The following is a 72,089-nucleotide window of genomic DNA, read 5'->3' on the forward strand; positions in this document are numbered from 1 at the left end:
CGTTTTTGGACAACCAAGCAAGCGTGTAAAGGAAATCTGCACTACAATGAAGTCTCACTGCCCCCCGGTCAAAAGGGCCATCTGAAAAAAGTTTAAAATCCAGAAAGGCAGGACAGGTCATGGAGAACAGGGAGCCTTGTTATGCTGATGGGCGGGATGTAAATTGCCAACAGCCACTCTGGAGAAGTGTATGGTGTTTCCTGAAACGCCTAAAAAACAAAGCAACGGAGCCTATGGCACTTCCACTTATGGTCCGACAGCTTAGGGAAATTAAAATCAAAAACACAAAGCAACCCCAAAGTTTGGAACGGCTCTGTTTACAAAAACCTCGTCTACGGTACAAGTTAAATATCCGAGAAAGCAAAAAATGGATAAAGAAATTGTGGTACGTACGTACAATGGAATATCACTCAGCAATGAAATCTACGTCATCAGGCCCGTAGCGGCATAATGAGTGGATTCAGGTACGATGATTCTACGAGAAATAAGTCACACAGAAAAAGAAACATCATAAGATATCACTAATACACGGAATGTAAACTTGGCTACACGTGAAATGAATTACAAAACAGGACAGGGTTTCAAATTTAGAAAACCAACTTATGCTTGCTTATGGGGAAAGGTGAGTTGGGGTGCTGCATAAAACCAGAGATTGAAATTAGCACAGATACCGTTCCATAAGCCAAATATATAATAGACAAGACCTACTCCTTGCTCAACGAAATGGACTCAACACCCCATATTCAACGCCTGGGAAGATACCTGACAATTAAGAATCTTAAAACCCATGGATTTATATGTCTCCATAAGGAAATCAAGCATGTGTACAACGGCCTAAACGCAGCAGTGAAGATCCGAAAAATCCCATTATCAAAATTAATTTCAAAAACAAAACACAGAGGGGGGACCTTGAAGATGGCGGAAGAGTAAGACGCGGAGATCGCCTTCCTCCCCACGGATACACCAGAAATACATCTACACGTGGAACAACTCCTACAGAACACCTACTGAAGGCTGGCAGAAGACCTCAGACGTCCCAAAAGGCAAGAAACTCCCCACGTACCTGGGTAGGGCAAAAGAAAAAACAGAGACAAAAGAATAAGGACGGCACCTGCGCCAGTAGGAGGGAGCTGTGAAGGAGGAAAAGTTTCCACACACTTGGAAGCCCCTCCGCGGGCGGAGACTGTGGGAGGCGGAGGGGGGGGCTTCGGGACCGAGGAGTAGTGCACAGCGAGGGGTGCGGAGGGCAAAGCGGGGAGATTCCCGCACAGAGGATCGGTGCCGACCGGCACTCACCAGCCCGAGAGGCTTGTCTGCTCACCCGCCCGGGCGGGCGGGGCTGCGAGCTGAAGCTCGGGTTTCGGTTTTGGACGGAGCGCAGGGAGAGGACTGGGGTTGGCGGCTTGAACATAGCCTGAAGGGGTTAGTGCACCACGACTAGCCGGGAGGGAGTTCGGGGAAAAGCCTGCACCTGCCGAAGAGGCAAGAGACTTTTTCTTCCCTCTTTGTTTCCTGGTGCGCGAGGAGAGGGGTTTAAGAGCGCTGCTTAAAGGAACTCCAGAGACGGGCGCGAGCCGCGGCTAAAAGCGCGAACCCCAGAGACGGGCGCGAGCCGCGGCTAAAAGCGCGGACCCCAGAGACGGGCGGGAGACGCTAGGGCTGCTGCTGCCGCCACCAAGGGGCCTGTGCAGCCCGCCCCTGCCAGGTTCCCGGGAACCTCCACACCCCTCTTCCGCGGAGCCTGTGCAGCCCGCCACTGCCAGGTTCCCGGGAACCAGGGACAACTTCCCCGGGAGAACGCACGGCGGGCCTCAGGCTGGTGCAACGTCACGCCGGCCTCTGCCGCAACGTCACGCCGCCTCTGACGCCGCAGGCCCGCCCCGCACGCAGTGCCCCTCCTTCCCCCCCCTCACCCCCGGCCTGAGTGAGCCTGAGCCCCCGAATTAGCGGCCCCTTTAACCCTTTCCTGTCTGAGCAAAAAACAGACGCCCTCCAGCGACCTACACGCAGAGGCAGGGCCAAATCCAAAGCTGAGCTCCTGTGAGCTGTGAGAACAAAGAAGAGAAAGGGAAATCTCCCCCAGCAGCCTCAGAAGCAGCGGATTAAAGCTCCACAATCAACTTGATATACCCTGCATCTGTGGAATACCTGAATAGACAAGAAATGATCCCAAATTGAAGAGGTGGAATTTAGGAGCGAGATCTATGATTTTTTTCCCTTTTCCTCTTTTTGTGAATGTGTACGTGTATGCTTATGTGTGAGATCTTGTCTGTATACTCTTGCTTCCACCATTTGTCCTAGGGCTCTATCCGTCCATGGTTTTTAAAAAAAAAATTTTTTTTTCTCAATAATTTTAATTGTAATAACTTTATTATACTTTACCGTCGTTCCTTCTTTCTTTCTTTCTTTCTTTCCGTCCTTCCCTCCTTCAGACAACGAATCACCCCAAATTGAGGAGGTGGTCTCTGAGAGCAAGATTTATGATTTTTCCCCCTTTACCTCTTTTTGTGAAGGTGTATGTGTATGCTTCTGTATAAGATTTTCTCTGTATAGCTTTGCTTCCAACATTGGTCCTAAGGTTCTATCCGTCCCTCTTTTTTTTTTTTTTTCTAAATATTTTTTAATTCAATAAATATATTATACTTTATTTTATTTTTACTGTATCTTCTTTCTTTCTGTCTTTTTTCCTTCTTTCCCTCCTTCCTTCCTTCCTTCCTCCCTCCCTCCCTCCTTTCTTTCCTTCTTTGCTTCTTTCTTCCTTCCTTCCTTTCCTCCTTTCCTTCTTTCTTTCCTCATACATCTACTAATTCTCTCTACTTTTTCTCCCTTTTATTCTGAGCCGTGTGGATGAAAGGCTCTTGGTGCTCCAGCCAGGAGTCAGGGCTCTGCCTCTGAGGTAGGAGAGCCAACTTCAGGACACTGGTCAAAAGAGACCTCCCAGCTCCACATAATATTAAACGGTGGAAATCTCCCAGTGACCTCCATCTTAACACCAGCACCCAGCTTCACTCAACGACCAGCAAGCCACAGTGCTAGACAACCTATGCCAAACAACTAGCAAAACAGGAACACAACCCCACCCATTAGCAGAGAGGCTGCCTAAAATCATAATAAGGCCACAGACACCCCAAAACACACCACCAGACGTGAACCTGCCCACTAGAGAGACAAGATCCAGCCTCATCCACCACAACACAGGCACTAGTCCCCTCCACCAGGAAGCCTACACAACCCACTGAAACAACCTTAGCCACTGGAGACAGACATCAAAAACAACGGGAACTACGAACGTGCAGCCTGCAAAAAGGAGACCCCAAACACAGTAAGATAAGCAAAATGAGAAGACAGAAAAACACACAGCAGATGAAGGAGCAAGATAAAAATGCACCAGACCTAACAAATGAAGAGGAAATAGGCAGTCTACCTGAAAAAGAATTCAGAATAATGATAGTAAGGATGATCCGAAATCTTGGAAGTAGAATGGACAAAATGCAAGAAGCAGTTAACAAGGACCTAGAAGAAATAAAGGTGAAACAAGCAATGATGAACAACGCAATAAATGAAATTAAAAGTACTCTAGATGGGATCAATAACAGAATAACTGAGGCAGAAGAACGGATAAGTGACCTGGAAGATAAAATAGTGGAAATAACTACTGCAGAGCAGAATAAAGAAAAAAGAATGAAAAGAACTGAGGACAGTCTCAGAGACCTCTGGGACAACATTAAACGCACCAACATTCGAATTATAGGGGTTCCAGAAGAAGAAGAGAAAAAGAAAGGGACTGAGAAAATATTTGAAGAGATTATAGTTGAAAACTTCCCTAATATGGGAAAGGAAATAGTTAATCAAGTCCAGGAAGCACAGAGAGTCCCATACAGGATAAATACAAGGAGAAATACGCCAAGACACATATTAATCAAACTGTCAAAAATTAAATACAAAGAAAGCATATTAAAAGCAGCAAGGGAAAAACAGCAAATAACACACAAGGGAATCCCCATAAGGTTAACAGCTGATCTCTCAGCAGAAACCCTACAAGCCAGAAGGGAGTGGCAGGACATACTGAAAGTGATGAAGGAGAAAAACCTGCAACCAAGGCTACTTTACCCAGCAAGGATCTCATTCAGATTTGATGGAGAAATTAAAACCTTTACAGACAAGCAAAAGCTGAGAGAGTTTAGCACCACCAAACCAGCTTTACAGCAAATGCTAAAGGAACTTCTCTAGACAAGGAACACAAGAGAAGGAAAAGACCTATAATAACGAACCCAAAACAATATAGAAAATGGGAATAGGAACATACATATCGATAATTACCTTAAATGTAAATGGACTAAATGCTCCCACCAAAAGACACAGATTGGCTGAATGGATACAAAAACAAGACCCTTATATATGCTGTCTACAAGAGACCCACTTCAGACCTAGAGACACATACAGACTGAAAATAAGGGGATGGAAAAAGATATTCCATGTAAATGGAAACCAAAAGAAAGCTGGAGTAGCAATTCTCATATCAGACAAAATAGACTTTAAAATAAGGACTATTACAAGAGACAAAGAAGGACACTACATAATGATCAAGGGATCGATTCAAGAAGAAGATATAACAATTGTAAATATTTATGCACCCAACATAGGAGCACCTCAATACATAAGGCAAATACTAACAGCCATAAAAGGGGAGATTGACAGTAACACATTCATAGTAGGGGACTTTAACACCCCACTTTCACCCATGGACAGATCATCCAAAATGAAAATAAATAAGGAAACACAAGCTTTAAATGATACATTAAACAAGATGGACTTAATTGATATTTATAGGACACTCCATCCAAAAACAACAGAATACACATTTTTCTCAAGTGCTCATGGAACATTCTCCAGGATAGATCATATCTTGGGTCACAAATCAAGCCTTGGTAAATTTAAGAAAATTGAAATTGTATCAAGTATCTTTTCTGACCACAACGCCATGAGACTAGATATCAATTACAGGAAAAGATCTGTAAAAAATACAAACACATGGAAGCTAAACAATACACTACTTAATAATGAAGTGATCACTGAAGAAATCAAAGAGGAAATAAAAAAATACCTAGAAACAAATGACAATGGAGACACAACGACCCAAAACCTATGGGATGCAGCAAAAGCAGTTCTAAGGGGAAAGTTTATAGCAATACAAGCCCACCTTAAGAAGCAGGAAACATCTCGAATAAACAACCTAACCTTGCACCTCAAGCAATTAGAGAAAGAAGAACAAAAAAACCCCAAAGCTAGCAGAAGGAAAGAAATCATAAAAATCAGATCAGAAATAAATGAAAAAGAAATGAAGGAAACGATAGCAAAGATCAATAAAACTAAAAGCTGGTTCTTTGAGAAGATAAACAAAATAGATAAACCACTAGCCAGACTCATCAAGAAAAAAAGGGAGAAGACTCAAATCAATAGAATTAGAAATGAAAAAGGAGAAGTAACAACTGACACTGCAGAAATAAAAAAAATCATAAGAGATTACTACAAGCAACTCTATGCCAATAAAATGGACAATCTGGAAGAAATGGACAAATTCTTAGAAATGCACAACCTGCCAAGACTGAATCAGGAAGAAATAGAAAATATGAACAGACCAATCACAAGCACTGAAATTGAAACTGTCATTAAAAATCTTCCAACAAACAAAAGCCCAGGACCAGATGGCTTCACAGGTGAATTCTATCAAACGTTTAGAGAAGAGCTAACACCTATCCTTCTCAAACTCTTCCAAAATATAGCAGAGGGAGGAACACTCCCAAATTCCTTCTACAAGGCCACCATCACCTTGATACCAAAACCAGACAAGGATGTCACAAAGAAAGAAAACTACAGGCCAATATCACTGATGAACATAGATGCAAAAATCCTCAACAAAATACTAGCAAACAGAATCCAACAGCACATTAAAAGGATCATACACCATGATCAAGTGGGGTTTATTCCAGGAATGCAAGGATTCTTCAATATACGCAAATCTATCAATGTGATAAACCATATTAACAAATTGAAGGAGAAAAACCATATGATCATCTCAATAGGTGCAGAGAAAGCTTTCGACAAAATTCAACACCCATTTATGCTAAAAACCCTGCAGAAAATAGGCATAGAGGGAACTTTCCTCAACATAATAAAGGCCATATATGACAAGCCCACAGCAAACATCATCCTCAATGGTGAAAAACTGAAAGCATTTCCACTAAGATCAGGAACAAGACAAGGTTGCCCACTCTCACCACTCTTATTCAACATAGTTTTGGAAGTTTTAGCCACAGCAATCAGAGAAGAAAAGGAAATAAAAGGAATCCAAATCGGAAAAGAAGAAGTAAAGCTGTCACTGTTTGCAGATGACATGATACTATACATAGAGAATCCTAAAGATGCTACCAGAAAACTACTAGAGCTAATCAATGAATTTGGTAAAGTAGCAGGATACAAAGTTAATGCACAGAAATCTCTGGCATTCCTATATACTAATGATGAAAAATCTGAAAGTGAAATCAAGAAAACACTTCCATTTACCATTGCAACAAAAAGAATAAAATATCTAGGAATAAACCTACCTAAGGAGACGAAAAACCTGTATGCAGAAAATTATAAGACACTGATAAAAGAAATTAAAGATGATACAAATAGATGGAGAGATATACCATGTTCTTGGATGGGAAGAAACAACATTGTGAAAATGACTCTACTACCCAAAGCAATCTACAGATTCAATGCAATCCCTATCAAACTACCACTGGCATTTTTCACAGAACTAGAACAAAAAATTTCACAATTTGTATGGAAACACAAAAGACCCCGAATAGCCAAAGCAATCTTGAGAACGAGAAAAGGAGCTGGAGGAATCAGGCTCCCTGACTTCAGACTATACTACAAAGCTACAGTAATCAAGACAGTATGGTACTGGCACAAAAACAGAAAGATAGATCAATGGAACAGGATAGAAAGCCCAGCGATAAACCCACGCACATATGGACACCTTATCTTTGATAAAGGTGGCAGGAATGTACAGTGGAGAAAGGACAGCCTCTTCAATAAATGGTGCTGGGAAAACTGGACAGGTACATGTAAAAGTATGAGATTAGATCACTCCCTAACACCATACACAAAAATAAGCTCAAAATGGATTAAAGACCTAAATGTAAGGCCAGAAACTATCAAACTCTTAGAGGAAAACATAGGCAGAACACTCTATGACATAAATCACAGCAAGATCCTTTCTGACCCACCTCCTAGAGTAATGGAAATAAAAACAAAAATAAACAAATGGGACCTAATGAAACTTCAAAGCTTTTGCACAGCAAAGGAAACCATAATCAAGACCAAAAGACAACCCTCACAACGGGAGAAAATATTTGCAAATGAAGCAACTGACAAAGGATTAATCTCCAAAATTTACAAGCAGCTCATGCAGCTCAATAACAAAAAAACAAACAACCCAATCCAAAAATGGGCAGAAGACCTAAATAGACATTTCTCCAAAGAAGATATACAGAATGCCAACAAACACATGAAAGAATGCTCAACATCATTAATCATTAGAGAAATGCAAATCAAAACTACAATGAGATATCATCTCACACCAGTCAGAATGGCCATCATCAAAAAATCTAGAAACAATAAATGCTGGAGAGGGTGTGGAGAAAAGGGAACACTCTTGCACTGCTGGTGGGAATGTGAATTGGTTCAGCCACTATGGAGAACAGTATGGAGGTTCCTTAAAAAACTACAAATAGAATTACCATATGACCCAGCAATCCCACTACTGGGCATATACCCTGAGAAAACCAAAATTCAAAAAGAGTCATGTACCAAAATGTTCATTGCAGCTCTATTTACAATAGCCCGGAGATGGAAACAACCTAAGCGCCCATCATCGGATGAATGGATAAAGAAGATGTGGCACATATATACAATGGAATATTACTCAGCCTTAAAAAGAAATGAAATTGAGCTATTTGTAATGAGATGGATAGACCTAGAGTCTGTCATACAGAGTGAAGTAAGTCAGAAAGAAAAAGACAAATACCGTATGCTAACGCATATATATGGAATTTAAGGGGGAAAAAATGTCATGAAGAACCTAGGGGTAAGACAGGAATAAAGACGCAGACCTACTGGAGAACGGACTTGAGGATATGGGGAGGGGGAAGGGTGAGCTTTGACAGGGCGAGAGAGAGTCATGGACATATACACACTAACAAACGTAGTAAGGTAGATAGCTAGGGGGAAGCAGCCGCAAGGCACAGGGATATTAGCTCGGTGCTTTGTGACAGCCTGGAGGGGTGGGATAGGGAGAGTGGGAGGGAGGGAGACGCAAGAGGGAAGACATATGGGAACATATGTATATGTATAACTGATTCACTTTATTATAAAGCAGAAACTAACACACAATTGTAAAGCAATTATACCCCAATAAAGATGTTTAAAAAAAAAAACACAATGACAGTGAAATAGAGAGCAATTATTAAATAATTGATTCAGGGCTTGTGATGCAACCTGGATTTACCACATCTACACCCAGACCTGGGTGAGACATAAGGCTGGACACTTCAGGCTGATAGCATTGGTGAGGTTCACTGAGCAAACGCAGACCCGTTGAAGGCATACTGCATGGTACCCATTCCATGGGTCCCAACTCTCCAGGTTTAAGGGATTCTTCCTTCAGCTAAAACATGCATGGGAAACCCAGAGTATGGTCCACCGTGTGATTGGGAAACGTTTTCAAGTGCATCTCAGTTTTCGTCCCCTGGCACTCGGGTTCACTATTCCAGACGCTTTACTAACACTCTCCCCACTTGGAGAGTCAGTGCCTTTAACCTCCTGTTTGGCACAGTTTGCAATTTCTGCGCAAGATGAACAGGAATAGGGAGAACCAATGACAGACTAGCTGTAGGTGTCTGCACGGGCAAATGGAACGCTCATTTCCCACCAGGAAGAGGAATTAACCAAAGGCTCAGTGTGCCCCGCCGGAAACATATTAGGGCCTGAAGCAATCCTGCGGTTTTGCGGCCAGCTCACTAGAAAGACAGTTGAAGAAAGGAGCTCAGGGGCACTGTAATTCACAGACCTGCAGAGTTATGAATGACAGCTATCGTCCAAAAATGTACTGAAGTAAGTCTTCGAAGAGGACTTGAAAGCGGGGCAGAATTTCAGGAAAACGATTTCAGGGGGTAGACTGGAATTGCACTTAAAGCATAGGAAAAGAGGCAGAATGTCGACAATGATGCACTTGGCCAAAAAGGGCGTATGCGGTTTTTCCTGAATATATTCAGGAAAAAACGCATACGCCCTTTTTGGCCTACCAAGCAAGTGTGTAAAGGAAATCTGCACTACAATGAAGTCTCACTGCCCCCCGGTCAAAAGGGCCATCTGAAAAAAGTGTAAAATCCAGGAAGGCAGGACAGGTCATGGAGAACACGGAGCATTGTTATGCTGATGGGCGGGATGTAAATTGCCAGCAGCCACTCTCGAGAAGTGTACGGTGTTTCCTGAAACATGTAGGAAACAAAGCAACACAGCCTATGGCACTTCCACTTATGGTCCTATAGCTTAGGGAAATTAAAATCAAAAACACACAGCCACCCCAAAGTTTGGGACGGCTCTGTTTACAAGAACCTCGTCTACGGTACAAGTTAAATATCCGAGAAAGCAAAAAATGGATAAAGAAGTTTTGGTACGCACGTACAATGGAATATCACTCAGCAATGAAATCTACATCATCAGGTCCCTATCAGCATAATGAGTGGTTCAGGTACGATGATTCTACGAGAAATAAGTCACACAGAAAAAGAAACATCATAAGATATCACTAATACACGGAATGTAAACTTGGCTACACATAAACTGAATTACAAAACAGAACAGGGTCTGAAATTGAGAAAACCAACTTATGCTTGCTTATGGGGAAAGGTGAGTTGGGGTGCTGCATAAAACCAGAGATTGAAATTAGCACAGATACCTTTCCATTAGCCAAATATATAATAGACAAGACCTACTCCTTGCTTAACGAAATGGATTCAACACCACATATTCAACGCCTGGGAAGATACCTGACAAGTAAGAATCTTAAAACCCATAGATTTATATGTCTCCATAAGGAAATCAAGCATGTGTACAGCGGCCTAAACGCAGCAGTGAAGATCCGAAAAATCCCATTATCAAAATTAATTTCAAAAACAAAACACAATGACAGTGAAAATGAGAGCAATTCTTAAATAATTGATTCAGGGCTTGTGACGCAACATGGATTTACCATATCTACACCCAGAGCTGGGTGAGACATAAGGCTGGACACTTCAGGCTGAAAGCATTGGTGAGGTTCGGTGAGCAAACGCAGACACTTTGAAGTCATACTGCATGGTACCCATTCCATGGGTCCCAACTCTCCAGGTTTAAGGGATTCTTCTTCAGTTAAAACATGCATGGGAAACCCAGAGTATGGTCAACCATGTGATTGGGAAACGTTTTCAAATGCATCTCAGTTTTCGTCCCCTGGTACTCGGGTTCACCATTCCAGACGCTTTACTAACCCTCTCCTCACTTGGAGAGTCAGTGCCTTTCACCTCCTGTTTGGCACAGTTTGCAATTTCTGCGCAAGGTGAACAGGAATAGGGAGAACCAATGAGAGACTAGCTGTAGGTGTCTGCACGGGCAAATGGAACACTCATTTCCCACCAGGAATAGGAATTAACCAAAGGCTCAGCATGGCCTGCCGGAAACAGATTAGGGCCTGAAGCAATCCTGCGGTTTGGCGGCCAGCTCACAAGGAAGCGAGGTGAAGAAAGGAGCTCAAGGGCACTGTAATTCACAAACCTGCAGAGTTATGAATGACAGCTATCGACCAAAATGTACTGAAGTAAGTCTTCGAAGAGGACTTGAAAGCGGGGCAGAATTTCAGGAAAACGATTTCAGGGGGTAGACAGGAATTGCGCTTAAAGCATAGGAACAGAGGCAGAATGTCGACAAAGTTGCACTTGGCTAAAAAGGGCATATGCGTTTTTTCCTGAATATATTCAGGAAAAAACGCAAACGCACATTTTGGCCAACCAAGCAAGCGTGTAAATGAAATCGGCACTACAATGAAGTCTCACTGCCCCCCGTTCAAAAGGGCCACCTGAAAAAATTGTAAAATCCAGAAAAGCAGGATAGGTCATGGAGAACAGGGAGCCTTGTTATGCTGACGGGCGGATGAAAATTGCCAACAGCCACTCTGGAGAAGTGTATCGTGTTTCCTGAAACAGGTAGGAAACAAAGCAACACAGCCTATGGCACTTCCACTTATGGTCCTATAGCTTAGGGAAATTAAAATCAAAAACACACAGCCACCGCAAATTTTCGGACGGCTCTGTTTTCAAGAACCTCGTCTACGGTACAAGTTAAATATCCAAGAAAGCAACAAATGGATAAAGAAGTTGTGGTACGCACGTACAATGGAATATCACTCAGCAATGAAATCTAAGTCATCAGGTCCCTAGCGGCATAATGAGTGGATTCAGGTACCATGATTCTATGAGAAATAAGTCACACAGAAAAAGAAACATCATTAGATATCCCTAATACACGGAATGTAAACTTGGCTACACATGAACTGAATTACAAAACAGAACAGGGTCTCAAATTGAGAAAACCATCTTATGATTGCTTACGGGGAAAGGTGAGTTGGGGTGCTGCATAAAACCAGAGATTGAAATTAGCACAGATACCGTTCCATAAGCCAAATATATAACAGACAAGACCTACTCCTTGCTCAACGAAATGGACTCAACGCCCCATATTCAACGCCTGGGAAGATACCTGACAAGTAAGAACCTTAAAACCCATGGATTTATATGTCTCCATAAGGAAATCAAGAGTGTGTACAGCGGCCTAAATGCAGCAGTGAAAATCCGATAAATCCCATTATCAAAATAAATTTCAAAAACCAAACGCAATGACAGTGAAATAGAGAGCAATTCTTAAATAATTCATTAAGGTCTTGTGATTCAACCTGGATTTACCACTTCTACACCCAGAGCTGGGTGAGACATAAGGCTGTACACTTCGGGCTGATAGCATTGGTGAGGTTCGGTGAGTAAACGCAGACCCTTTGAAGTCATACTGCATGGTACCCATTCCATGGGTCCCAACTCTCCAGGTTTAAGGGATTCTTCCTTCAGCTAAAACATGCATGGGAAACCCAGAGTATGGTCCACCGTGTGATTGGGAAAGGTTTTCAAATGCATCTCAGTTTTCGCCCCTGGTACTCGGGTTCACCATTCCAGATGCTTTACTAACACTCTCCCCACTTGGAGAGTCAGTGCCTTTAACCTCCTGTTTGGCACAGTTTGCAATTTCTGCGCAAGATGAACAGGAATAGGGAGAACCAATGACAGACTAGCTGTAGGTGTCTGCACGGGCAAATGGAACGCTCATTTCCCACCAGGAAGAGGAATTAACCAAAGGCTCAGTGTGCCCCGCCGGAAACATATTAGGGCCTGAAGCAATCCCGCGGTTTTGCGGCCAGCTCACTAGAAAGACAGTTGAAGAAAGGAGCTCAGGGGCACTGTAATTCACAGACCTGCAGAGTTATGAATGACAGCTATCGTCCAAAAATGTACTGAAGTAAGTCTTCGAAGAGGACTTGAAAGCGGGGCAGAATTTCAGGAAAACGATTTCAGGGGGTAGACTGGAATTGCACTTAAAGCATAGGAAAAGAGGCAGAATGTCGACAATGATGCACTTGGCCAAAAAGGGCGTATGCGTTTTTTCCTGAATATATTCAGGAAAAAACGCATACGCCCTTTTTGGCCTACCAAGCAAGTGTGTAAAGGAAATCTGCACTACAATGAAGTCTCACTGCCCCCCGGTCAAAAGGGCCATCTGAAAAAAGTGTAAAATCCAGGAAGGCAGGACAGGTCATGGAGAACCCGGAGCATTGTTATGCTGATGGGCGGGATGTAAATTGCCAGCAGCCACTCTCGAGAAGTGTACGGTGTTTCCTGAAACATGTAGGAAACAAAGCAACACAGCCTATGGTACTTCCACTTATGGTCCTATTGCTTAGGGAAATTAAAATCAAAAACACACAGCCACCCCAAAGTTTGGGACGGCTCTGTTTACAAGAACCTCGTCTACGGTACAAGTTAAATATCCGAGAAAGCAAAAAATGTATAAAGAAGTTGTGGTACGCACGTACAATGGAATATCACTCAGCAATGAAATCTACATCATCAGGTCCCTATCAGCATAATGAGTGGTTCAGGTACGATGATTCTACGAGAAATAAGTCACACAGAAAAAGAAACATCATAAGATATCACTAATACACGGAATGTAAACTTGGCTACACATAAACTGAATTACAAAACAGAACAGGGTCTGAAATTGAGAAAACCAACTTATGCTTGCTTATGGGGAAAGGTGAGTTGGGGTGCTGCATAAAACCAGAGATTGAAATTAGCACAGATACCTTTCCATTAGCCAAATATATAATAGACAAGACCTACTCCTTGCTTAACGAAATGGATTCAACACCACATATTCAACGCCTGGGAAGATACCTGACAAGTAAGAATCTTAAAACCCATAGATTTATATGTCTCCATAAGGAAATCAAGCATGTGTACAACGGCCTAAACGCAGCAGTGAAGATCCGAAAAATCCCATTATCAAAATTAATTTCAAAAACAAAACACAATGACAGTGAAAATGAGAGCAATTCTTAAATAATTGATTCAGGGCTTGTGACGCAACATGGATTTACCATATCTACACCCAGAGGTGGGTGAGACATAAGGCTGGACACTTCAGGCTGAAAGCATTGGTGAGGTTCGGTGAGCAAACGCAGATACTTTGAAGTCATACTGCATGGTACCCATTCCATGGGTCCCAACTCTCCAGGTTTAAGGGATTCTTCTTCAGTTAAAACATGCATGGGAAACCCAGAGTATGGTCAACCGTGTGATTGGGAAACGTTTTCAAATGCATCTCAGTTTTCGTCCCCTGGTACTCGGGTTCACCATTCCAGACGCTTTACTAACACTCTCCTCACTTGGAGAGTCAGTGCCTTTCACCTCCTGTTTGGCACAGTTTGCAATTTCTGCGCAAGGTGAACAGGAATAGGGAGAACCAATGAGAGACTAGCTGTAGGTGTCTGCACGGGCAAATGGAACACTCATTTCCCACCAGGAAGAGGAATTAACCAAAGGCTCAGCGTGGCCTGCCGGAAACAGATTAGGGCCTGAAGCAATCCTGCGGTTTGGCGGCCAGCTCACAAGGAAGCGAGGTGAAGAAAGGAGCTCAAGGGCACTGTAATTCACAAACCTGCAGAGTTATGAATGACAGCTATCGACCAAAATGTACTGAAGTAAGTCTTCGAAGAGGACTTGAAAGCGGGGCAGAATTTCAGGAAAACGATTTCAGGGGGTAGACAGGAATTGCGCTTAAAGCATAGGAACAGAGGCAGAATATCGACAATGTTGCACTTGGCTAAAAAGGGCATATGCGTTTTTTCCTGAATATATTCAGGAAAAAACGCAAACGCACATTTTGGCCAACCAAGCAAGCGTGTAAATGAAATCGGCACTACAATGAAGTCTCACTGCCCCCCGTTCAAAAGGGCCACCTGAAAAAATTGTAAAATCCAGAAAAGCAGGATAGGTCATGGAGAACAGGGAGCCTTGTTATGCTGACGGGCGGATGAAAATTGCCAACAGCCACTCTCGAGAAGTGTATCGTGTTTCCTGAAACAGGTAGGAAACAAAGCAACAGAGCCTATGGCACTTCCACTTATGGTCCTATAGCTTAGGGAAATTAAAATCAAAAACACACAGCCACCGCAAATTTTCGGACGGCTCTGTTTTCAAGAACCTCGTCTACGGTACAAGTTAAATATCCAAGAAAGCAACAAATGGATAAAGAAGTTGTGGTACGCACGTACAATGGAATATCACTCAGCAATGAAATCTAAGTCATCAGGTCCCTAGCGGCATAATGAGTGGATTCAGGTACCATGATTCTACGAGAAATAAGTCACACAGAAAAAGAAACATCATTAGATATCCCTAATACACGGAATGTAAACTTGGCTACACATGAACTGAATTACAAAACAGAACAGGGTCTCAAATTGAGAAAACCATCTTATGATTGCTTACGGGGAAAGGTGAGTTGGGGTGCTGCATAAAACCAGAGATTGAAATTAGCACAGATACCGTTCCATAAGCCAAATATATAACAGACAAGACCTACTCCTTGCTCAACGAAATGGACTCAACGCCCCATATTCAACGCCTGGGAAGATACCTGACAAGTAAGAACCTTAAAACCCATGGATTTATATGTCTCCATAAGGAAATCAAGAGTGTGTACAGCGGCCTAAATGCAGCAGTGAAAATCCGATAAATCCCATTATCAAAATAAATTTCAAAAACCAAACGCAATGACAGTGAAATAGAGAGCAATTCTTAAATAATTTATTCAGGGCTTGTGATGCCACCTGTATTTACCACATCTACACCCAGAGCTGGGTGAGACAAACGGCTGGACACTTCGCGCTGATAGCATTGGTGAGGTTCGGTGAGCAAATTCAGACCCTTTGAAGTCTTACTGCATGGTACCCATTCCATGGGTCCCAACTCTCCAGGTTTAAGGGATTCTTCCTTCCGTTAAAACATGCATGGGAAACCCAGAGTATGGTCCACCGTGTGATTGGGAAACGTTTTCAAATGCATCTCAGTTTTCGTTCCCTGGTACTCGGGTTCACCATTCCAGACGCTTTACTAACACTCTCCCCACTTGGAGAGTCAGTGCCTTTAACCTCCGGTTTGGCACAGTTTGCAATTTCTGCGCAAGATGAACAGGAATAGGGAGAACCAATGACAGACTAGCTGTAGGTGTCTGCACGGGCAAATGGAACGCTCATTTCCCACCAGGAAGAGGAATAAACCAAAGGCTCACCGTGCCCTGCCAGAAACAGATTAGGGCCTGAAGGAATCCTGCCGTTTTGCGGCCAGCTCACAAGAAAGCGAGTTGAAGAAAGGAGCTCAAGGGCACTGTAATTCACAAAACTGCAGTGCTATGAATGACAGCTATCGTCCAAAAATGTACTGAAGTAAGTCTTCGAAGAGGACTTGAAAGCGGGGCAGAATTTCAGGAAAACGATTTCAGGGGGTAGACTGGAATTGCACGTAAAGCATAGGAAAAGAGGCAGAATGTCGACAATGATACACTTGGCCAAAAAGGGCGTATGCTTTTTTTCCTGAATATATTCAGGAAAAAACCCATACGCCCTTTTTGGCCAAACAAGCAAGCGTGTAAAGAAAATCTGCACTACAATGAAGTCTCACTGCCCCCCGGTCAAAAGGGCCATCTGAAAAATGTGTAAAATCCAGAAAGGCAGGACAGGTCATGGAGAACAGGGAGCCTTGTTATGCTGATGGGCGGGATGTAAATTGCCAAAAGCCACTCTGGAGAAGTGTATGGTGTTTCCTGAAACACGTAGGAAACAAAGCAACACAGCCTATGGCACTTCCACTTATGGTCCTATAGCTTAGGGAAATTAAAATCAAAAACACACAGCCACCCCAAAGTTTGGGACGGCTCTGTTTACAAGAACCTCGTCTACGGTACAAGTTAAATATCCAAGAAAGCAAAAAATGCATAAAGAAGTTGTGGTACGCACGTACAGTGGAATATCACTCAGCAATGAAATCTACGTCATCAGGCCCATAGCGGCATAATGAGTGGATTCAGGTATGATGATTCTACGAGAAATAAGTCACACAGAAAAAGAAGCATCATAAGATATCCCTAATACACAGAATGTAAACTTGGCTACACATGTACTGAATTACAAAACAGAACAGGGTCTCAAGTTTAAAAAAACAACTTATGCTTGCTTATGGGGAAAGGTGAGTTGGGGTGCTGCATAAAACCAGAGATTGAAATTAGCACAGATACCTTTCTATAAGCCAAATATATAATAGACAAGACCTACTCCTTGCTCAACGAAATGGACTCAACACCCCATATTCAACGCCTGAGAAGATACGTGACAGGTAAGAATCTTAAAACCCATGGATTTATATGTCTCCATAAGGAAATCAAGCGTGTGTACAGTGGCCTAAATGCAACAGTGAACATCCGATAAATCCCATTATCAAAATAAATTTCAAAAACAAAACACAATGACAGTGAAATAGAGAGCAATTCTTAAATAATTCATTCAGGGCTTGTGATGCCACCTGGATTTACCACATCTACACCCAGAGCTTTGGGAGACATAAGGCTGGACACTTCGCGCTGATAGCATTGGTGAGGTTCGGTGAGCAAAGTCAGACCCTTTGAAGTCATACTGCATGATACCCATTCCATGGGTCTCAAATCTCCAGGTTTAAGGGATTCTTCCTCCAGTTAAAACATGCATGGGAAACCCAGAGTATGGTCCACCGTGTGATTGGGAAACGTTTTCAAATGTATCTCAATTTTCGTTCCCTGGTACTCGGGTTCACCATTCCAGACGCTTTACTGACACTCTCCCCACTTGGAGAGTCAGTGCCTTTAACCTCCTGTTTGGCACAGTTTGCAATTTCTGTGCAAGATGAACAGGAATAGGGAGAACCAATGAGAGACTAGATGTAGGTGTGTGCACGGGCAAATTGAACGCTCATTTCCCACCAGGAAGAGGAATTAACCAAAGGCTCACCGTGCCCTGCCAGAAACAGATTAGGGCCTGAAGGAATCCTGCGGTTCTGCGGCCAGCTCACAAGAAAGCGAGTTGAAGAAAGGAGCTCAGGGGCACTGTAATTCACAAACCTGCAGAGTTATGAATGACAGCTATCGTCCAAAAATGTACTGAAGTAAGTCTTCGGAGAGGACTTGAAAGCGGGGCAGAATTTCAGGAACACGATTTCAGGGGGTAGACTGGAATTGCACTTAAAGCATAGGAAAAGAGGCAGAATGTCGACAATGATGCACTTGGCCAAAAAGGGCGTATGCGTTTTTTCCTGAATACATTCAGGAAAAAACGCATACGCCCTTTTTGGCCAAACAAGCAAGCGTGTAAAGGAAATCTGCACTACAATGAAGTCTCACTGCCCCCCGGTCAAAACGGCCATCTAAAAAAAGTGTAGAATCCAGAATGGCAGAAAAGGTCATGGAGAACAGGGAGCCTTGTTATGCTGATGGGCGGATGTAAATTGCCCACAGCCACTCTGGAGAAGTGTATGGTGTTTCCTGAAACAGGTAGGAAACAAAGCAACACAGCCTATGGTACTTCCAGTTATGGTCCTATAGCTTAGGGAAATTAAAATCAAAAAGACTGAGCCACCCCGAAGTATGGGACGGCACTGTTTACAAGAACCTCGTCTACGGTACAAGTTAAATATCCGAGAAAGCAAAAAATGGATAAAGAAGTTGTGGTACGCACGTACAATGGAATATCACTCAGCAATGAAATCTACGTCATCAGGACACTAGCGGCATAATGAGTGGATTCAGGTACCATGATTCTACGAGAAATAAGTCACACAGAAAAAGAAACATCATTAGATATCCCTAATACACGGAATGTAAACTTGGCTACACATGAACTGAATTACAAAACAGACCAGGGTCTCAAATTGAGAAAACCAACTTATGCTTGCTTATGGGGAAAGGTGAGTTGGGGTGCTGCATAAAACCAGAGATTGAAATTAGCACAGATACCGTTCCATAAACCAAATATATAATAGACAAGACCTACTCCTTGCTCAACGAAATGGACTCAACACCCCATATTCAACGCCTGGCAAGATACCTGACAAGTAAGAATCTTAAAACCCATGGATTTATATGTCTCCATAAGGAAATCAAGAGCGTGTTCAGCGACCTAAATGCAGCAGTGAAAATCCGATAAATCCCATTATCAAAATAAATTTCAAAAACAAAACACAATGACAGTGAAATAGAGAGCAATTCTTAAATAATTCATTCAGGGATTGGGGGGATGTAAATTGCAAACAGCCACTCTGGAGAAGTGTATGGGGTTTCCTGAAACACATAGGAAACAAAGCAACAGAGCCTATGGCACTTCCACTTATGGTCCTATAGCTTAGGGAAATTAAAATCAAAAACACACAGCCACCCCAAAGTTTGGGACGGCTCTGTTTACAAGAACTTCGTCTACGGTACAAGTTAAACATCCCAGAATGTGAAAAATGGTTAAAGAAGTTGTGGTACGCACGTACAATGGAATATCACTCACCAATGAAATCTATGTTATCAGGCCCGTCGCGGCATATTGAGTGGATCCAGGTACGATGATTCTAAGTGAAATAAGTCACACAGAAAATGAAACATCATAAGATATCACTAATACACGGAATGTAAACTTGGCTACACATGAACTGAATTACAAAACAGAACAGGGTCTCAAATTTAGAACACCAACTTATGCTTGCTTATGGGGAAAGGTGAGGTGGGGTGCTGCATAAAACCAGAGATAGAAATTAGCACACATACCTTTCCATAAGCCAAATATGTAATAGTCAAGACCTACACCTTGCTCAACGAAATGGACTAAACACACCATATTCAACTCCTAGGATTACACATGACTAGTAAGAATCTTCAAACCCATGGATTTATATGTCTCCGTAAGAGAATCAAGTGTGTGTACAGCTGCATGAAGGCAGCAGAGAAAATCCGATAAATCCCATTATCAAAATAAACTACAAAAACAAACACAATGACAGTGAAATAGAGAGCAATTCTTAAATAATTCATTCAGGGCTTGTGATGCAACCTGGATTTACCACATCTACACCTAGAGCTGAGTGAGACATAAGGTTCGACACTTTGGGCTGATAGCATTGGTGAGGTTCGGTGAGAAAATGCAGGCCCTTTGAAGTCATACTGCATGGTACCCATTGCATGGGTCCCACCTCTCCAGGTTTAAGGGATTCTTCCTTCAGGTAAAACACGCATGGGAAACCCAGAATATGGTCCACCGTGTGACCGGGAAACCTTTTTACATGCATCTCAGTTTTCTTCCCCTCATACTCGGTTTTACCATTCCAGACACTTTACTAACTCTTTCCCCAATTGGAGAGTCAGTGCCTTTAACCTCCTGTTTGGCACAGTTTGGAATTTCTGAGCAAGATGAACAGGAATAGGGAGAACCAATGAGAGATTAGCTGTAGGTGTCTGCACGAGCAAATTTAACGCTCATTTCCCATCAGGAAGAGGAATTAGCCAAAGGCTCAACATGCCGTGCCGGAACCAGATTAGGGCCTGAAGCAATCCTGCGGTTTTGCGGCCAGCTCACAAGAAAGCGAGTTGAAGAATGGAGCTCAGGGGCACTGTAATTCACAAACCTGCAGAGTTATAAATGACAGCTATCGTCCAAAAATATATTGAAGTAAGGCTGCAAAGAGGACTTGAACGCGGGGCAGAATTCCAGGAATACGATTTCAGGAGGTAGACGGGAAGTCCTCTGAAAGTATAGGAGAAGAGGCAGAACTTCGACAATGATGCTCTTGGTCAAAAAGGGCATATGCGTTTCTTCCAGGGCCCTCATTAAAGAGGGTAGGAGGCTCCCAGCATGCTTCAGTGGCCAACAGAGGGCCTACGTCGCCAAGGCGACGTGAGCCATTCAGGCAGGAGTGACCTCACATCAGAGCGCCCACCTCACAGAAGGGTAAGGAACCCAGTCATGATCAGACTCTCACCAGAGTGCCCACATAAGCAAGGGGCTGGGAATCAGGCACGAGTGTCCTCACACCCGTGGGGCCACATCATCGAAAGTTGAGGTACCCAGCACATGTGGCCTCAAACCAGAAGACCCACATCACCATGGGTCTCAGAGCGAGGCAGGCAGGATTAACCTCAAAACACATGGCCCATTGTATAAAAAGGTGAGGAATCCAGCAGTTGGAACATCCCAGCAGGCGGCCCAGAGCACCGAGGCTATGGGATCCAGGCAGTGATGAACTCACAACAGAGGGCCCTCATCGTGATACTGTAAGCAACCCAGCCGTTGTGACCTCAGAGCACAAGGCCCACATCCCCATGGGGAAGGGAACCAAGCAGGAGTGTCATCGCACCAGTGGGCACACAACAGAAAATGTGGGGAGCCCAGCAGTTAGGGCCGGATGCCAGAGGGCCCTCATCACTGAGGAGAGGAGGCTCCCAGCAAGCTCCAACTGCTACCAGAGGGCCGACGTCGCCAATGCGGGGTGTGCCAGCCAGGCAGGAGTGACCTCAGAGCAGAGGGCCAACCACACAAAAGTGTGAGGAACCCAAAGAGGATCAGACTCTCACCAGAGGGCCCACATCACCAAGGGAATGGAAACCAGGCAGGAGTGTCCTCACACCAGTGGGGCCACATCACCGAAATGTGCGGACCCAGCACACGTGGCCTCAAACTACAGGACACACATCACCAAGGGGCTGGGAGTGAGGCAGGCAGGAGGAGCCTCAAAACAGAGGGCCCATTGCGTAAAAAAGGTGAGGAATCCCGCAGTTGGAACCTCCCAGCAGGCGGCCAGGAGCAGCGAGGCTATGGGATCCAGGCCTGACTGAACTCAAAACAGAGGGCCCTCATCATGAAACTGTGAGCAACCCAGCCGTTGGGACTTTAGAGCAGAAGGCCCACATTCCCATGTGGTTGGGAACTTGGCAGAAGTGTACTCGCACCACAGGGCGCACATCAGAGAATTTTGGGAACCCAGAAATTAGGGCCTGATGCCAGAGGGCCCTCATTACCAAGGGGAGGAGACCCCAAGCAGGCACCAATTCCTTATGGAGGGACCATGTCGCCAAGGTGACGTGCAACAGCCAGGCAGGAGTGACCTCACAGCTGAGGGCCTACCTCACAGAATGGTGAGGAACCCAGCCAGGATTAGACTCTCACCAGAGGGCCCACATCACCAAGGGCATCAGAACCAGGCAGGACTGTCTTCACACCAGGGTGACCACATCATAGAAAGGTGAGGAACCCAGCACATGTGGCCTAAACCAGCGGACCCAGATCTCCAAGGGGTTCGGAGTGAGGCAGGCATGAGTAGCCTCACAACACAGGGTGAATAGAATAAAAAAGCTGAGGAATCCTGCAGTGGGAACCTCCCAGTGGGCGGCCCAGAGCACCGAGTCTATGCGATCCAGGCCACAGTGAACTCACAGCAGAGGGCCCACATCATGAAACTGTGAGCAACCCAGCCGTTTGGACCTCAGAGCAGAAGGCCCACATCACCATGGGGTTGGGAACATGGCACGAGTGTCCTCGCACAACTTAGCACGTATCAGAAAATGTGGGTACCCAGCAGTTAGGGCCTGACGCCAGAGGGCCCTCATCACCGAGGGGAGGAGGCTCCCAGTAGGCTCCAACTGCCACAAGAGGGCCGACATTGCCAAGGCGGGGTGTGCCAGCCAGGCAGGAGTGACCTCACAGCAGAGGGCCCACCTCACAGAAGTGTGAGGAACCCAGCCAGGATCAGACTCTCACCAGAGGGCCCACATCACCAAGGGGATAGGAACCAGGCAGGAGTGTCCTCACACCAGTGGGGCCACATCATCGAAAGGTGAGGGACCCAGCACACGTGGCCTCAAACCAGAGGACACACATCACCAAGGGGCTGGGAGTGAGGCAGGCAGGAGGAGTCTCAAAACAGAGGGCCCATAGAAGGAAAAAGGTGAGGAATCCCGCAGTTGGAACTTCCCCGCAGGTGGCCAGGAGCAGCGAGGCTATGGGATCCATGCTGGAGTGAACTCACACCAGAGGGCCCTCATCAAGAAACTGAGCAACCCACGGTTGGGACCTCAGAGCAGAAGGCCCACATTCCCATGGGGTTGGGAACCTGGCAGGAGTGTACTAGCACCACAGGGCGCACAACAGAAAATTTTGGGAGCCCAGGAGTTAGGGTCTGACGCCAGAGGGCCCTCATTACCGAGGGGAGGAGACTCCCAGCAGGCACCAACTCCCAACTGAGGGCCCACGTCGCCAAGGTGACCTGGGCCAGCCAGGCAGGAGTGACCTCACAGCAGAGGGCCTACCTCACAGAAGGGTGAGGAACCCAGCCAGGATAAGACTCTCACCAGAGGGCCCACATCACCAAGGGGATCGGAACAAGGCAGGAGTGTCCTCACACCAGTGGGGCCACATCAGCGAAAGGTGAGGGACCCAGCACATGTGGCCTAAACCAGAGGACCCACATTTCCAAGGTGCTCCGAGTGAGGCAGGCAGGAGTAGCCTAACAACACAGGGCCCACAGAATAAAAAATGTGAGGAATCCAGCAGTTTGAACCTCCCAGCAGGTGGCCCAGAGCATGGAGTCTATGGGATCCAGGCCACAGTGAACTCACAGCAGAGGGCCCACATCATGAAACTGTGAGCAACCCAGCCAGTGGGACCTCAGAGCAGAAGGCCCACATCCCCATGGGAATGGGAACCTCGCAGGAGTGTCCTCGCACAACTTAGCACGTATCAGAAAATGTGGGAACCCAGCAGTTATGGCCTGACGCCAGAGGGCCCTCATCACTGAGGAGAGGAGGCTACCAGCAGGCTCCAAATGCCACCAGAGGGCCGACGTCACCAAGGCAATGGGAGTAAGCCAGGCAGGAGTTACCTCACAGCAGAGGGCCCACCTCACAGAAGTGTGAGGAGCCCAAACAGGATCAGACTCTAACCAGAGCGCCCACATCACCAATGGGATGGAAACCAGGCAGGAGTGTCCTCACACCAGTGGGGCCACATCAGCGAAAGGTGAGGAACACAGCACATGTGGCCTCAAACAAGGGGACGCACATCCCGAAAGGGCTGAGAGTGAGGCATGCAGGAGGAGACTCAGAACAGAGGGCCCATAGAATAAAAAAGGTGAGGAACCCCGCAGTTGGAAACTCCAAGCAGGTGGCCCAGAGCACCGAGGTTATGGGATCCATGCCGGAGTGAACTCAGAGCAGAGGGCCCACATTCTGACACTGTGAGCAACCCAGCCGTTGGGACCACAGAGCAGAAAGCCCACATCCCCTAGGGAAGGGACCCTGGCTGGAGTGTACTCACACGACAGGGAGCACATCAGAAAATTTTGGGAGCCCATGAGTTAGGGCCTGACGCCAGAGGGCCCTCATTACCGAGGGGAGGAGACTCCCAGCAGGCACCAACTCCCAACTGAGGGCCCACATCACCAAGGTGACGTGTGCCAGCCAGGCAGGAGTGACCTCACAGCAGAGGGCCCACCTCCCAGAAGTGTGAGGAATCCAGACAGGATCAGACTCTCACAAGAGGGCCCCAATCACCAAGGGGATGGGAACCAGGCAGGAGTGTCCTCACACCAGTGGGGCCACATCAATAAAGGTGAGGAAACCGGTACACGTGGCCTTAAACCAGAGGACCTACATCACAAAGGGGCTGGGAGTGAGTCAGGAAGTAGGAGCATGAAAACACAGGACCCAAAGAATAAAAAAGGTAAGGAATCCAGCAGTAGGAACCTCCCAGCAGTCGGCTCAGAGCACAGAGTCTATGGGATCTAGGCCTGAGTGAACTAACACCAGAGAGCCAACATCATGAAACGGTGAACAACACAGGTGTTGGGACCTTAGAGCAGAAGGCCCACATGCCCATGGGGATGGGAACCTGGCAGGAGTGTCCTCGCACCACTTAGCACGTATCAGAAAATGTGGGTACCCAGCAGTTAGGGCCTGACGCTAGAGGGCCCCCATCACCGAGGGGAGGAGGCTCCCAGCAGGCTCCAAGTGCCACAAGAGGGCCGATGTTGCCCAGGTGGGGTGTGCCAGCCAGGCAGGAGTGACCTCACAGCAGAGGGCCCACCTCACAGAAGGGTGAGGAACCCAGCCAGGATCAGACTCTCACCAGAGGGCCCACATCATCAAGGGGATAGGAAGCAGGCAGGAGTGTCCTCACACCAGTGTGGCCACATCATCCAAAGGCGAGGGACCCAGCACACGTGGCCTCACACCAGAGGACACACATCACCAAGGGACTGGGAGTGAGGCAGGCAGGAGGAGTCTCAAAACAGAGGGTCCATAGAAGAAAAAAGGTGAGGAATCCCGCAGTTGGAACCTCCCAGCAGGTGGCCAGGAGCAGCGAGGCTATGGGATCCAGGCCGGAGAGAACTCACAGCAGAGGGCCCTCATCATGAAACTGAGCAACCCACGGTTGGGACCTCAGAGCAGAAGGCCCACATTCCCATGGGGTTGGGAACCTGGCAGGAGTGTACTCGAACCACAGGGCGCATATCAGAAAATATTGGGAGCCCAGGAATTAGGGCCTGACGCCAGAGGGCCCTCATTACCGAGGGCAGGAGACACCCAGCAGGCACCAAATCCCACCAGAGGGCCGACTTCGCCAAGGCGGGGTGTGCCAACCAGGCAGGAGTGACGTCAGAGAAGAGGGCCCACCTCACAGAAGTGTGAGGAACCCAACCAGGATCAGACTCTCACCGGATGGCCCACATCACCAAGGGGATGGGAACCAGGCAGGAGTGTCCTCACACCAGTGGGGCCACATCAGCCAAAGGTGAGGAACCCAGCACATGTGGCCTCAAACCACAGGACACACATCACCAAGGGGCTGGGAGTGAGGCAGGTGTCCGGAGGGGCACATTTAACTCTAATTTCCCACCAGGAAGAGGAATTAACCAAAGGCTCAGAGTGCCGTGCCAGACCCTGATTATGGCCTAAAGCAAACCTGCGGTTCTGTGGCCAGCTTTCAAGGAAACGAGTTAAGAAAGGAAATCACAGGCACTGTAATTCACAAACCTGCAGAGTTATAAATGACAGCTATTGGCAAAAATATACTGAAGTAAGTCTGCAAAGAGGACTTCAAAACGAGGCAGAATTGCAGGAATCATATTTCAGGAGGTAGATTGGAATTGCATTTAAAGCATGTGAAAAGCGGCAGATCTTTGACAGTGATGCACTTGGACAAAAGTGCGTAAACATTTTTTCCTGAATATATTCAGGAAAAAACACATATGCCCTTTTTGGCCAACCAAGCACTCGAGCAATGGAAATCCGCACTACAATGAAGTCTCATTTCCCATTCGTCAAAAGGGCCATCTGAAAAAAGTGTAAAAACCAGAAACACAGGACAGGCCATGGAGAACAGGGAGCCTTGTTATGCTGATGGGCGGGATGTAAATTGCCAACAGACACTCTGGAGATGTTTATGGTGTATCCTGAAACATCTGAAAAACAAAGCTACAGACCCTAGGGCACTTCCACTTTTGGCCCTATAGCTTAGGAAAATTAAAATCAACAAGACACAGCCAACACCAAATTTAGGGCTGCTGTGTTTACAAGAACCTTGAGTCCAGTACAAATTAAATATCCCAGAAAGAAAAATATGGATAAAGGAGTTGTGCTACTTACGTACAATGGAATATCACTCAGCAATGAAATCAATGTCATCAGGCCTGTAGCAGCAAATTGAGTGGATTTAAGTATGATGATTCTAAGAGAAATATGTCACACAGAGAAAGGTAATTATCATAAGATATCACTAATAGAGAGAGTGTAAACTTGGCTACACATCAACTGAATTCCAAAACCGAACAGAGTCTCACATTTAGATAAAAACTTATGCTTGCTTAAGGGGAAAGTTGAGTTGCGGTGCTGTATAAAACCAGAGATTGAAATTAGCACACATACCGTTCCATAAGCCAAATATGTAATAGACAAGACCTACTCTTTGCTCAACGAAATAGACTCATCCATGGTGTATCACCTCACACCTGTTAGAATGGGCATCATCAGAAAATCTACAAACAACAAATGCTGGAAAGGGTGTGGAGATAAGGAACCCTCTTCCGCTATTGTTGGGAATGAAATTGATACAGTCACTGTGGAGAAAGTTATGGAGTTTCTTATAAAACTAAGAATAGAATTACCATATGATACAGCAGTCCCACTACTGGGCATATACCCAGACAAAACCATAAATCAAAAAGAGACATTCACCGCAATGTTCATTGCATCACTATTTACAATATCCAGGTAATGGAAGCAACCTAAATGCCCACAGACAGACGAATGCATAAAGAAGTGGTACATATATAAAATGGAATATTACTAAGCCATAAAAAGGAATGAAATTGGGTCATTTGTAGAGACGTTGATGGATCTAGAGACTGTCATACAGAGTGAAGTAAGTCAGAAAGAGAAAAAGAAATCTTGTCTATTAATGGCTATATGTGGAACCTAGACAAATTGTACAGATGAACCGTTTTGCAAGGCAGAAATAGAGCAACAGATGTAGACAACAAACGTATGGACACCAAGGGGGGAAAGCTGTTGGGGGGTGGTGGTGGGAGGAGTTGAGAGATTGGGATTGGCATGTATACATTTATATGTATAAAATAGATAACCAAAAAGAACCTGCTGTATAAAAAAATAAAATAAAATTCAAATTACAAAAAGTAAAACAGAAAAAATATTCTTCCCTTCACATACATGTATTTATATGAATAAATTATTTCCATGCTTATATCTGTAAATACAAAAAAGAGGAATAAAATCTACCTTGAACCAAAAAAGAAAAAAAAACAGAACCCACCAGCTACACAGAGGAAAACCGTATCAGGGCACTTGCTCCAGTTGTAAACAATTCTGAAGTTGGTCAGTGGTGGGGAATCATCTCCCATTCAGCCAGCAGGCCCCACGCAACAAGCGTCCTCATTGCAAAGCTGGGGCACCGTGCCGAGGCATCTGTGAGTAAACGTGGGCTGAGCCCCAGGCCCGCTGCTGCTGAAATGTTCCCACCCTTCCCAGGTAAAACACCTGAATATGTACAAGGACTTGAAAGCCTAGAGGAAGGGCCATGGAGCCACATGAGCGACAGCATGCCAGCCGACTTGGTGCCTGCAGGCCAGCCAGGATGGTCCTGGTCCTGGGTGCTCTTCTGGAAGCTTTCCATTTCCCTGCCTGAGATACCCCTGCTGTCCCGGCCCCCACTGCTTTCTTCCTCACTCACCTCTGCCCAGGGAGAAATTCCAGCGGCAGGTATGGGTGACACATCCTCTTCTTTAGCAGGTGGCATCTTGGCAACTGCTGCAGAAAGTCCAGCAGAGCCCCACTCACACTGGGCCACCCACAAAGCCGTGGCCTCTCACTCCCTCCCACCAGTCCAGCCCCAAGACTGCTGACAGGGCAGAGAAAATGGCGTCAGGCACAGCTGCAGGGGCTCTTGCTGCCTGGAGCGGTGTTTATATTGATCTGAACCCAGGCACACCTGGGGAGGGCTGGCCGGCACGGTCAGGCTTCCCAGGCCAGCCAATAATCACCCCTCAGGGGCTCACAGTTGCAGAAACTGGAAATGCTGAATCGGCCAGGTCCAAGGAACAGGTGTGGGCTCCTGAGAGTCAGGATAGACAAGGGGCTGCAGCTCTGGCTTGTTTTCTAATTATATTATCTGGCCCATGAGTGGGAGACAACTTCAAGAAAACCCTCTCCTAATGAGAGGAACCCAGGAGTCAGGGAGAGGAGGGGTGGGTGGTGGGTGGAGACAGAGGCCTGGTGCCCCGGGTACAGTGGAAGTCTCTGGAAGACCAGGTGGAGGGAGGCCACACAGAGTGATGCCCAGGGTCACAGACCTGTCGGAGCTGCTGTTTGTTAGTTCAAGTCCTGCTCTGAGGTGCTCTGTGTCAGATCTGAGTGACAGGTGAGCTGGGAGTGCTCTGCAATGAGGGCGATATGCACGGTTCCTGTGTTCCCAGCCCTGCCATGGTACCTGCAAGGGTAGCTCTGTATCCTGGGAGGGGCCTGACCACGAGAGCCCCATGGGCTGCAGGGGGACCTGCCCAGGGAACCCCATATCCTGGGAGGGTCCTGAACACGAGAGCCCCGTGGGCTGGGGTGGGGTACCTGCCCAGGTGAGCTCCATATCCTGGGATTGGCCTGACCTCGAGAGCCCCATGGGCTGCTGGAGTCCTGGTAAAGGATGTCAGGACAGTCAGTGAAGCCACCGAGGATATACCTCCAGTAGTTCCTAAATCCTACACCCTGCTGGTCATTCTACCAACCACCAGGACATGGTATTCTGTATTAGTCTTCAATGATGCCTTCTCTTGTATTCTATTGGTCCCAGAGTCACAAGAAATTTTGGCTTGTGAGTGGCAGGACTCAACATACAACTAAAACAATACTTCCGGGCCGTGTTGCCCCAAGGGTTCAAAAATTCCCACACCATCTTTGGGGAAAGCTCAGCTAAAGACCTAAAAGTTCTACCTCTGGAAAAGGAAACACTCCTTCAATATGCAGACGACATTCTGATTGCCAGCCCTACTAAGGAGACCTCTGAACTACGAAGCCAATAAAGGATACAAGTTGTCCAAGAAAAAGCTCAAATATCACAGACTACGGTGACCTGCCTGGGCTTCATTCTCACAGAAGGTCGGAGAAGCCCATCCCAGGAAAGGGAAGAAACAATTTACAGCCTTACCCATTTCTAAAACTAGAAGACAGCTTAGGGGTTCCTGGGGAGGCCAGGGTTTGCTGCTTCTGGATCCCTAACTACAGTCTACTAGCTCGGCCTCTATATGAAACACTGAAAGGAAAAGGTGATGATCCTTTTGAATAGAATGCAGAAGTGGCCTTTCAAGAATGGAAAGAGCAGTCAATTAAGACCCTTGCCCTGGAACTCCCTAATTTAGCTAAACCCTTTGACCTTTACATTCCTGGTGAACGGTGAATCGCCATTGGAGTATTAGTGCAAAACCTGGGACCACTTGAAATGGAACAATGCAAGAATGCGATCCAGGTAGGATAAACTACGGTCACCAAGGGGCTTGGCCCACCGCCACATCTGGCCAAGATACTGGCAGTATCTGATAACCTGGAAATCAGCAGCCCAAAAGGCCACCTCCCTCCTAAGGGAAAAGGAACCCTCGTGGTGATCCTAACCCCCAACCATGCCCTGAAGTTGCAGGGTTGGCTCCGTGGGCACACTGATCTTCAGTGAGGAGGCCTTCCAACGCCAACCTCCATAGAGATAACCAGGGCAAAGGGGCACCATGACGACTCATGTGAAGGTGTCTGAACATGGAAATTTAACGCTCATTTCCCACCAGGAAGAGGAATTAACCAAAGGCTCAGCATGCCATGCCAGAACCATATTAGGGCCTGAAGCAATCCTGTGGGTTTGCGGCCAGCTCACAAGAAAGCGAGTTGAAGAAAGGAGCTCAGGGGCACTGTAATTCACAAACCTGCAGAGTAATGAATGACAGCTATCGTCCAAAAATGTTTTGAAGTAAGTCTTCGAAGAGGACTTGAAATCGGGGCAGAATTTCAGGAAAACGATTTCAGGGGGTAGACTGGAATTGCACTTAAAGAATAAGATTAGAGGCAGAATGTCGACAATGATGCACTTGGCCAAAAAGGGCGTATGCGTTTTTTCCTGAATATATTCAGGAAAAAACGCATACGCCCTTTTTGGCCAACCAAGCAACCGTGTAAAGGAAATGTGTACTACAATGAAGTCTCACTGCCCCCCGGTCAAAAGGGCCATCTGAAAAATGTGTAAATTCCAGAAAGGCACAACAGGTCATGGAGAACAGGGAGCCTTGTTATGCTGATGGGCGGAATGTAAATTGCCAACAGTCACTCTGGAGAAGTGTATGGTGTTTCCTGAAACACGTAGGAAACAAAGCAACAGAGCCTATGGCACTTCCACTTATGGTCCTACAGCATAGAGAAATTAAAATCAAAAACACACAGCCACCCCAAAATTTGGGATGGCTCTGTTTACAAGAACCTCGTCTACGGTACAAGTTAAATATCCGAGAAAGCAAAAAATGGATAAAGAAGTTGTGGTACGCATGTACAATGGAATATCACTCAGCAATGAAACCTACGTCATCAGGCCCGTAGCGGCATAATGAGTGGATTCAGGTACGATGATTCTACGAGAAATAAGACACACAGAAAAAGAAACATCATTAGATATCCCTAATACACGGAATGTAAAATTGGCCACACATGAACTGAATTACAAAACAGAACAGGGTCTCAAATTTAAAAAACCAACTTATGCTTGCTTATGGGGAAAGGTGAGTTGGGGTGCTGCATAAAACCAGAGATTGAAATTAGCACAGATACCATTCCATAAGCCAAATATATAATAGACAATACCTACACCTTGCTCAACGAAATGGACACAACACCCCATATTCAACGCATGGGAATATACCTGACAATTAAGAATCTTAAAACCCATGGATTTATATGTCTCCATAAGGAAATCAAGCGTGTGTACAGCGGCCTAAATGCAGCAGTGAAAATCCGATAAATCCCATTAACAAAATAAATTTCAAAAACAAAACACAATGACAGTGAAATAGAGAGCAATTCTTAAATAATTCATTCAGGGCTTGTGATGCAACCTGGATTTACCACATCTACACCCAGAGCTGGGTGAGACATAAGGCTGGACACTTCGGGCTGATAGCATTGGTGAGGTTCGTTGAGCAAACGCAGACCCTTTGAAGTCATACTGCATGGTACCCATTCCATGGGTCCCAACTCTCCACGTTTAAGGGATTCTTCCTTCAGCTAAAACATGCATGGGAAACCCAGAGTATGGTCCACCGTGTGATTGGGAAACGTTTTCAAATGCATCTCAGTTTTCGATCCCTGGTACTCGGGTTCAACATTCCAGAAGCTTTACTAACACTCTCCCCACTTGGAGAGTCAGGGACTTTAACCTCCTGTTTGGCACAGTTTGCAATTTCTGCCCAAGATGAACAGGAATAGGGAGAACCAATGAGAGACTAGCTGTAGGTGTCTGCACGGGCAAATGGAATGCTCATTTCCCAAAAGGAAGAGGAATTAACCAAAGGCTCAGCATGCCCTGCCAGAATCAGATTAGGGCCTGAAGCAATCCTGCGGTTTTGCGGCCAGCTCACAAGAAAGCGTGTTGAGGAAAGGAGCTCAGGGGCACTGTAATTCACAAACCTGCAGAGTTATGAATGACAGCTATCGTCCAAAAATGTATTGAAGTAAGTCTTCGAAGAGGACTTGAAAGCGGGGCAGAATTTCAGGAAAACGATTTCAGGGGGTAGACTGGAATTGCCCTTAAAGCATAGGAAAAGAGGCAGAATGTCGACAATGATGCACTTGGCCAAAAAGGGCGTATGCGTTTTTACCTGAATATATTCAGGAAAAAACGCATACGCACTTTTTGGCCAACCAAGCCGCCATGTAATGGAAATCTGCACTACAATGAAGTCTCTCTGCCCCCCGGTCAAAAGAGCCATCTGAAAAAAGTGTAAAATCCAGAAAGGCAGGACAGGTCATGGAGAACAGGGAGCCTTGTTATGCTGATGGGCGGGATGTAAATTGCCAACAGCCACTCTGGAGAAGTGTATGGTGTTTCCTGAAACACATAGGAAACAAAGCAACACAGCCTATGGCACTTCAACTTATGGTCCTATAGCTTAGGGAAATTAAAATCCAAAACACACAGCCACCCCAAAATTTGGGACGGCTCTGTTTACAAGAACCTTGTCTACGGTACAAGTTAAATATCCGAGAAAGCAAAAAATGGATAAAGAAGTTGTGCTATGTACGTACAATGGAATATCACACAGCAATGAAATCTACGTCATCAGGCCTGTAGTGGCATAATGAGTGGATTCAGGTACGATGATTCTATGAGAAATAAGTCACACAGAATATGAAACATCATAAGATATCACTAATACACGGAATGTAAACTTGGCTACACATGAACTGAATTACAAAACAGAACAGGGTCTCAAATTTAGAAAACCAACTTATGCTTGCTTATGGGGAAAGGTGTGTTGGGGTGCTGCATAAAACCGGAGATTGAAATTAGCACAGATACCGTTCCATAAACCAAATATATAATAGACAAGCCCTACTCCTTGCTCAACGAAATGGACTCAACACCCCATATTCAACGCCTGGGAAGATACCTGACAAGTAAAATCTTAAAACCCATGGATTTATATGTCTCCATAAGGAAATCAAGAGTGTGTACAGTGGCCTAAACGCAGCAATGAAAATCCGATAAATCCCATTATCAAAATAAATTTCAAAAACAAAACACAATGACAGTGAAATAGAGAACAATTCTTAAATAATTCATTCAGGGCTTGTGATGCAACCTGGATTTACCACATCTACACACAGAGCTGCGTGAGACATAAGGCCGGACACTTCGGGCTGATAGCATTGGTGAGGTTCGGTGAGCAACGCAGACCCTTTGAAGTCATACTGCATGGTACCCATTCTATGGGTCCCCACTCTCCAGGTTTAAGGGATTCTTCCTTCAGCTAAAACATGCATGGGAAACCCAGAGTATGGACCACCGTGTGATTGGGAAACGTTTTCAAATGCATCTCAGTTTTCGACCCTGATACTCGGGTTCACCATTCCAGACGCTTTACTAACACTCTCCCCACTTGGAGAGTCAGTGCCTTTAACCTCCTGTTTGGCACAGTTTGCAATTTCTGCGCAAGATGAACAGGAATAGGGAGAACCAATGAGAGACTAGCTGTAGGTGTCTGCACGGGCAAATGGAACGCTCATTTCCCACCAGGAAGAGGAATTAACCAAAGGCTCAACGTGCCCTCCCGGAAACAGATTAGGGCCTGAAGCAATCCTGCGGTTTGGCGGCCAGCTCACATGGAAGCGAGTTGCAGAAAGGAGATCGGGGCACTGTAATTCACAAACCTGCAGAGTTATGAATGACAGCTATCGTCCAAAAGGTACTGAAGTAAGTCTTCGAAGAGGACTTGAAAGCGGGGCAGAATTTCAGGCAAACGATTTCAGGGGGTAGACTGGAATTGCACTTAAAGCATAGGAATAGAGGCAGAATGTCGACAATGATGCACTTGGCTAAAAAGGGCATATGCGTTTTTTCCTGAATATATTCAGGAAAAAACGCAAACGCACTTTTTGACCAACCAAGCAAGCGTGTAAATGAAATCGGCACTACAATGAAGTCTCACTGCCCCGTGGTCAAAAGGGCCATCTGAAAAAAGTGTAAAATCCTGAAAGGCAGGAAAGGTCATGGAGAACAGGGAGCCTTGTTATGCTTATGGGCGGGATGTAAATTGCCAGCAGCCACTCTGGAGAAGTGTATGGTGTTTCCTGAAACACGTAGGAAACAAAGCAACAGAGCCTATGGCACTTCCACTTATGGTCCTATAGCTTAGGGAAATTAAAATCAAAAACACACAGCCACCCCAAAATTTGGGACGGCTCTGTTTACAAGAACCTCGTCTACGGTACAAGTTAAATATCCAAGAAAGCAAAAAATGCATAAAGAAGTTGTGGTACGCACGTATAGTGGAATATCACTCAGCAATGAAATCTAAGTCATCAGGTCCCTAGCGGCATAATGAGTGGATTCAGGTACCATGATTCTACGAGAAATAAGTCACACAGAAAAAGAAACATCATTAGATATCCCTAATACACGGAATGTAAACTTGGCTAAACATGAACTGAATTACAAAACAGAACAGGGTCTCAAATTGAGAAAACCATCTTATGCTTGCTTACGGGGAAAGGTGAGCTGGGGGGCTGCATAAAACCAGAGATTGAAATTAGCACAGATACCGTTCCATAAGCCAAATATATAATAGACAAGACCTACTCCTTGCTCAACGAAATGGACTCAACACCCCATATTCAACGCCTGGGAAGATACCTGACAAGTAAGAACCTTAAAACCCATGGATTTATATGTCTCCATAAGGAAATCAAGCGTGTGTACAGCGGCCTAAATGCAGCAGTGAAAATCCGATAAATCCCATTATCAAAATAAATTTCAAAAACAAAACACAATGACAGTGAAATAGAGAGCAATTCTTAAATAATTCATTCAGGGCTTGTGATGCAACCTGGATTTACCACATCTACACCCAGAGCTGGGTGAGACATAAGGCTGTACACTTCGGGCTGATAGCATTGGTGAGGTTCGGTGAGCAAACGCAGACCCATTGAAGTCATACTTCATGGTACCCATTCCATGAGTCCCAACTCTCCAGGTTTAAGGGATTCTTCCTTCAGCTAAAACATGCATGGGAATCCCAGAGTATGGTCCACCGTGTGATTGGGAAACGTTTTCAAATGCATCTCAGTTTTCGCCCCTGGTACTCGGGTTCACCATTCCAGACGCTTTACTAACACTCTCCCCACTTGGAGAGTCAGTGCCTTTAACCTCCTGTTTGGCACAGTTTGCAATTTCTGTGCAAGATGAACAGGAATAGGGAGAACCAATGAGAGACTAGATGTAGGTGTCTGCACGGGCAAATGGAACGCTCATTTCCCACCAGGAAGAGGAATTAACCAAAGGCTCAGCGTGCCATGCCATAAAGAGATTATGGCGTGAAGCAATCCTGCGGTTTTGCGGCCAGCTCACAAGAAAGCGAATTGAAGAAAGGAGCTCAGGGGCAGTGTAATTCAGAAACCTGCAGAGTTATGAATGACAGCTATCGTCCAAAAATGTATTGAAATAAGTCTTCGAAGAGGATTTGAAAGCGGGGCAGAATTTCAGGAACACGATTTCAGGGGTAGACTGGAATTGCACTTAAAGCATAGGAAAAGAAGCAGAATGTCGACAATGATGCACTTGGCCAAAAAGGGCGTATGCGTTTTTTCCTGAATATATTCAGGAAAAAACGCATACGCCCTTTTTGGCCAACTAAGCAAGCGTGTAAAGGAAATCTGCACTACAATGAAGTCTCACTGCCCCCCGGTCAAAAGGGCCATCTGAAAAAATTGTAAAATCCGGAAAGGCAGGACAGGTCATGGAGAACAGGGAGCCTTGTTATGCTGATGGGCGGGATGTAAATTGCCAACAACCACTCTGGAGAAGTGTATGGTGTTTCCAGAGACACGTAGGAAACAAAACAACACAGCCTATGGCACTTCGACTTATGGTCCTATAGCTTAGGGAAATTAAAATCAAAAAGACACAGCCACCCCAAAATTTGGGACGTCTCTGTTTACAAGAACGTCCTCTACGGTACAAGTTAAATATCCGAGAAAGCAAAAAATGGATAGAGAAGTTGTGGTACGCACGTACAGTGGAATATCACTCAGCAATGAAATCTACGTCATCAGGCCCGTAGGGGCATAATGAGTGGATTCAGGTACGATGATTCTACGTGAAATAAGTCACACAGAAAAAGAAACATCATAAGATATCACTAATACACGGAATGTAAACTTGGCTACACATGAACTGAATTACAAAACAGAACAGGGTCTCAAATTTAAAAAACCAACTTATGCTTGCTTATGGGGAAAGGTGAGTTGGGGTGCTGCATAAAAGCAGAGATTTAAATTAGCACAGATACCATTCCATAAGCCAAATATATAATAGACAATACCTACACCTTGCTCAACGAAATGGACATAACACCCCATATTCAACGCATGGGAATATACCTGACAATTAAGAATCTTAAAACCCATGGATTTATATGTCTCCATAAGGAAATCAAGCGTGTGTACAGCGGCCTAAATGCAGCAGTGAAAATCCGATAAATCCCATTAACAAAATAAATTTCAAAAACAAAACACAATGACGGTGAAATAGAGAGCAATTCTTAAATAATTCATTCAGGGCTTGTGATGCAACCTGGATTTACCACATCTACACACAGAGCTGCGTGAGACATAAGGCCGGACACTTCGGGCTGATAGCATTGGTGAGGTTCGGTGAGCAACGCAGACCCTTTGAAGTCATACTGCATGGTACCCATTCTATGGTTCCCCACTCTCCAGGTTTAAGGGATTCTTCCTTCAGCTAAAACATGCATGGGAAACCCAGAGTATGGACCACCGTGTGATTGGGAAACGTTTTCAAATGCATCTCAGTTTTCGACCCTGATACTCGGGTTCACCATTCCAGACGCTTTACTAACACTCTCCCCACTTGGAGAGTCAGTGCCTTTAACCTCCTGTTTGGCACAGTTTGCAATTTCTGCGCAAGATGAACAGGAATAGGGAGAACCAATGAGAGACTAGCTGTAGGTGTCTGCACGGGCACATGGAACGCACATTTCCCACCAGGAAGAGGAATTAACCAAAGGCTCAACGTGCCCTCCCGGAAACAGATTAGGGCCTGAAGCAATCCTGCGGTTTGGCGGACAGCTCACATGGAAGCGAGTTGCAGAAAGGAGATCGGGGCACTGTAATTCACAAACCTGCAGAGTTATGAATGACAGCTATCGTCCAAAATGTACTGAAATAAGTCTTCGAAGAGGACTTGAAAGCGGGGCAGAATTTCAGGCAAACGATTTCAGGGGGTAGACTGGAATTGCACTTAAAGCATAGGAATAGAGGCAGAATGTCGACAATGATGCACTTGGCTAAAAAGGGCATATGCGTTTTTTCCTGAATATATTCAGGAAAAAACGCAAACGCACTTTTTGACCAACCAAGCAAGCGTGTAAATGAAATCGGCACTACAATGAAGTCTCACTGCCCCGTGGTCAAAAGGGCCATCTGAAAAAAGTGTAAAATCCTGAAAGGCAGGAAAGGTCATGGAGAACAAGGAGCCTTGTTATGCTTATGGGCGGGATGTAAATTGCCAACAGCCACTCTGGAGAAGTGTATGGTGTTTCCTGAAACACGTAGGAAACAAAGCAACAGAGCCTATGGCACTTCCACTTATGGTCCTATAGCTTAGGGAAATTAAAATCAAAAACACACAGCCACCCCAAAGTTTGGGACGGCTCTGTTTACAAGAACCTCGTCTACGGTACAAGTTAAATATCCAAGAAAGCAAAAAATGCATAAAGAAGTTGTGGTACGCACGTATAGTGGAATATCACTCAGCAATGAAATCTAAGTCATCAGGTCCCTAGCGGCATAATGAGTGGATTCAGGTACCATGATTCTACGAGAAATAAGTCACACAGAAAAAGAAACATCATTAGATATCCCTAATACACGGAATGTAAACTTGGCTAAACATGAACTGAATTACAAAACAGAACAGGGTCTCAAATTGAGAAAACCATCTTATGCTTGCTTACGGGGAAAGGTGAGCTGGGGGGCTGCATAAAACCAGAGATTGAAATTAGCACAGATACCGTTCCATAAGCCAAATATATAATAGACAAGACCTACTCCTTGCTCAACGAAATGGACTCAACACCCCATATTCAACGCCTGGGAAGATACCTGACAAGTAAGAACCTTAAAACCCATGGATTTATATGTCTCCATAAGGAAATCAAGAGTGTGTACAGCGGCCTAAATGCAGCAGTGAAAATCCGATAAATCCCATTATCAAAATAAATTTCAAAAACAAAACACAATGACAGTGAAATAGAGAGCAATTCTTAAATAATTCATTCAGGGCTTGTGATGCAACCTGGATTTACCACATCTACACCCAGAGCTGGGTGAGACATAAGGCTGTACACTTCGGGCTGATAGCATTGGTGAGGTTCGGTGAGCAAACGCAGACCCATTGAAGTCATACTTCATGGTACCCATTCCATGAGTCCCAACTCTCCAGGTTTAAGGGATTCTTCCTTCAGCTAAAACATGCATGGGAATCCCAGAGTATGGTCCACCGTGTGATTGGGAAACGTTTTCAAATGCATCTCAGTTTTCGCCCCTGGTACTCGGGTTCACCATTCCAGACGCTTTACTAACACTCTCCCCACTTGGAGAGTCAGTGCCTTTAACCTCCTGTTTGGCACAGTTTGCAATTTCTGTGCAAGATGAACAGGAATAGGGAGAACCAATGAGAGACTAGATGTAGGTGTCTGCACGGGCAAATGGAACGCTCATTTCCCACCAGGAAGAGGAATTAACCAAAGGCTCAGCGTGCCATGCCATAAAGAGATTATGGCGTGAAGCAATCCTGCGGTTTTGCGGCCAGCTCACAAGAAAGCGAATTGAAGAAAGGAGCTCAGGGGCAGTGTAATTCAGAAACCTGCAGAGTTATGAATGACAGCTATCGTCCAAAAATGTATTGAAGTAAGTCTTCGAAGAGGATTTGAAAGCGGGGCAGAATTTCAGGAACACGATTTCAGGGGTAGACTGGAATTGCACTTAAAGCATAGGAAAAGAAGCAGAATGTCGACAATGATGCACTTGGCCAAAAAGGGCGTATGCGTTTTTTCCTGAATATATTCAGGAAAAAACGCATACGCCCTTTTTGGCCAACTAAGCAAGCGTGTAAAGGAAATCTGCACTACAATGAAGTCTCACTGCCCCCCGGTCAAAAGGGCCATCTGAAAAAATTGTAAAATCCGGAAAGGCAGGACAGGTCATGGAGAACAGGGAGCCTTGTTATGCTGATGGGCGGGATGTAAATTGCCAACAACCACTCTGGAGAAGTGTATGGTGTTTCCAGAGACACGTAGGAAACAAAACAACACAGCCTATGGCACTTCGACTTATGGTCCTATAGCTTAGGGAAATTAAAATCAAAAAGACACAGCCACCCCAAAATTTGGGACGTCTCTGTTTACAAGAACGTCCTCTACGGTACAAGTTAAATATCCGAGAAAGCAAAAAATGGATAGAGAAGTTGTGGTACGCACGTACAGTGGAATATCACTCAGCAATGAAATCTACGTCATCAGGCCCGTAGGGGCATAATGAGTGGATTCAGGTACGATGATTCTACGTGAAATAAGTCACACAGAAAAAGAAACATCATAAGATATCACTAATACACGGAATGTAAACTTGGCTACACATGAACTGAATTACAAAACAGAACAGGGTCTCAAATTTAAAAAACCAACTTATGCTTGCTTATGGGGAAAGGTGAGTTGGGGTGCTGCATAAAAGCAGAGATTTAAATTAGCACAGATACCATTCCATAAGCCAAATATATAATAGACAATACCTACACCTTGCTCAACGAAATGGACACAACACCCCATATTCAACGCATGGGAATATACCTGACAATTAAGAATCTTAAAACCCATGGATTTATATGTCTCCATAAGGAAATCAAGCGTGTGTACAGCGGCCTAAATGCAGCAGTGAAAATCCGATAAATCCCATTAACAAAATAAATTTCAAAAACAAAACACAATGACAGTGAAATAGAGAGCAATTCTTAATTCATTCAGGGCTTGTGATGCAACCTGGATTTACCACATCTACACCCAGAGCTGGGTGAGACATAAGGCTGGACACTTCGGGCTGATAGCATTGGTGAGGTTTGGTGAGCAAACGCAGACCCTTTGAAGTCATACTGCATGGTACCCATTCCATGGGTCCCAACTCTCCACGTTTAAGGGATTCTTCCTTCAGCTAAAACATGCATGGGAAACCCAGAGTATGGTCCACCGTGTGATTGGGAAACGTTTTCAAATGCATCTCAGTTTTCGATCCCTGGTACTCGGGTTCAACATTCCAGAAGCTTTACTAACACTCTCCCCACTTGGAGAGTCAGGGACTTTAACCTCCTGTTTGGCACAGTTTGCAATTTCTGCCCAAGATGAACAGGAATAGGGAGAACCAATGAGAGACTAGCCATAGGTGTCTGCACGGGCAAATGGAATGCTCATTTCCCAAAAGGAAGAGGAATTAACCAAAGGCTCAGCATGCCCTGCCAGAATCAGATTAGGGCCTGAAGCAATCCTGCGGTTTTGCGGCCAGCTCACAAGAAAGCGTGTTGAGGAAAGGAGCTCAGGGGCACTGTAATTCACAAACCTGCAGAGTTATGAATGACAGCTATCGTCCAAAAATGTATTGAAGTAAGTCTTCGAAGAGGACTTGAAAGCGGGGCAGAATTTCAGGAAAACGATTTCAGGGGGTAGACTGGAATTGCCCTTAAAGCATAGGAAAAGAGGCAGAATGTCGACAATGATGCACTTGGCCAAAAAGGGCGTATGCGTTTTTACCTGAATATATTCAGGAAAAAACGCATACGCACTTTTTGGCCAACCAAGCCGCCATGTAATGGAAATCTGCACTACAATGAAGTCTCTCTGCCCCCCGGTCAAAAGAGCCATCTGAAAAAAGTGTAAAATCCAGAACGGCAGGACAGGTCATGGAGAACAGGGAGCCTTGTTATGCTGATGGGCGGGATGTAAATTGCCAACAGCCACTCTGGAGAAGTGTATGGTGTTTCCTGAAACACATAGGAAACAAAGCAACACAGCCTATGGCACTTCAACTTATTGTCCTATAGCTTAGGGAAATTAAAATCCAAAACACACAGCCACCCCAAAGTTTGGGACGGCTCTGTTTACAAGAACCTTGTCTACGGTACAAGTTAAATATCCGAGAAAGCAAAAAATGGATAAAGAAGTTGTGCTACGTACGTACAATGGAATATCACACAGCAATGAAATCTACGTCATCAGGCCTGTAGTGGCATAATGAGTGGATTCAGGTACGATGATTCTATGAGAAATAAGTCACACAGAATATGAAACATCATAAGATATCACTAATACACGGAATGTAAACTTGGCTACACATGAACTGAATTACAAAACAGAACAGGGTCTCAAATTTAGAAAACCAACTTATGCTTGCTTATGGGGAAAGGTGTGTTGGGGTGCTGCATAAAACCAGAGATTGAAATTAGCACAGATACCGTTCCATAAACCAAATATATAATAGACAAGCCCTACTCCTTGCTCAACGAAATGGACTCAACACCCCATATTCAACGCCTGGGAAGATACCTGACAAGTAAAATCTTAAAACCCATGGATTTATATGTCTCCATAAGGAAATCAAGAGTGTGTACAGTGGCCTAAACGCAGCAATGAAAATCCGATAAATCCCATTATCAAAATAAATTTCAAAAACAAAACACAATGACAGTGAAATAGAGAACAATTCTTAAATAATTCATTCAGGGCTTGTGATGCAACCTGGATTTACCACATCTACACACAGAGCTGCGTGAGACATAAGGCCGGACACTTCGGGCTGATAGCATTGGTGAGGTTCGGTGAGCAACGCAGACCCTTTGAAGTCATACTGCATGGTACCCATTCTATGGTTCCCCACTCTCCAGGTTTAAGGGATTCTTCCTTCAGCTAAAACATGCATGGGAAACCCAGAGTATGGACCACCGTGTGATTGGGAAACGTTTTCAAATGCATCTCAGTTTTCGACCCTGATACTCGGGTTCACCATTCCAGACGCTTTACTAACACTCTCCCCACTTGGAGAGTCAGTGCCTTTAACCTCCTGTTTGGCACAGTTTGCAATTTCTGCGCAAGATGAACAGGAATAGGGAGAACCAATGAGAGACTAGCTGTAGGTGTCTGCACGGGCAAATGGAACACTCAGTTCCCACCAGGAAGAGGAATTAACCAAAGGCTCAACGTGCCCTCCCGGAAACAGTTTAGGGCCTGAAGCAATCCTGCGGTTTGGCGGCCAGCTCACATGGAAGCGAGTTGCAGAAAGGAGATCGGGGCACTGTAATTCACAAACCTGCAGAGTTATGAATGACAGCTATCGTCCAAAATGTACTGAAGTAAGTCTTCGAAGAGGACTTGAAAGCGGGGCAGAATTTCAGGCAAACGATTTCAGGGGGTAGACTGGAATTGCACTTAAAGCATAGGAATAGAGGCAGAATGTCGACAATGATGCACTTGGCTAAAAAGGGCATATGCGTTTTTTCCTGAATATATTCAGGAAAAAACGCAAACGCACTTTTTGACCAACCAAGCAAGCGTGTAAATGAAATCGGCACTACAATGAAGTCTCACTGCCCCGTGGTCAAAAGGGCCATCTGAAAAAAGTGTAAAATCCTGAAAGGCAGGAAAGGTCATGGAGAACAAGGAGCCTTGTTATGCTTATGGGCGGGATGTAAATTGCCAACAGCCACTCTGGAGAAGTGTATGGTGTTTCCTGAAACACGTAGGAAACAAAGCAACAGAGCCTATGGCACTTCCACTTATGGTCCTATAGCTTAGGGAAATTAAAATCAAAAACACACAGCCACCCCAAAGTTTGGGACGGCTCTGTTTACAAGAACCTCGTCTACGGTACAAGTTAAATATCCAAGAAAGCAAAAAATGCATAAAGAAGTTGTGGTACGCACGTATAGTGGAATATCACTCAGCAATGAAATCTAAGTCATCAGGTCCCTAGCGGCATAATGAGTGGATTCAGGTACCATGATTCTACGAGAAATAAGTCACACAGAAAAAGAAACATCATTAGATATCCCTAATACACGGAATGTAAACTTGGCTAAACATGAACTGAATTACAAAACAGAACAGGGTCTCAAATTGAGAAAACCATCTTATGCTTGCTTACGGGGAAAGGTGAGCTGGGGGGCTGCATAAAACCAGAGATTGAAATTAGCACAGATACCGTTCCATAAGCCAAATATATAATAGACAAGACCTACTCCTTGCTCAACGAAATGGACTCAACACCCCATATTCAACGCCTGGGAAGATACCTGACAAGTAAGAACCTTAAAACCCATGGATTTATATGTCTCCATAAGGAAATCAAGAGTGTGTACAGCGGCCTAAATGCAGCAGTGAAAATCCGATAAATCCCATTATCAAAATAAATTTCAAAAACAAAACACAATGACAGTGAAATAGAGAGCAATTCTTAAATAATTCATTCAGGGCTTGTGATGCAACCTGGATTTACCACATCTACACCCAGAGCTGGGTGAGACATAAGGCTGTACACTTCGGGCTGATAGCATTGGTGAGGTTCGGTGAGCAAACGCAGACCCATTGAAGTCATACTTCATGGTACCCATTCCATGAGTCCCAACTCTCCAGGTTTAAGGGATTCTTCCTTCAGCTAAAACATGCATGGGAATCCCAGAGTATGGTCCACCGTGTGATTGGGAAACGTTTTCAAATGCATCTCAGTTTTCGCCCCTGGTACTCGGGTTCACCATTCCAGACGCTTTACTAACACTCTCCCCACTTGGAGAGTCAGTGCCTTTAACCTCCTGTTTGGCACAGTTTGCAATTTCTGTGCAAGATGAACAGGAATAGGGAGAACCAATGAGAGACTAGATGTAGGTGTCTGCACGGGCAAATGGAACGCTCATTTCCCACCAGGAAGAGGAATTAACCAAAGGCTCAGCGTGCCATGCCATAAAGAGATTATGGCGTGAAGCAATCCTGCGGTTTTGCGGCCAGCTCACAAGAAAGCGAATTGAAGAAAGGAGCTCAGGGGCAGTGTAATTCAGAAACCTGCAGAGTTATGAATGACAGCTATCGTCCAAAAATGTATTGAAGTAAGTCTTCGAAGAGGATTTGAAAGCGGGGCAGAATTTCAGGAACACGATTTCAGGGGTAGACTGGAATTGCACTTAAAGCATAGGAAAAGAAGCAGAATGTCGACAATGATGCACTTGGCCAAAAAGGGCGTATGCGTTTTTTCCTGAATATATTCAGGAAAAAACGCATACGCCCTTTTTGGCCAACTAAGCAAGCGTGTAAAGGAAATCTGCACTACAATGAAGTCTCTCTGCCCCCCGGTCAAAAGAGCCATCTGAAAAAAGTGTAAAATCCAGAACGGCAGGACAGGTCATGGAGAACAGGGAGCCTTGTTATGCTGATGGGCGGGATGTAAATTGCCAACAGCCACTCTGGAGAAGTGTATGGTGTTTCCTGAAACACATAGGAAACAAAGCAACACAGCCTATGGCACTTCAACTTATTGTCCTATAGCTTAGGGAAATTAAAATCCAAAACACACAGCCACCCCAAAGTTTGGGACGGCTCTGTTTACAAGAACCTTGTCTACGGTACAAGTTAAATATCCGAGAAAGCAAAAAATGGATAAAGAAGTTGTGCTACGTACGTACAATGGAATATCACACAGCAATGAAATCTACGTCATCAGGCCTGTAGTGGCATAATGAGTGGATTCAGGTACGATGATTCTATGAGAAATAAGTCACACAGAATATGAAACATCATAAGATATCACTAATACACGGAATGTAAACTTGGCTACACATGAACTGAATTACAAAACAGAACAGGGTCTCAAATTTAGAAAACCAACTTATGCTTGCTTATGGGGAAAGGTGTGTTGGGGTGCTGCATAAAACCAGAGATTGAAATTAGCACAGATACCGTTCCATAAACCAAATATATAATAGACAAGCCCTACTCCTTGCTCAACGAAATGGACTCAACACCCCATATTCAACGCCTGGGAAGATACCTGACAAGTAAAATCTTAAAACCCATGGATTTATATGTCTCCATAAGGAAATCAAGAGTGTGTACAGTGGCCTAAACGCAGCAATGAAAATCCGATAAATCCCATTATCAAAATAAATTTCAAAAACAAAACACAATGACAGTGAAATAGAGAACAATTCTTAAATAATTCATTCAGGGCTTGTGATGCAACCTGGATTTACCACATCTACACACAGAGCTGCGTGAGACATAAGGCCGGACACTTCGGGCTGATAGCATTGGTGAGGTTCGGTGAGCAACGCAGACCCTTTGAAGTCATACTGCATGGTACCCATTCTATGGGTCCCCACTCTCCAGGTTTAAGGGATTCTTCCTTCAGCTAAAACATGCATGGGAAACCCAGAGTATGGACCACCGTGTGATTGGGAAACGTTTTCAAATGCATCTCAGTTTTCGACCCTGATACTCGGGTTCACCATTCCAGACGCTTTACTAACACTCTCCCCACTTGGAGAGTCAGTGCCTTTAACCTCCTGTTTGGCACAGTTTGCAATTTCTGCGCAAGATGAACAGGAATAGGGAGAACCAATGAGAGACTAGCTGTAGGTGTCTGCACGGGCAAATGGAACACTCAGTTCCCACCAGGAAGAGGAATTAACCAAAGGCTCAACGTGCCCTCCCGGAAACAGTTTAGGGCCTGAAGCAATCCTGCGGTTTGGCGGCCAGCTCACATGGAAGCGAGTTGCAGAAAGGAGATCGGGGCACTGTAATTCACAAACCTGCAGAGTTATGAATGACAGCTATCGTCCAAAATGTACTGAAGTAAGTCTTCGAAGAGGACTTGAAAGCGGGGCAGAATTTCAGGCAAACGATTTCAGGGGGTAGACTGGAATTGCACTTAAAGCATAGGAATAGAGGCAGAATGTCGACAATGATGCACTTGGCTAAAAAGGGCATATGCGTTTTTTCCTGAATATATTCAGGAAAAAACGCAAACGCACTTTTTGACCAACCAAGCAAGCGTGTAAATGAAATCGGCACTACAATGAAGTCTCACTGCCCCGTGGTCAAAAGGGCCATCTGAAAAAAGTGTAAAATCCTGAAAGGCAGGAAAGGTCATGGAGAACAAGGAGCCTTGTTATGCTTATGGGCGGGATGTAAATTGCCAACAGCCACTCTGGAGAAGTGTATGGTGTTTCCTGAAACACGTAGGAAACAAAGCAACAGAGCCTATGGCACTTCCACTTATGGTCCTATAGCTTAGGGAAATTAAAATCAAAAACACACAGCCACCCCAAAGTTTGGGACGGCTCTGTTTACAAGAACCTCGTCTACGGTACAAGTTAAATATCCAAGAAAGCAAAAAATGCATAAAGAAGTTGTGGTACGCACGTATAGTGGAATATCACTCAGCAATGAAATCTAAGTCATCAGGTCCCTAGCGGCATAATGAGTGGATTCAGGTACCATGATTCTACGAGAAATAAGTCACACAGAAAAAGAAACATCATTAGATATCCCTAATACACGGAATGTAAACTTGGCTAAACATGAACTGAATTACAAAACAGAACAGGGTCTCAAATTGAGAAAACCAAATTATGCTTGCTTATGGGGAAAGGTGGGTTGGGGTGCTGCATAAAACCAGAGATTGAAATTAGCACAGATACCGTTCCATAAGCCAAATATATAATAGACAAGACCTACTCCTTGCTCAACGAAATGGACTCAACACCCCATATTCAACGCCTGGGAAGATACCTGACAAGTAAGAATCTTAAAACCCATGGATTTATATGTCTCCATAAGGAAATCAAGAGTGTGTACAGCGGCCTAAATGCAGCAGTGAAAATCCGATAAATCCCATTATCAAAATAAATTTCAAAAACAAAACACAATGACAGTGAAATAGAGAGCAATTCTTAAATAATTCATTCAGGGCTTGTGATGCAACCTGGATTTACCACATCTACACCCAGAGCTGGGTGAGACATAAGGCTGTACACTTCGGGCTGATAGCATTGGTGAGGTTCGGTGAGCAAACGCAGACCCATTGAAGTCATACTTCATGGTACCCATTCCATGAGTCCCAACTCTCCAGGTTTAAGGGATTCTTCCTTCAGCTAAAACATGCATGGGAATCCCAGAGTATGGTCCACCGTGTGATTGGGAAACGTTTTCAAATGCATCTCAGTTTTCGCCCCTGGTACTCGGGTTCACCATTCCAGACGCTTTACTAACACTCTCCCCACTTGGAGAGTCAGTGCCTTTAACCTCCTGTTTGGCACAGTTTGCAATTTCTGCGCAAGATGAACAGGAATAGGGAGAACCAATGAGAGACTAGATGTAGGTGTCTGCACGGGCAAATGGAACGCTCATTTCCCACCAGGAAGAGGAATTAACCAAAGGCTCAGCGTGCCATGCCATAAAGAGATTATGGCGTGAAGCAATCCTGCGGTTTTGCGGCCAGCTCACAAGAAAGCGAATTGAAGAAAGGAGCTCAGGGGCAGTGTAATTCAGAAACCTGCAGAGTTATGAATGACAGCTATCGTCCAAAAATGTATTGAAGTAAGTCTTCGAAGAGGATTTGAAAGCGGGGCAGAATTTCAGGAACACGATTTCAGGGGTAGACTGGAATTGCACTTAAAGCATAGGAAAAGAAGCAGAATGTCGACAATGATGCACTTGGCCAAAAAGGGCGTATGCGTTTTTTCCTGAATATATTCAGGAAAAAACGCATACGCCCTTTTTGGCCAACTAAGCAAGCGTGTAAAGGAAATCTGCACTACAATGAAGTCTCACTGCCCCCCGGTCAAAAGGGCCATCTGAAAAAATTGTAAAATCCGGAAAGGCAGGACAGGTCATGGAGAACAGGGAGCCTTGTTATGCTGATGGGCGGGATGTAAATTGCCAACAACCACTCTGGAGAAGTGTATGGTGTTTCCAGAGACACGTAGGAAACAAAACAACACAGCCTATGGCACTTCGACTTATGGTCCTATAGCTTAGGGAAATTAAAATCAAAAAGACACAGCCACCCCAAAATTTGGGACGTCTCTGTTTACAAGAACGTCCTCTACGGTACAAGTTAAATATCCGAGAAAGCAAAAAATGGATAGAGAAGTTGTGGTACGCACGTACAGTGGAATATCACTCAGCAATGAAATCTACGTCATCAGGCCCGTAGGGGCATAATGAGTGGATTCAGGTACGATGATTCTACGTGAAATAAGTCACACAGAAAAAGAAACATCATAAGATATCACTAATACACGGAATGTAAACTTGGCTACACATGAACTGAATTACAAAACAGAACAGGGTCTCAAATTTAAAAAACCAACTTATGCTTGCTTATGGGGAAAGGTGAGTTGGGGTGCTGCATAAAAGCAGAGATTTAAATTAGCACAGATACCATTCCATAAGCCAAATATATAATAGACAATACCTACACCTTGCTCAACGAAATGGACACAACACCCCATATTCAACGCATGGGAATATACCTGACAATTAAGAATCTTAAAACCCATGGATTTATATGTCTCCATAAGGAAATCAAGCGTGTGTACAGCGGCCTAAATGCAGCAGTGAAAATCCGATAAATCCCATTAACAAAATAAATTTCAAAAACAAAACACAATGACAGTGAAATAGAGAGCAATTCTTAAATAATTCATTCAGGGCTTGTGATGCAACCTGGATTTACCACATCCACACCCAGAGCTGGGTGAGACATAAGGCTGGACACTTCGGGCTGATAGCATTGGTGAGGTTCGGTGAGCAAACGCAGACCCTTTGAAGTCATACTGCATGGTACCCATTCCATGGGTCCCAACTCTCCAGGTTTAAGGGATTCTTCCTTCAGCTAAAACATGCATGGGAAACCCAGAGTATGGACCACCGTGTGATTGGGAAACGTTTTCAAATGCATCTCAGTTTTCGCCCCTGGTACTCTGGTTCACCATTCCAGACGCTTTACTAACACTCTCCCCACTTGGAGAGTCAGTGCCTTTAACCTCCTGTTTGGCACAGTTTGCAATTTCTGCACAAGATGAACAGGAATAGGGAGAACCAATGAGAGACTAGCTGTAGGTGTCTGCACGGGCAAATGGAACGCTCATTTCCCACCAGGAAGAGGAATTAACCAAAGGCTCAACGTGCCCTGCCGGAAACAGATTAGGGCCTGAAGCAATCCTGCGGTTTGGCGGCCAGCTCACATGGAAGCGAGTTGCAGAAAGGAGCTCAAGGGCACTGTAATTCACAAACCTGCAGAGTTATGAATGACAGCTATCGTCCAAAATGTACTGAAGTAAGTCTTCGAAGAGGACTTGAAAGCGGGGCAGAATTTCAGGAAAACGATTTCACGGGGTAGACTGGAATTGTGCTTAAAGCATAGGAATAGAGGCAGAATGTCGACAATGATGCACTTGGTTAAAAAGGGCATATGCGTTTTTCCCTGAATATATTCAGGAAAAAAAGCAAACGCACTTTTTGACCAACCAAGCAAGCGTGTAAATGAAATCGGCACTACAATGAAGTCTCACTGCCCCGTGGTCAAAAGGGCCATCTGAAAAAAGTGTAAAATCCTGAAAGGCAGGAAAGGTCATGGAGAACAAGGAGCCTTGTTATGCTTATGGGCGGGATGTAAATTGCCAACAGCCACTCTGGAGAAGTGTATGGTGTTTCCTGAAACACGTAGGAAACAAAGCAACAGAGCCTATGGCACTTCCACTTATGGTCCTATAGCTTAGGGAAATTAAAATCAAAAACACACAGCCACCCCAAAGTTTGGGACGGCTCTGTTTACAAGAACCTCGTCTACGGTACAAGTTAAATATCCAAGAAAGCAAAAAATGCATAAAGAAGTTGTGGTACGCACGTATAGTGGAATATCACTCAGCAATGAAATCTAAGTCATCAGGTCCCTAGCGGCATAATGAGTGGATTCAGGTACCATGATTCTACGAGAAATAAGTCACACAGAAAAAGAAACATCATTAGATATCCCTAATACACGGAATGTAAACTTGGCTAAACATGAACTGAATTACAAAACAGAACAGGGTCTCAAATTGAGAAAACCAAATTATGCTTGCTTATGGGGAAAGGTGGGTTGGGGTGCTGCATAAAACCAGAGATTGAAATTAGCACAGATACCGTTCCATAAGCCAAATATATAATAGACAAGACCTACTCCTTGCTCAACGAAATGGACTCAACACCCCATATTCAACGCCTGGGAAGATACCTGACAAGTAAGAACCTTAAAACCCATGGATTTATATGTCTCCATAAGGAAATCAAGAGTGTGTACAGCGGCCTAAATGCAGCAGTGAAAATCCGATAAATCCCATTATCAAAATAAATTTCAAAAACAAAACACAATGACAGTGAAATAGAGAGCAATTCTTAAATAATTCATTCAGGGCTTGTGATGCAACCTGGATTTACCACATCTACACCCAGAGCTGGGTGAGACATAAGGCTGTACACTTCGGGCTGATAGCATTGGTGAGGTTCGGTGAGCAAACGCAGACCCATTGAAGTCATACTTCATGGTACCCATTCCATGAGTCCCAACTCTCCAGGTTTAAGGGATTCTTCCTTCAGCTAAAACATGCATGGGAATCCCAGAGTATGGTCCACCGTGTGATTGGGAAACGTTTTCAAATGCATCTCAGTTTTCGCCCCTGGTACTCGGGTTCACCATTCCAGACGCTTTACTAACACTCTCCCCACTTGGAGAGTCAGTGCCTTTAACCTCCTGTTTGGCACAGTTTGCAATTTCTGTGCAAGATGAACAGGAATAGGGAGAACCAATGAGAGACTAGATGTAGGTGTCTGCACGGGCAAATGGAACGCTCATTTCCCACCAGGAAGAGGAATTAACCAAAGGCTCAGCGTGCCATGCCATAAAGAGATTATGGCGTGAAGCAATCCTGCGGTTTTGCGGCCAGCTCACAAGAAAGCGAATTGAAGAAAGGAGCTCAGGGGCAGTGTAATTCAGAAACCTGCAGAGTTATGAATGACAGCTATCGTCCAAAAATGTATTGAAGTAAGTCTTCGAAGAGGATTTGAAAGCGGGGCAGAATTTCAGGAACACGATTTCAGGGGTAGACTGGAATTGCACTTAAAGCATAGGAAAAGAAGCAGAATGTCGACAATGATGCACTTGGCCAAAAAGGGCGTATGCGTTTTTTCCTGAATATATTCAGGAAAAAACGCATACGCCCTTTTTGGCCAACTAAGCAAGCGTGTAAAGGAAATCTGCACTACAATGAAGTCTCACTGCCCCCCGGTCAAAAGGGCCATCTGAAAAAATTGTAAAATCCGGAAAGGCAGGACAGGTCATGGAGAACAGGGAGCCTTGTTATGCTGATGGGCGGGATGTAAATTGCCAACAACCACTCTGGAGAAGTGTATGGTGTTTCCAGAGACACGTAGGAAACAAAACAACACAGCCTATGGCACTTCGACTTATGGTCCTATAGCTTAGGGAAATTAAAATCAAAAAGACACAGCCACCCCAAAATTTGGGACGTCTCTGTTTACAAGAACGTCCTCTACGGTACAAGTTAAATATCCGAGAAAGCAAAAAATGGATAGAGAAGTTGTGGTACGCACGTACAGTGGAATATCACTCAGCAATGAAATCTACGTCATCAGGCCCGTAGGGGCATAATGAGTGGATTCAGGTACGATGATTCTACGTGAAATAAGTCACACAGAAAAAGAAACATCATAAGATATCACTAATACACGGAATGTAAACTTGGCTACACATGAACTGAATTACAAAACAGAACAGGGTCTCAAATTTAAAAAACCAACTTATGCTTGCTTATGGGGAAAGGTGAGTTGGGGTGCTGCATAAAAGCAGAGATTTAAATTAGCACAGATACCATTCCATAAGCCAAATATATAATAGACAATACCTACACCTTGCTCAACGAAATGGACACAACACCCCATATTCAACGCATGGGAATATACCTGACAATTAAGAATCTTAAAACCCATGGATTTATATGTCTCCATAAGGAAATCAAGCGTGTGTACAGCGGCCTAAATGCAGCAGTGAAAATCCGATAAATCCCATTAACAAAATAAATTTCAAAAACAAAACACAATGACAGTGAAATAGAGAGCAATTCTTAAATAATTCATTCAGGGCTTGTGATGCAACCTGGATTTACCACATCCACACCCAGAGCTGGGTGAGACATAAGGCTGGACACTTCGGGCTGATAGCATTGGTGAGGTTCGGTGAGCAAACGCAGACCCTTTGAAGTCATACTGCATGGTACCCATTCCATGGGTCCCAACTCTCCAGGTTTAAGGGATTCTTCCTTCAGCTAAAACATGCATGGGAAACCCAGAGTATGGACCACCGTGTGATTGGGAAACGTTTTCAAATGCATCTCAGTTTTCGCCCCTGGTACTCTGGTTCACCATTCCAGACGCTTTACTAACACTCTCCCCACTTGGAGAGTCAGTGCCTTTAACCTCCTGTTTGGCACAGTTTGCAATTTCTGCACAAGATGAACAGGAATAGGGAGAACCAATGAGAGACTAGCTGTAGGTGTCTGCACGGGCAAATGGAACGCTCATTTCCCACCAGGAAGAGGAATTAACCAAAGGCTCAGCGTGCCATGCCATAAAGAGATTATGGCGTGAAGCAATCCTGCGGTTTTGCGGCCAGCTCACAAGAAAGCGAATTGAAGAAAGGAGCTCAGGGGCAGTGTAATTCAGAAACCTGCAGAGTTATGAATGACAGCTATCGTCCAAAAATGTATTGAAGTAAGTCTTCGAAGAGGATTTGAAAGCGGGGCAGAATTTCAGGAACACGATTTCAGGGGTAGACTGGAATTGCACTTAAAGCATAGGAAAAGAAGCAGAATGTCGACAATGATGCACTTGGCCAAAAAGGGCGTATGCGTTTTTTCCTGAATATATTCAGGAAAAAACGCATACGCCCTTTTTGGCCAACTAAGCAAGCGTGTAAAGGAAATCTGCACTACAATGAAGTCTCACTGCCCCCCGGTCAAAAGGGCCATCTGAAAAAATTGTAAAATCCGGAAAGGCAGGACAGGTCATGGAGAACAGGGAGCCTTGTTATGCTGATGGGCGGGATGTAAATTGCCAACAACCACTCTGGAGAAGTGTATGGTGTTTCCAGAGACACGTAGGAAACAAAACAACACAGCCTATGGCACTTCGACTTATGGTCCTATAGCTTAGGGAAATTAAAATCAAAAAGACACAGCCACCCCAAAATTTGGGACGTCTCTGTTTACAAGAACGTCCTCTACGGTACAAGTTAAATATCCGAGAAAGCAAAAAATGGATAGAGAAGTTGTGGTACGCACGTACAGTGGAATATCACTCAGCAATGAAATCTACGTCATCAGGCCCGTAGGGGCATAATGAGTGGATTCAGGTACGATGATTCTACGTGAAATAAGTCACACAGAAAAAGAAACATCATAAGATATCACTAATACACGGAATGTAAACTTGGCTACACATGAACTGAATTACAAAACAGAACAGGGTCTCAAATTTAAAAAACCAACTTATGCTTGCTTATGGGGAAAGGTGAGTTGGGGTGCTGCATAAAAGCAGAGATTTAAATTAGCACAGATACCATTCCATAAGCCAAATATATAATAGACAATACCTACACCTTGCTCAACGAAATGGACACAACACCCCATATTCAACGCATGGGAATATACCTGACAATTAAGAATCTTAAAACCCATGGATTTATATGTCTCCATAAGGAAATCAAGCGTGTGTACAGCGGCCTAAATGCAGCAGTGAAAATCCGATAAATCCCATTAACAAAATAAATTTCAAAAACAAAACACAATGACAGTGAAATAGAGAGCAATTCTTAAATAATTCATTCAGGGCTTGTGATGCAACCTGGATTTACCACATCCACACCCAGAGCTGGGTGAGACATAAGGCTGGACACTTCGGGCTGATAGCATTGGTGAGGTTCGGTGAGCAAACGCAGACCCTTTGAAGTCATACTGCATGGTACCCATTCCATGGGTCCCAACTCTCCAGGTTTAAGGGATTCTTCCTTCAGCTAAAACATGCATGGGAAACCCAGAGTATGGACCACCGTGTGATTGGGAAACGTTTTCAAATGCATCTCAGTTTTCGCCCCTGGTACTCTGGTTCACCATTCCAGACGCTTTACTAACACTCTCCCCACTTGGAGAGTCAGTGCCTTTAACCTCCTGTTTGGCACAGTTTGCAATTTCTGCACAAGATGAACAGGAATAGGGAGAACCAATGAGAGACTAGCTGTAGGTGTCTGCACGGGCAAATGGAACGCTCATTTCCCACCAGGAAGAGGAATTAACCAAAGGCTCAACGTGCCCTGCCGGAAACAGATTAGGGCCTGAAGCAATCCTGCGGTTTGGCGGCCAGCTCACATGGAAGCGAGTTGCAGAAAGGAGCTCAAGGGCACTGTAATTCACAAACCTGCAGAGTTATGAATGACAGCTATCGTCCAAAATGTACTGAAGTAAGTCTTCGAAGAGGACTTGAAAGCGGGGCAGAATTTCAGGAAAACGATTTCACGGGGTAGACTGGAATTGTGCTTAAAGCATAGGAATAGAGGCAGAATGTCGACAATGATGCACTTGGTTAAAAAGGGCATATGCGTTTTTCCCTGAATATATTCAGGAAAAAAAGCAAACGCACTTTTTGACCAACCAAGCAAGCGTGTAAATGAAATCGGCACTACAATGAAGTCTCACTGCCCCGTGGTCAAAAGGGCCATCTGAAAAAAGTGTAAAATCCTGAAAGGCAGGAAAGGTCATGGAGAACAGGGATCCTTGTTATGCTTATGGGCGGGATGTAAATTGCCAACAGCCACTCTGGAGAAGTGTATGGTGTTTCCTGAAACACGTAGGAAACAAAGCAACACAGCCTATGGCACTTCCACTTATGGTCCTATAGCTTAGGGAAATTAAAATCAAAAACACACAGCCACCCCAAAGTTTGGGACGGCTCTGTTTACAAGAACCTTGTCTACGGTACAAGTTAAATATCCAAGAAAGCAAAAAATGAATAAAGAAGTTGTGGTACGCACGTACAGTGGAATATCACTCAGCAATGAAATCTACGTCATCAGGCCCATAGCGGCATAATTAGTGGATTCAGGTATGATGATTCTACGAGAAATAAGTCACACAGAAAAAGAAGCATCATAAGATATCCCTAATACACAGAATGTAAACTTGGCTACACATGTACTGAATTACAAAACAGAACAGGGTCTCAAGTTTAGAAAACCAACTTATGCTTGCTTATGGGGAAAGGTGAGTTGGGGTGCTGCATAAAACCAGAGATTGAAATAGGCACAGATACCTTTCCATAAGCCAAATATATAATAGACAAGACCTACTCCTTGCTCAACGAAATGGACTCAACACCCCATATTCAACGCCTGAGAAGATACGTGACAAGTAAGAATCTTCAAACCCATGGATTTATATGTCTCCGTAAGAGAATCAAGTGTGTGTACAGCTGCATGAAAGCAGCAGAGAAAATCCGATAAATCCCATTATCAAAATAAACTACAAAAACAAACACAATGACAGTGAAATAGAGAGCAATTCTTAAATAATTCATTCAGGGCTTGTGATGCAACCTGGATTTACCACATCTACACCTAGAGCTGAGTGAGACATAAGGTTCGACACTTTGGGCTGATAGCATTGGTGAGGTTCGGTGAGAAAATGCAGGCCCTTTGAAGTCATACTGCATGGTACCCATTGCATGGGTCCCACCTCTCCAGGTTTAAGGGATTCTTCCTTCAGGTAAAACACGCATGGGAAACCCAGAATATGGTCCACCGTGTGACCGGGAAACCTTTTTACATGCATCTCAGTTTTCTTCCCCTCATACTCGGTTTTACCATTCCAGACACTTTACTAACTCTTTCCCCAATTGGAGAGTCAGTGCCTTTAACCTCCTGTTTGGCACAGTTTGGAATTTCTGAGCAAGATGAACAGGAATAGGGAGAACCAATGAGAGATTAGCTGTAGGTGTCTGCACGAGCAAATTTAACGCTCATTTCCCATCAGGAAGAGGAATTAGCCAAAGGCTCAACATGCCGTGCCGGAACCAGATTAGGGCCTGAAGCAATCCTGCGGTTTTGCGGCCAGCTCACAAGAAAGCGAGTTGAAGAATGGAGCTCAGGGGCACTGTAATTCACAAACCTGCAGAGTTATAAATGACAGCTATCGTCCAAAAATATATTGAAGTAAGGCTGCAAAGAGGACTTGAACGCGGGGCAGAATTCCAGGAATACGATTTCAGGAGGTAGACGGGAAGTCCTCTGAAAGTATAGGAGAAGAGGCAGAACTTCGACAATGATGCACTTGGTCAAAAAGGGCATATGCGTTTCTTCCAGGGCCCTCATTAAAGAGGGTAGGAGGCTCCCAGCATGCTTCATTGGCCAACAGAGGGCCTACGTCGCCAAGGCGACGTGAGCCATTCAGGCAGGAGTGACCTCACATCAGAGCGCCCACCTCACAGAAGGGTAAGGAACCCAGTCAGGATCAGACTCTCACCAGAGTGCCCACATAAGCAAGGGGCTGGGAATCAGGCACGAGTGTCCTCACACCCGTGGGGCCACATCATCGAAAGTTGAGGTACCCAGCACATGTGGCCTCAAACCAGAAGACCCACATCACCATGGGTCTCAGAGCGAGGCAGGCAGGATTAACCTCAAAACACATGGCCCATTGTATAAAAAGGTGAGGAATCCAGCAGTTGGAACATCCCAGCAGGCGGCCCAGAGCACCGAGGCTATGGGATCCAGGCAGTGATGAACTCACAACAGAGGGCCCTCATCGTGATACTGTAAGCAACCCAGCCGTTGTGACCTCAGAGCACAAGGCCCACATCCCCATGGGGAAGGGAACCAAGCAGGAGTGTCATCGCACCAGTGGGCACACAACAGAAAATGTGGGGAGCCCAGCAGTTAGGGCCGGACGCCAGAGGGCCCTCATCACTGAGGAGAGGAGGCTCCCAGCAAGCTCCAACTGCTACCAGAGGGCCGACGTCGCCAATGCGGGGTGTGCCAGCCAGGCAGGAGTGACCTCAGAGCAGAGGGCCAACCACACAAAAGTGTGAGGAACCCAAAGAGGATCAGACTCTCACCAGAGGGCCCACATCACCAAGGGAATGGAAACCAGGCAGGAGTGTCCTCACACCAGTGTGGCCACATCACCGAAATGTGCGGACCCAGCACACGTGGCCTCAAACTACAGGACACACATCACCAAGGGGCTGGGAGTGAGGCAGGCAGGAGGAGCCTCAAAACAGAGGGCCCATTGCGTAAAAAAGGTGAGGAATCCCACAGTTGGAACCTCCCAGGAGGCGGCCAGGAGCAGCGAGGCTATGGGATCCAGGCCTGACTGAACTCAAAACAGAGGGCCCTCATCATGAAACTGTGAGCAACCCAGCCGTTGGGACTTTAGAGCAGAAGGCCCACATTCCCATGTGGTTGGGAACTTGGCAGAAGTGTACTCGCACCACAGGGCGCACATCAGAGAATTTTGGGAACCCAGAAATTAGGGCCTGATGCCAGAGGGCCCTCATTACCAAGGGGAGAAGACCCCAAGCAGGCACCAATTCCCTATGGAGGGACCATGTCACCAAGGTGACGTGCAACAGCCAGGCAGGAGTGACCTCACAGCTGAGGGCCTACCTCACAGAATGGTGAGGAACCCAGCCAGGATAAGACTCTCACCAGAGGGCCCACATCACCAAGGGCATCAGAACCAGGCAGGACTGTCTTCACACCAGGGTGACCACATCATAGAAAGGTGAGGAACCCAGCACATGTGGCCTAAACCAGAGGACCCAGATCTCCAAGGGGTTCGGAGTGAGGCAGGCATGAGTAGCCTCACAACACAGGGTGAATAGAATAAAAAGCTGAGGAATCCTGCAGTGGGAACCTCCCAGTGGGCGGCCCAGAGCACCGAGTCTATGCGATCCAGGCCACAGTGAACTCACAGCAGAGGGCCCACATCATGAAACTGTGAGCAACCCAGCCGTTTGGACCTCAGAGCAGAAGGCCCACATCACCACGGGGTTGGGAACATGGCACGAGTGTCCTCGCACAACTTAGCACGTATCAGAAAATGTGGGTACCCATCAGTTAGGGCCTGACGCCAGAGGGCCCTCATCACCGAGGGGAGGAGGCTCCCAGTAGGCTCCAACTGCCACAAGAGGGCCGACATTGCCAAGGCGGGGTGTGCCAGCCAGGCAGGAGTGACCTCACAGAAGAGGGCCCACCTCACAGAAGTGGGAGGAACCCAGCCAGGATCAGACTCTCACCAGAGGGCCCACATCACCAAGGGGATAGGAACCAGGCAGGAGTGTCCTCACACCAGTGGGGCCACATCATCGAAAGGTGAGGGACCCAGCACACGTGGCCTCAAACCAGAGGACACACATCACCAAGGGGCTGGGAGTGAGGCAGGCAGGAGGAGTCTCAAAACAGAGGGCCCATAGAAGGAAAAAGGTGAGGAATCCCGCAGTTGGAACTTCCCCGCAGGTGGCCAGGAGCAGCGAGGCTATGGGATCCATGCTGGAGTGAACTCACACCAGAGGGCCCTCATCAAGAAACTGAGCAACCCACGGTTGGGACCTCAGAGCAGAAGGCCCACATTCCCATGGGGTTGGGAACCTGGCAGGAGTGTACTAGCACCACAGGGCGCACAACAGAAAATTTTGGGAGCCCAGGAGTTAGGGTCTGACGCCAGAGGGCCCTCATTACCGAGGGGAGGAGACTCCCAGCAGGCACCAACTCCCAACTGAGGGCCCACGTCGCCAAGGTGACCTGGGCCAGCCAGGCAGGAGTGACCTCACAGCAGAGGGCCTACCTCACAGAAGGGTGAGGAACCCAGCCAGGATAAGACTCTCACCAGAGGGCCCACATCACCAAGGGGATCGGAACAAGGCAGGAGTGTCCTCACACCAGTGGGGCCACATCAGCGAAAGGTGAGGAACACAGCACATGTGGCCTCAAACAAGGGGACACACATCCCGAAAGGGCTGGGAGTGAGGCATGCAGGAGGAGACTCAGAACAGAGGGCCCATAGAATAAAAAAGGTGAGGAACCCCGCAGTTGGAAGCTCCAAGCAGGTGGCCCAGAGCACCGAGGTTATGGGATCCATGCCGGAGTGAACTCAGAGCAGAGGGCCCACATTCTGACACTGTGAGCAACCCAGCCGTTGGGACCACAGAGCAGAAAGCCCACATCCCCTAGGGAAGGGACCCTGGCTGGAGTGTACTCACACGACAGGGCGCACATCAGAAAATTTTGGGAGCCCATGAGTTAGGGCCTGACGCCAGAGGGCCCTCATTACCGAGGGGAGGAGACTCCCAGCAGGCACCAACTCCCAACTGAGGGCCCACATCGCCAAGGTGACGTGTGCCAGCCAGGCAGGAGTGACCTCACAGCAGAGGGCCCACCTCCCAGAAGTGTGAGGAATCCAGACAGGATCAGACTCTCACCAGAGGGCCCCCATCACCAAGGGGATGGGAACCAGGCAGGAGTGTCCTCACACCAGTGGGGCCACATCAATAAAGGTGAGGAAACCGGTACATGTGGCCTTAAACCAGAGGACCTACATCACAAAGGGGCTGGGAGTGAGTCAGGAAGTAGGAGCATGAAAACACAGGACCCAAAGAATAAAAAAGGTAAGGAATCCAGCAGTAGGAACCTCCCAGCAGTCGGCTCAGAGCACAGAGTCTATGGGATCTAGGCCTGAGTGAACTAACACCAGAGAGCCAACATCATGAAACGGTGAACAACACAGGTGTTGGGACCTTAGAGCAGAAGGCCCACATGCCCATGGGGATGGGAACCTCGCAGGAGTGTCCTCGCACCACTTAGCACGTATCAGAAAATGTGGGTACCCAGCAGTTAGGGCCTGACGCTAGAGGGCCACCATCACCGAGGGGAGGAGGCTCCCAGCAGGCTCCAAGTGCCACAAGAGGGCCGATGTTGCCCAGGTGGGGTGTGCCAGCCAGGCAGGAGTGACCTCACAGCAGAGGGCCCACCTCACAGAAGGGTGAGGAACCCAGCCAGGATCAGACTCTCACCAGAGGGCCCACATCATCAAGGGGATAGGAAGCAGGCAGGAGTGTCCTCACACCAGTGTGGCCACATCATCCAAAGGCGAGGGACCCAGCACACGTGGCCTCACACCAGAGGACACACATCACCAAGGGACTGGGAGTGAGGCAGGCAGGAGGAGTCTCAAAACAGAGGGTCCATAGAAGAAAAAAGGTGAGGAATCCCGCAGTTGGAACCTCCCAGCAGGTGGCCAGGAGCAGCGAGGCTATGGGATCCAGGCCGGAGAGAACTCACAGCAGAGGGCCCTCATCATGAAACTGAGCAACCCACGGTTGGGACCTCAGAGCAGAAGGCCCACATTCCCATGGGGTTGGGAACCTGGCAGGAGTGTACTCGAACCACAGGGCGCATATCAGAAAATATTGGGAGCCCAGGAATTAGGGCCTGACGCCAGAGGGCCCTCATTACCGAGGGCAGGAGACACCCAGCAGGCACCAAATCCCACCAGAGGGCCGACTTCGCCAAGGCGGGGTGTGCCAACCAGGCAGGAGTGACGTCAGAGAAGAGGGCCCACCTCACAGAAGTGTGAGGAACCCAACCAGGATCAGACTCTCACCGGATGGCCCACATCACCAAGGGGATGGGAACCAGGCAGGAGTGTCCTCACACCAGTGGGGCCACATCAGCCAAAGGTGAGGAACCCAGCACATGTGGCCTCAAACCACAGGACACACATCACCAAGGGGCTGGGAGTGAGGCAGGTGTCCGGAGGGGCACATTTAACTCTAATTTCCCACTAGGAAGAGGAATTAACCAAAGGCTCAGAGTGCCGTGCCAGACCCTGATTATGGCCTAAAGCAAACCTGCGGTTCTGTGGCCAGCTTTCAAGGAAACGAGTTAAGAAAGGAAATCACAGGCACTGTAATTCACAAACCTGCAGAGTTATAAATGACAGCTATTGGCAAAAATATACTGAAGTAAGTCTGCAAAGAGGACTTCAAAACGAGGCAGAATTGCAGGAATCATATTTCAGGAGGTAGATTGGAATTGCGTTTAAAGCATGTGAAAAGCGGCAGATCTTTGACAGTGATGCACTTGGACAAAAGTGCGTAAACATTTTTTCCTGAATATATTCAGGAAAAAACACATATGCCCTTTTTGGCCAACCAAGCACTCGAGCAATGGAAATCCGCACTACAATGAAGTCTCATTTCCCATTCGTCAAAAGGGCCATCTGAAAAAAGTGTAAAAACCAGAAACACAGGACAGGCCATGGAGAACAGGGAGCCTTGTTATGCTGATGGGCGGGATGTAAATTGCCAACAGACACTCTGGAGATGTTTATGGTGTATCCTGAAACATCTGAAAAACAAAGCTACAGACCCTAGGGCACTTCCACTTTTGGCCCTATAGCTTAGGAAAATTAAAATCAACAAGACACAGCCAACACCAAATTTAGGGCTGCTGTGTTTACAAGAACCTTGAGTCCAGTACAAATTAAATATCCCAGAAAGAAAAATATGGATAAAGGAGTTGTGCTACTTACGTACAATGGAATATCACTCAGCAATGAAATCAATGTCATCAGGCCTGTAGCAGCAAATTGAGTGGATTTAAGTATGATGATTCTAAGAGAAATAGGTCACACAGAGAAAGGTAATTATCATAAGATATCACTAATAGAGAGAGTGTAAACTTGGCTACACATCAACTGAATTCCAAAACCGAACAGAGTCTCACATTTAGATAAAAACTTATGCTTGCTTAAGGGGAAAGTTGAGTTGCGGTGCTGTATAAAACCAGAGATTGAAATTAGCACACATACCGTTCCATAAGCCAAATATGTAATAGACAAGACCTACTCTTTGCTCAACGAAATAGACTCATCCATGGTGTATCACCTCACACCTGTTAGAATGGGCATCATCAGAAAATCTACAAACAACAAATGCTGGAAAGGGTGTGGAGATAAGGAACCCTCTTCCGCTATTGTTGGGAATGAAATTGATACAGTCACTGTGGAGAAAGTTATGGAGTTTCTTATAAAACTAAGAATAGAATTACCATATGATACAGCAGTCCCACTACTGGGCATATACCCAGACAAAACCATAAATCAAAAAGAGACATTCACCGCAATGTTCATTGCATCACTATTTACAATATCCAGGTAATGGAAGCAACCTAAATGCCCACAGACAGACGAATGCATAAAGATGTGGTACATATATAAAATGGAATATTACTAAGCCATAAAAAGGAATGAAATTGGGTCATTTGTAGAGACGTTGATGGATCTAGAGACTGTCATACAGAGTGAAGTAAGTCAGAAAGAGAAAAAGAAATCTTGTCTATTAATGGCTATATGTGGAACCTAGACAAATTGTACAGATGAACCGTTTTGCAAGGCAGAAATAGAGCAACAGATGTAGACAACAAACGTATGGACACCAAGGGGGGAAAGCTGTTGGGGGGTGGTGGTGGGAGGAGTTGAGAGATTGGGATTGGCATGTATACATTTATATGTATAAAATAGATAACCAAAAAGAACCTGCTGTATAAAAAAATAAAATAAAATTCAAATTACAAAAAGTAAAACAGAAAAAATATTCTTCCCTTCACATACATGTATTTATATGAATAAATTATTTCCATGCTTATATCTGTAAATACAAAAAAGAGGAATAAAATCTACCTTGAACCAAAAAAGAAAAAAAAACAGAACCCACCAGCTACACAGAGGAAAACCGTATCAGGGCACTTGCTCCAGTTGTAAACAATTCTGAAGTTGGTCAGTGGTGGGGAATCATCTCCCATTCAGCCAGCAGGCCCCACGCAACAAGCGTCCTCATTGCAAAGCTGGGGGACAGTGCCGAGGCATCTGTGAGTAAACGTGGGCTGAGCCCCAGGCCAGCTGCTGCTGAAATGTTCCCACCCTTCCCAGGTAAAACACCTGAATATGTACAAGGACTTGAAAGCCTAGAGGAAGGGCCATGGAGCCACATGAGCGACAGCATGCCAGCCGACTTGGTGCCTGCAGGCCAGCCAGGATGGTCCTGGCCCTGGGTGCTCTTCTGGAAGCTTTCCATTTCCCTGCCTGAGATACCCCTGCTGTCCCGGCCCCCACTGCTTTCTTCCTCACTCACCTCTGCCCAGGGAGAAATTCCAGCGGCAGGTATGGGTGACACATCCTCTTCTTTAGCAGGTGGCATCTTGGCAACTGCTGCAGAAAGTCCAGCAGAGCCCCACTCACACTGGGCCACCCACAAAGCCGTGGCCTCTCACTCCCTCCCACCAGTCCAGCCCCAAGACTGCTGACAGGGCAGAGAAAATGGCGTCAGGCACAGCTGCAGGGGCTCTTGCTGCCTGGAGCGGTGTTTATATTGATCTGAACCCAGGCACACCTGGGGAGGGCTGGCCGGCACGGTCAGGCTTCCCAGGCCAGCCAATAATCACCCCTCAGGGGCTCACAGTTGCAGAAACTGGAACTTGCTGAATCGGCCAGGTCCAAGGAACAGGTGTGGGCTCCTGAGAGTCAGGATAGACAAGGGGCTGCAGCTCTGGCTTGTTTTCTAATTATATTATCTGGCCCATGAGTGGGAGACAACTTCAAGAAAACCCTCTCCTAATGAGAGGAAACCAGGAGTCAGGGAGAGGAGGGGTGGCTGGTGGGTGGAGACAGAGGCCTGGTGCCCCGGGTGCAGTGGAAGTCTCTGGAAAACCAGGTGGAGGGAGGCCACACAGAGTGATGCCCAGGGTCACAGACCTGTCGGAGCTGCTGTTTGTTAGTTCAAGTCATGCTCTGAGGTGCTCTGTGTCAGATCTGAGTGACAGGTGAGATGGGAATGCTCTGCAATGAGGGCGATATGCACGGTTCCTGTGTTCCCAGCCCTGCCATGGTACCTGCAAGGGTAGCTCTGTATCCTGGGAGGGGCCTGACCACGAGAGCCCCATGGGCTGCAGGGGGACCTGCCCAGGGAACCCCATATCCTGGGAGGGTCCTGAACACGAGAGCCCCGTGGGCTGGGGTGGGGTACCTGCCCAGGTGAGCTCCATATCCTGGGATTGGCCTGACCTCGAGAGCCCCATGGGCTGCTGGAGTCCTGGTAAAGGATGTCAGGACAGTCAGTGAAGCCACCGAGGATATACCTCCAGTAGTTCCTAAATCCTACACCCTGCTGGTCATTCTACCAACCACCAGGACATGGTATTCTGTATTAGTCTTCAATGATGCCTTCTTTTGTATTCTATTGGTCCCAGAGTCACAAGAAATTTTGGCTTGTGAGTGGCAGGACTCAACATACAACTAAAACAATACTTCCGGGCCGTGTTGCCCCAAGGGTTCAAAAATTCCCACACCATCTTTGGGGAAAGCTCAGCTAAAGACCTAAAAGTTCTACCTCTGGAAAAGGAAACACTCCTTCAATATGCAGACGACATTCTGATCGCCAGCCCTACTAAGGAGACCTCTGAACTACGAAGCCAATAAAGGATACAAGTTGTCCAAGAAAAAGCTCAAATATCACAGACTACGGTGACCTGCCTGGGCTTCATTCTCACAGAAGGTCGGAGAAGCCCATCCCAGGAAAGGGAAGAAACAATTTACAGCCTTACCCATTTCTAAAACTAGAAGACAGCTTAGGGGTTCCTGGGGAGGCCAGGGTTTGCTGCTTCTGGATCCCTAACTACAGTCTACTAGCTCGGCCTCTATATGAAACACTGAAAGGAAAAGGTGATGATCCTTTTGAATAGAATGCAGAAGTGGCCTTTCAAGAATGGAAAGAGCAGTCAATTAAGACCCTTGCCCTGGAACTCCCTAATTTAGCTAAACCCTTTGACCTTTACATTCCTGGTGAACGGTGAATCGCCATTGGAGTATTAGTGCAAAACCTGGGACCACTTGAAATGGAACAATGCAAGAATGCGATCCAGGTAGGATAAACTACGGTCACCAAGGGGCTTGGCCCACCGCCACATCTGGCCAAGATACTGGCAGTATCTGATAACCTGGAAATCAGCAGCCCAAAAGGCCACCTCCCTGCTAAGGGAAAAGGATCCCTCGTGGTGATCCTAACCCCCAACCATGCCCTGAAGTTGCAGGGTTGGCTCCGTGGGCACACTGATCTTGAGTGAGGAGGCCCTCCAACTCCAACCTCCATAGAGTTAACCGGGTCAAAGGGGCACCATGACGACTCATGTGAAGGTGTCTGCACATGCAAATTTAACGCTCATTTCCCACCAGGAAGAGGAATTAACCAAAGGTTCAGCATGCCATGCCGGAACTTTATTAGGGCCTGAAGCAATCCTGCGGGTTTGCGGCCAGCTCACAAGAAAGCGAGTTGAAGAAAGGAGCTCAGGGGCACTGTAATTCACAAACCTGCAGAGTAATGAATGACAGCTATCGTCCAAAAATGTTTTGAAGTAAGTCTTCGAAGAGGACTTGAAATCGGGGCAGAATTTCAGGAAAACGATTTCAGGGGGTAGACTGGAATTGCACTTAAAGAATAAGATTAGAGGCAGAATGTCGACAATGACGCACTTGGCCAAAAAGGGCGTATGCGTTTTTTCCTGAATATATTCAGGAAAAAACGCATACGCACTTTTTGGCCAACCAAGCAACCGTGTAAAGGAAATGTGCACTACAATTAAGTCTCACTGCCCCCCGGTCAAAAGGGCCATCTGAAAAATGTGTAAATTCCAGAAAGGCACGACAGGTCATGGAGAACAGGGAGCCTTGTTATGTTGATGGGCGGGATTTAAATTGCCAACAGCCACTCTGGAGAAGTGTATGGTGTTTCCTGAAACACGTAGGAAAAAAAGCAACACAGACTATGGCACTTCCACTTATGGTCCTATAGCTTAGGGAAATTAAAATCAAAAACACACAGCCACCCCAAAATTTGGGACGGCTCTGTTAACAAGAACCTTGTCTACGGTATAAGTTAACTATCCGAGAGAGCAAAAAACGGATAAAGAAGTTGTGGTACTCACGTACAATGGAATATCACTCAGCAATGAAATCTACATCATCAGGTCCATAGCGGCATAATGAGTGGATTCAGGAACGATGATTCTACGAGAAATAAGTCACACAGAAAAAGAAACATCATAAGATATCACTAATACACGGAATGTAAACTTGGCTACACATGAACTGAATTACAAAACAGAACAGGGTCTCAAATTTAGAAAAACAACTTATGCTTGCTTATGGGGAAAGGTGAGTTGGGGTGCTGCATAAAACCAGAGATTGAAATTAGCACAGATACCGTTTCATAAGGCAAATATATAATAGACAAGACCTACTCCTTGCTCAACGAAATGGACTCAACAACCCATATTCAACGCTTGGGAAGATACCTGACAAGTAAGAATCTTAAAACCCATGGATTTATATGTCTCCATAAGGAAATCAAGCATGTGTACAGCGGCCTAAACGCAGCAGTGAACATCCGATAAATCCCATTATCAAAATGAATTTCAAAAACAAAACACAATGACAGTGAAATAGAGAGCAATTCTTAAATAATTCATTCAGGGCTTGTGATGCAACCTGGATTTACCACATCTACACCCAGAGCTGGGTGAGACATAAGGCTGGACACTTCGGGCTGATAGCATTGGTGAGGTTCGGTGAGCAAACGCAGACCCTTTGAAGTCATACTGCATGGTACCCATTCCATGGGTCCCAACTCTCCACGTTTAAGGGATTCTTCCTTCAGCTAAAACATGCATGGGAAACCCACAGTACAGTGCACTGTGTGACCGGGAAACGTTTTCAAATGCATCTCAGTTTTCGTCCCCTGGTACTCGGGTTCATCATTCCAGACGCGTTACTAACACTCTCCCCACTTGGAGAGTCAGTGCCATTAACCTCCTGTTTGGCACAGTTTGCAATTTCTGCGCAAGATGTACAGGAATAGGGAGAACCAATGAGAGACTAGCTGTAGGTGCCTGCACGGGCAAATGGAACGCTCATTCCCGACCAGGAAGAGGAATTAAACAAAGGCTCAGCGTTCCCCCCGGGAAAGAGATTATGGCCTGAAGCAATCCTGCGGTTTTGCGGCCAGCTCACAAGAAAGAGAGTTGAAGAAAGGAGCTCAGGGGCACTGCAATTCACAAACCTGCAGAGTTATGAATGACAGCTATCGTCCAAAAGTGTATTGAAGTAAGTCTTCGAAGAGGACATGAAAGCGGGGCAGAATTTCAGGAAACGATTTCAAGGGGTAGACAGGAATTGCACTTAAAGCATACGAAAAGAGGCAGAATGTCGACAATGATGCACTTGGCCAAAAAGGGCGTATGCGGTTTTTCCTGAATATATTCAGATAAAAACGCATACGCACTTTTTTGTCAACGAAGCAAGTGTTTAAAGGAAATCTGCACTACAATGAAGTCTCACTGCCCCCGGTCAAAAGGGCCATCTGAAAAATGTGTAAAATCCAGAAAGGCACGACAGGTCATGGAGAACAGGGAGCCTTGTTATGCTGATGGGCGTGATGTAAATTGCCAACAGCCACTCTGGAGAAGTTTATGGTGTTTCCTGAAACACGTAGGAAAGAAAGCAACACAGCCTATGGCACTTCCACTTATGGTCCTATAGCTTAGGGAAATTAAAATCAAAAACACAGCCACCCCAAAGTTTGTGACGGCTCTGTTTACAAGAACCTCGTCTACGGTACAAGTTAAATATCCGAGAAAGCAAAAACTGTATAAAGCAGTTGTGGTATGCACATACAATGGAATATCACTCAGCAATGAAATCTACGTCATCAGGCCCGTAGCGGCATAATGAGTGGATTCAGGTACGATGATTCTACGAGAAATAAGTCACACAGAAAAAGAAACATCATAAGATATCACTAATACACGGAATGTAAACTTGGCTACACTTGAACTGAATTACAAAACAGAACAGGGTCTCAAATTGAGAAAACCAAATTATGCTTGCTTATGGGGAAAGGTGGGTTGGGGTGCTGCATAAAACCAGAGATTGAAATTAGCACAGATACCGTTCCATAAGCCAAATATATAATAGACAAGACCTACTCCTTGCTCAACGAAATGGACTCAACACCCCATATTCAACGCCTTGCAAGATACCTGACAAGTAAGAATCTTAAAACCCATGGATTTATATGTCTCCATAAGGGAATCAAGGGAGTGTACAGCGGCCTAAACGCAGCAGTGAATTTCCGATAAATCCCATTATCAAAATAAATTTCAAAAACAAAACACAATGATAGTGAAATAGAGAGCAATTCTTAAATAATTCATTCAGGGCTTGTGATGCAACCTGGATTTACCACATCTACACCCAGAGCTGGGTGAGACATAAGGCTGGACACTTCGGGCTGATAGCATTGGTGAGGTTCGGTGAGCAAACGCAGACCCTTTGAAGTCACCCTGCATGGTATCCATTCCATGGGTCCCAAATCTCCATTTTTAAGGGATTCTTCCTTCAGGTAAAACATGCATGGGAAACCCAGAGTATGGTCCACCGTGTGATTGGGAAACGTTTTCAAATGCATCTCAGTTTTCGTCCCCTGGTACTCGGGTTCACCATTCCAGACGCTTTACTAACACTATCCCCACTTGGAGAGTCAGTGCCTTTAACCTCCTGTTTGGCACAGTTTGCAATTTCTGCGCAAGATGAACAGGAATAGGGAGAACCAATGAGAGAATAGCTGTAGTTGTCTGCACGGGCAATTGGAACGCTCATTTACCACCAGGAAAAGGAATTTACCAAAGGCTCAGCGTGCCCTGCCGGAAACAGATTAGTCCCTGAAGCAATCCTGCAGTTTTGCGGCCAGCTCACAAGAAAGCGAGTTGAAGAAAGGAGCTCTGGGACACCGTAATTCACAAACCTGCAGAGTTATGAATGACAGCTATCATCCAAAAATGTACTGAAGTAAGTCTTCGAAGAGGATTTGAAAGCGGGACAGAATTTCAGGAAAACTATTTCAGGGGGCAGACTGGAATTGCACTTACAGCATAGGAAACGAGGCAGAATGTCGACAATGATGCACTTGACCAAAAAGAGCGTATGCGTTTTTTCCTGAATATATTCAGGAAAAAACGCATATGCCGTTTTTGGACAACCAAGCAAGCGTGTAAAGGAAATCTGCACTACAATGAAGTCTCACTGCCCCCCGGTCAAAAGGGCCATCTGAAAAAAGTTTAAAATCCAGAAAGGCAGGACAGGTCATGGAGAACAGGGAGCCTTGTTATGCTGATGGGCGGGATGTAAATTGCCAACAGCCACTCTGGAGAAGTGTATGGTGTTTCCTGAAACGCCTAAAAAACAAAGCAACGGAGCCTATGGCACTTCCACTTATGGTCCGACAGCTTAGGGAAATTAAAATCAAAAACACAAAGCAACCCCAAAGTTTGGAACGGCTCTGTTTACAAAAACCTCGTCTACGGTACAAGTTAAATATCCGAGAAAGCAAAAAATGGATAAAGAAATTGTGGTACGTACGTACAATGGAATATCACTCAGCAATGAAATCTACGTCATCAGGCCCGTAGCGGCATAATGAGTGGATTCAGGTACGATGATTCTACGAGAAATAAGTCACACAGAAAAAGAAACATCATAAGATATCACTAATACACGGAATGTAAACTTGGCTACACGTGAAATGAATTACAAAACAGGACAGGGTTTCAAATTTAGAAAACCAACTTATGCTTGCTTATGGGGAAAGGTGAGTTGGGGTGCTGCATAAAACCAGAGATTGAAATTAGCACAGATACCGTTCCATAAGCCAAATATATAATAGACAAGACCTACTCCTTGCTCAACGAAATGGACTCAACACCCCATATTCAACGCCTGGGAAGATACCTGACAATTAAGAATCTTAAAACCCATGGATTTATATGTCTCCATAAGGAAATCAAGCATGTGTACAACGGCCTAAATGCAGCAGTGAAGATCCGAAAAATCCCATTATCAAAATTAATTTCAAAAACAAAACACAGAGGGGGGACCTTGAAGATGGCGGAAGAGTAAGACGCGGAGATCGCCTTCCTCCCCACGGATACACCAGAAATACATCTACACGTGGAACAACTCCTACAGAACACCTACTGAAGGCTGGCAGAAGACCTCAGACGTCCCAAAAGGCAAGAAACTCCCCACGTACCTGGGTAGGGCAAAAGAAAAAACAGAGACAAAAGAATAAGGACGGCACCTGCGCCAGTAGGAGGGAGCTGTGAAGGAGGAAAAGTTTCCACACACTTGGAAGCCCCTCCGCGGGCGGAGACTGTGGGAGGCGGAGGGGGGGGCTTCGGGACCGAGGAGTAGTGCACAGCGAGGGGTGCGGAGGGCAAAGCGGGGAGATTCCCGCACAGAGGATCGGTGCCGACCGGCACTCACCAGCCCGAGAGGCTTGTCTGCTCACCCGCCCGGGCGGGCGGGGCTGCGAGCTGAAGCTCGGGTTTCGGTTTTGGACGGAGCGCAGGGAGAGGACTGGGGTTGGCGGCTTGAACATAGCCTGAAGGGGTTAGTGCACCACGACTAGCCGGGAGGGAGTTCGGGGAAAAGCCTGCACCTGCCGAAGAGGCAAGAGACTTTTTCTTCCCTCTTTGTTTCCTGGTGCGCGAGGAGAGGGGTTTAAGAGCGCTGCTTAAAGGAACTCCAGAGACGGGCGCGAGCCGCGGCTAAAAGCGCGAACCCCAGAGACGGGCGCGAGCCGCGGCTAAAAGCGCGGACCCCAGAGACGGGCGGGAGACGCTAGGGCTGCTGCTGCCGCCACCAAGGGGCCTGTGCAGCCCGCCCCTGCCAGGTTCCCGGGAACCTCCACACCCCTCTTCCGCGGAGCCTGTGCAGCCCGCCACTGCCAGGTTCCCGGGAACCAGGGACAACTTCCCCGGGAGAACGCACGGCGGGCCTCAGGCTGGTGCAACGTCACGCCGGCCTCTGCCGCAACGTCACGCCGCCTCTGACGCCGCAGGCCCGCCCCGCACGCAGTGCCCCTCCTTCCCCCCCCTCACCCCCGGCCTGAGTGAGCCTGAGCCCCCGAATTAGCGGCCCCTTTAACCCTTTCCTGTCTGAGCAAAAAACAGACGCCCTCCAGCGACCTACACGCAGAGGCAGGGCCAAATCCAAAGCTGAGCTCCTGTGAGCTGTGAGAACAAAGAAGAGAAAGGGAAGTCTCCCCCAGCAGCCTCAGAAGCAGCGGATTAAAGCTCCACAATCAACTTGATATACCCTGCATCTGTGGAATACCTGAATAGACAAGAAATGATCCCAAATTGAAGAGGTGGAATTTAGGAGCGAGATCTATGATTTTTTTCCCTTTTCCTCTTTTTGTGAATGTGTACGTGTATGCTTATGTGTGAGATCTTGTCTGTATACTCTTGCTTCCACCATTTGTCCTAGGGCTCTATCCGTCCATGGTTTTTAAAAAAAAAATTTTTTTTTCTCAATAATTTTAATTGTAATAACTTTATTATACTTTACCGTCGTTCCTTCTTTCTTTCTTTCTTTCTTTCCGTCCTTCCCTCCTTCAGACAACGAATCACCCCAAATTGAGGAGGTGGTCTCTGAGAGCAAGATTTATGATTTTTCCCCCTTTACCTCTTTTTGTGAAGGTGTATGTGTATGCTTCTGTATAAGATTTTCTCTGTATAGCTTTGCTTCCAACATTGGTCCTAAGGTTCTATCCGTCCCTCTTTTTTTTTTTTTTTCTAAATATTTTTTAATTCAATAAATATATTATACTTTATTTTATTTTTACTGTATCTTCTTTCTTTCTGTCTTTTTTCCTTCTTTCCCTCCTTCCTTCCTTCCTTCCTTCCTCCCTCCCTCCCTC

This window comes from Delphinapterus leucas, unplaced genomic scaffold (genome assembly GCF_059928025.1).
Source record: "Delphinapterus leucas isolate spDelLeu-1000000601 "Yukka" unplaced genomic scaffold, BTC_Dleu_Yukka2 spDelLeu_asBTCV2_sq31, whole genome shotgun sequence".
In the NCBI taxonomy this organism is placed as follows: Eukaryota; Metazoa; Chordata; class Mammalia; order Artiodactyla; family Monodontidae; genus Delphinapterus; species Delphinapterus leucas.